The sequence below is a fragment of the Lolium perenne genome, chromosome 2 (genome assembly GCF_019359855.2).
Source record: "Lolium perenne isolate Kyuss_39 chromosome 2, Kyuss_2.0, whole genome shotgun sequence".
NCBI classification, from domain to species: Eukaryota; Viridiplantae; Streptophyta; class Magnoliopsida; order Poales; family Poaceae; genus Lolium; species Lolium perenne.
The window spans coordinates 32552586-32613533 of record NC_067245.2 but is presented as its reverse complement, the minus strand read 5'-3'; the positions used below and the strand labels follow the sequence as shown (position 1 = coordinate 32613533).

General features: G+C 45.0%; 2 protein-coding genes and 1 pseudogene across 2 annotated transcripts; 2 read left to right on the top strand and 1 right to left on the bottom strand.

Moving 5' to 3' along the window:
- Nucleotides 1-10537: 10537 nt before the first annotated feature.
- On the top strand, nt 10538-13161 carry LOC127331727 (NF-X1-type zinc finger protein NFXL1-like; annotated as a pseudogene).
- Nucleotides 13162-19219: 6058 nt separating this feature from the next.
- Nucleotides 19220-20593, top strand: LOC139835979 (momilactone A synthase-like). The gene has a single exon (XM_071825958.1). It carries the CDS (start codon nt 19274-19276, stop codon nt 20180-20182), a length of 909 nt encoding a protein of 302 aa, XP_071682059.1. The 5' UTR covers nt 19220-19273; the 3' UTR covers nt 20183-20593.
- A 4847-nt stretch (nt 20594-25440) lies between these two features.
- LOC127329863 (berberine bridge enzyme-like Cyn d 4) lies at nt 25441-27118 on the bottom strand. Its single transcript, XM_051356280.2, has one exon. The coding sequence runs from the start codon at nt 27116-27118 to the stop codon at nt 25514-25516; it is 1605 nt and encodes a 534-aa protein (XP_051212240.1). The 3' UTR covers nt 25441-25513.
- Nucleotides 27119-60948: the final 33830 nt, after the last annotated feature.

Here is a 60948-nt window from a genome sequence, read left to right as displayed (position 1 = left end):
TAATTGAGCCCTATCAATAGTTTCTAGGTCCTTAACTTTATTAAGTTCATAAGTTTCAATTTGTTGCTTAAGGCCTTGAGATATGCACCTTTCGGTGTTTAGCTCTTGTCTTAGGAGATTGAATCTCCGTTCCTTCTCATTCAATTGATATTCTAATTCCTCAATGGACTCATCCTTTTCTTTGAGTGAGTCCATCAAGAAATCAAACTTGACAAGAGCTTCACCACGAAGGGTGCATCTAACATCATAGAGTTCCTTAAGCATAATTAATTCTTCTTGATCTTCGTTTTCATCATCAAGAACACTAGATAGGGAAGGTGGAGGTTCCATTACCTTGGTTTCCCTTGCCATAAGACAAGAGCCAATGATTGGAGAGGAGGGAGAGTCATCGGAGTCATCATCTTGAGTTGTTCTTGCCATGAAGGAAGAGCCAACATCATTCTCCGTGGAGTAATCTTTGGAGTAGTCATATGTGAAGAGTGACCCGGGCTTAGAGTAAGCTAAACCGGCCACTCCGGCCTCCTTCTCCTCATCTTCCTCTTCTTCATCGGACAAGTACTCGGCCCCAACAAAAGCTCTTCCCTTGTTCTTCTTGTACCGATCGTTGATTGGGTTCGGCTTCAATCTTGGCTTGACCCCTTTGATGAACTTTGGCTTATCTACCCTTTTCTCATAAGGGCACTCATTTGCAAAGTGGTTATCTTCATCACAATTGTAGCAAGTTCTCTTCTTCTTCTTGTCATTGAGGAGCATTGGGAACTTGACCTTGTACTTCTTGGCAAAGAAAGCAAAGTCGGTAGCAATGTCACTAGTTGAAGTCATCTCTTCATCTTCTTCAATTTCATAGTCTTCGTTGCTTTCATGGTCGGCTCTAGCTTTGAGAGAAAGGTTGTGTGACGCTTCATGGTTGTGTGAGGCTTCATCAACACGGTTCATTGCCTTGAGCCTCTTTCCGGCTTTGGCCATGCTTTCATTGGCGGCCACATAGGAGACTAGATCATCGGAGTTGAGATCGGCACTCTTGGTCATGATTTGCAAGTTGAGTCCAAGGTTGGTGTCTTCTTGTTTGACGGCAATCATAGCAATGACCTTGGATTTTATGAAGGCTTCGTTCATCTCGAATCCGTCATTGTACTTCTCAGCACCAAGTCCCTTGACCCTTACTTTCAGAGCACCAAGCCTAGCATAGGCATCGAATACGGATTCTCCATCTCGAATCATGAACTGGTAGGCCTCTTGCTTTGCGGTCTCATAGAGAGCTGATTGGATCAAATCGGTTCCCTCTTGGAGTACTACGATCCGATCCCACAACTCTTTAGCGGAGACAATGTCATCGACTTGATCAAGAAGCTTGCGGTTGATGCCACTTCTAATCTTGTCACGTGCGGATGCATTGAGTTGACGGTTGTAGAACTCGGTGGAGGTCAACCGAGTAGGATCTTGTGGCTCCCGATGTCCATGAACAGTGAGCTCCCATAGCTCCACACTGCAGCTGCGAATATGAGATTCCATAGCAGATTTCCAATGTGGAAAGTGAGTTCCATCGTAATGGGGAACGGTCCCACTATGGTTTATATGAGGCATGGGTGAAGTGTTTCTGGGATAGTCATGGTTAACATCATGGTAGGTTTCCTTAGAGGCCGAAGCCCCACTAGAAGTTCCACCCGCAGTTAGGTTCTTAAGCATGGCAGTCATTTCAGTCATTTGGTTTTGTAGCTCATCCTCCTTTTTCTTCTTCTCGACATCATATGCCAAGAATCTAGATTTCATCTCTTTAACCGAAAGGTTAGAGTCGTCATCTAGACCCTCGAAGAGTTTATCCATCTCACTCTTAAGGCGGTGAAGCCCTTAATAAGAGTCCAGGCTCTGATACCAATTGAAAGTATAGAGATGGTAAACCTAGAGGGGGGGGTGAATAGGTTTCTACAAATTTTAATTCTTTCTTTGCAATATTAGGCTTTGCGGAATATAAAGATGAGCCTAATGCAAACTAGGTGAAGCAACCTATATGAGGATACAACTAACTCGAGCACGAAGGCTCTCACAGCGCTAAATCACAAGTAAGGAGTTCGGTTAGAGATAACCGATAGCACGCGGAGACGAGGATGTATTCCCGTGTTCCCTTGCTTTGCAACAAGGTACGTCACGTTTGGAGGAGTGGAGGTCCCACGAAGGATTCCCCGCGCCACGAAGGCTCACCCTATTCTCCGGAGCCTATCCCACGAAGGAATAGCTCACTCACTTGTGGTAGACTTTGAGGTAGCCTCCAAACCTTCACAATCTTGCCCGGAGCAAATCCACAGCCCGGATGCTTCCGGACTCCTCTTGCCTACCTAGGGTTTCCAAGGAACCCTAGGAAGCAAGCTTCTCAATGAATACAAGGGGGAATGAGATTTGGCTTGGTAGAACAGTAGATCGGGTCCTCCTCTAATGATTCCCCGGAGGGATTTGAGTTTGGGTGGAGGAGGAGGGAGATCTGAGGCTTTTGGTGTTTCTAGCAATGGAGTAAGAGAGAGAGAGCTCAAGAACAGCTTGTAGTGTAGTGCCTAACTGTCTAGAGGTAGGAGAAGGGCTATTTATAGTGTTCTTCGAAATATGGCCGTTGTCACTTGCCACCTCAGCTTTTCCTCGACAAACCCGGTCTGACCGGGCCACAGACCGGACAGCCCGGTGGTGAGGCCGGTCTGACCGGGCCAGTGACCGGACGCCTTTTGCTGGTCCTGGAGCTCCTCCGGTTGGCGGCCGGTTGGTGCCCGGTTGCCGCCCGGTCGACCGGACGGAGCACCGGACCCGCCGGTCGAGAGCCCGGTTGACCGGGCGCAAACCGGATCTGCTGGTTCCTCCTTTGGAGCCCGGTTGCCGCCCGGTTGACCGGCCACCATGCCAGACTGGCCGGTTGCTGGCCCGGTTGGACCGGGCAGGTGACCGGATTTCTCCTGTACCCCCTTTTTGATTGTTGTTGAAATGGGGGGGTCTCCTTTAGCCTTCTTGTTCCTTTGATACACCATTTACGCCTCATTGCCTAATACCTGAGATTGTACTTATAAACATATTAGGCCAAATACTTTAGCACGGTGTCATCGTTACCAAAATAATGGATAAGGGTGAAATACCCTTACAGGATGCCTTGGGCATCCCCAAGCTTAGACGCTTGAGTCTTCTTGATATATGCAGGGGTGAACCACCGGGGCATCCCCAAGCTTAGAGCTTTCACTCTCCTTGATCATAATATATCATCCTCCTCTCTTGACCCTTGAAAACTTCCTCCACACCAAACTCGAAACAAACTCATTAGAGGGTTAGTGCATAATCAAAAACTCACATGTTCAGAGGTGACACAATCATTCTTAACACTTCTGGACATTGCCCAAAGCTACTGGAAGTTAATGGAACAAAGAAATCCATCCCACATAGCAAAGGAGGCAACGCGAAATAAAAGGAAGAATCTGTCAAAAACAGAACAGTCCGTAAAGACGAATTTTATTGAGGCACCAGACTTGCTCAAATGAAAATGCTCAAATTGAATGAAAGTTGAGTACATATCTGAGGATCACTCACGTAAATTGGCATAATTTTCTGAGTTACCTACAGAGAATTTTTCCCAGATTCGTGACAGCAAAGAAATCTGTTTCTGCGCAGTAATCCAAATCTAGTATGAACCTTACTATCAACGACTTTACTTGGCACAACAAAACACTAAACTAAGATAAGGAGAGGTTGCTACAGTAGTAAACAACTTCCAAGACACAAATATAAAACAAAGTACTGTAGCAAAATAACACATGGGTTATCTCCCAAGAAGTTCTTTCTTTATAGCCATTAAGATGGGCTCGGCAGTTTTGATGATGCACTCGCTAGAAATAGTATTTGAAGCAAAAGAGAGCTTCAAGAGGCAAATTAAAAACAAATTTAAGTCTAACATGCTTCCTATGAAGAGGAATCTTGTACACAAATGAATTCATGAAGAACAAAGTGACAAGCATAAGCGGATAAAACACGAGTAACTTCAAGATTCTCAACATAAAGAGGGGAAACTTAATATTATTAAGATGCATACAACCATATTTCCCTCTCTCATAATAACTTTCAGTAGCATCATTGATGAAATCCACAATATACCCATCACTTAAAACATTCTTATCATGGTTCATATGCATAGAAGTATCATTAATTTTGGCATAAGGAGAGTTCTTTTCATTAATAGTAATTGGAGCAGGATTATTATCAAGAATTTGAACATGGTAAACAAGTTGCATATTGAGGGAATTGTTTTTGGTAACCCAATCATTACTATGACAAGTTTCATAAGGATAGTTAGAACCTATATCATAGCATTCTTTGTAATAATCATCAGAGATCGGAGGCACAGTGTTATCATAGGCAATAGAATAGTTATCTTTCACAGTCGGTTTATCTGTGTCCACACCATCATTGTTATTAGAAGGAGATGTATCAAGAACATAATGACCAGTAGCTAAAGGATTTTCAAACACCTCTTCCCCAAGCTTAGAGCTTTCTATATAATTATGGGAGGAAGCATGGATAGCACTGATACTATGGCAATTATTAACATCATCATTTTCAGAATTAGTTTCCCAGAGATTTGCAATATCAAAAGTAGTGTGCTCATTCAAATCATGATTGCTAATGTATGTAAAGGGCATAGGAAGATCATCGTATTCAGATTCATTATCACAATAATCGTTAGGAGCAACATACTTACGGTTACCTATCGTTATCTCATATACGCGGGGATATGCTGTTACCTCTTTCTTTTTATTCTCCTTATTCTTCTTCTTCTTCTTCGTTCCCTTCTTCTTCTTCTCCTTTTCCTCGTTCCCTTCTTCAGGAGGGAGAGGCTTGATGAGAGGCTTCTCCACATAACCTGCTTTATTTCCAGAAACAATAGAAGAAACTTGGGAGGATTCCTCCTTTTCATTAATAAGTTTGAAACACACAGCGGTCCTATCATATTTTGGCAAGGTGTCATCTTCTAAAATATTTTGTATGTAAGTATTTGTATGGAAATTATCAATGCAATAAGAAAAACACCCATGCAGGACATCATCAATATCAAGATCACTCATATGTAACAAAGAGATTTTTCTCGACAGTTCTTCACACCCCAAAAATAAAGTAAGTTCATCATGCTGATTAGGAGTAATTTCACCATCACAATACAAATTTGCAGCACTCATTGGGTTCAAATTATCATTGGAGGAGCATTGAAAATTAAAATGACCCACTTCATGGCAAAGTTCACAAATAAAAGGATAGAGGACACAAACTTTTTTACCAAGATCATCTAGCGCCCTAGACCACTTTCTAGTTTTTTCATTAGTATGATGGACACAATATTCATCTTTGATTTGATTAATTTCACAAGGTCTATGCATTCCACAAAAATTAACATGCTTATAGGAAATAGCATTCTTAAGAGTTTGAGCATGTTTATTGCAATCATTAACAACAATTTCATCCTTCATACAAGCCTCTTTAAAAGGTTCATGATACTTATCAAAATTCTTCCTAGGCAATTCAAAATGAGAGGCAAAAGCTTTATAAAGATTCACAGCAACTTGAGAGTCAAGACCATAGGTAGCACTCATATTTCGAAATTTACCAGTATCCATAAAAGTTTCAATGCATTCATAGTCATAGTTTATACCTGATTCTTTACCTTTGTCGTTCTCCCAATCTTCAGCGTTCTCCTGAATCCGATTAAGAAGGTCCCATTTAAACTCTTCTTTATTGCGCGTGAATGATCCAGAACAAGCAGTATCCAGCAAGGTTTTATCTTGAAAAGAAAGTCTTGCATAGAAATTATCAATGATGATATTACCAGGAAGCTCATGATTGGGGCATTTGAGCATTAAAGACTTCAATCTCTCCCATGCTTGGGCAATACTCTCTCCATCATGAGGCCAGAAATTATATATTCGGTTTCGGTCTTTGTGAATTTCACTTGGAGGATAGAATTTAGAATAAAATTGAGGCACAATATCCTTCCAATCAAGAGAATGCTCATCCTTCAGCAGTTTATACCAATGCGCCGCTTACTGCATAACGGCATAGAGAATAATTTCTTCTTCACTTCATCCATAGAGATACCTGCACACTTGAATAACCCACATAATTCATGCAAAAAGAGTAAATGATCTCCAGGATGGACAGTTCCATCCCCTTCATAGCGGTTATCCACAACACGTTCAATAATTTTCATAGGGATTTTATATGGAATACTTTCAGTAGGTGCATTTAAAATATCACAAGCATCATTAGAGTTATTGCATATGGGAGATAAAGTATTATCAGAGCAAATTTTCTCCCCTAAAGATGGGAAGCTAAAAAGATCACAAAAACTAGCTTCCCCAAGCTTAGACTTCTCCATAGCATTAGCAGTAATTGCATTCATACTAATAACATCGCTACTAGCATGCAAATAAGGTTCCATAGGTTTTTTAATTTTCGCATCAAACAATTCTAAATCAGGAAAAAGATTAAAAAGCTCACCAATTTTTTTGTTGTTTTCCATTATGCCTAACTAGTGAAATTAAAAACAAGAAACAAAAAGATGCAATTGCAGAATCTAAAGGAGATAGCTTCGAGCACTCACACACCGGCAACAGTGCTAGGAAATAGCTTAGTAGTCGGAGGATGTGAATACCTTTTACCTTACCTCCCCGGCAACGGCGCCGTAAAATAGCTTGATGTCTACGCCCCCTCCTTTTCCTCAGACGGTGTTGGGCCTCCAAGAGCAGAGGTTTGTAGAACAGCAGCAAGTTTTCCCTTAAGTGGATCACCCAAGGTTTATCGATCTCAGGGAGGAAGAGGTCAAAGATATCCCTCTCATGCAACCCTGCAACCACAAAGCAAGAAGTCTCTTGTGTCCCCAACACACCTAATAGGTGCACTAGTTCGGCGAAGAGATAGTGAAATACAGGTGGTATGAATAAATAGTAGCAGTAGCAACGGCACCAGAAAAGTGCTTTGCCCAGGACAGTAAACAAGCAGTAGTAACGCAGCAGTAGTAACACAGTAAAACAGCAAACAAGCAGCGATAGCAGTATTTGGGAACAAGGCCTAGGGATCATACTTTCACTAGTGGACACTCTCAACATTGATCACATAACAGAATAGATAAATGCATACTCTACACTCTCTTGTTGGATGATGAACACCATTCCGTAGGATTACACGAACCCTCAATGCCGGAGTTAACAAGCTCCACAATTCAATGTTCATATTTAAATAACCTTAGAGTGCATGAAAGATCAACACGACTAAACCAAGTACTAACATAGCATGCACACTGTCACCTTCACACTATGTAGGAGGAATAGATCACATCAATACCATCATAGCAATAGTTAACTTCATAATCTACAAGAGATCATAATCATAGCCTACACCAAGTACTAACACGGATGCCACACTGTCACCATTACACCGTGCAGGAGGAATAAAACTACTTTAATAACATCACTAGAGTAGCACATAGATAAATTGTGATACAAAACATATTGCAATCATAAAGAGATATAAATAAGCACTTCACTATGCCATTCATAACAGTGAATAAGTATTCTGTGAAATATAGCCTAAGAGACCCACACGGTGCACACACTGTCACCTTTACACACGTGGGACAAGGAGTCTCCGGAGATCACATAAGTAAAACTCACTTGACTAGCATAACGACATCTAGATTACAAGCATCATCATATGAATCTCAATCATGTAAGGCAGCTCATGAGATTATTGTATTGAAGTACATAGGAGAGAGATGAACCACATAGCTACCGGTACAGCCCCGAGCCTCGATGGAGAACTACTCCCTCCTCATGGGAGACAACAGCGTTGATGGAGATGGCGGTGGTGTCGATGGAGGAGCCTTCCGGGGGCACTTCCCCGTCCCGGCGGCGTGCCGGAACAGAGACTCCTGTCCCCCAGATCTTGGCTTCGCGATGGCGGCGGCTCTGGAAGGCTTCTCGTACCGTGGCTTTTTCGTATCGAGGTTTTAGGTCGAGGGGCTTAAATAGGCGAAGAGGCGGCGTCAGGAGGTCAACGAGGCGACGACACTATAGGGGGGCGCGGGCCACCCCTAGGCCACGCCGGCCTATGGTTTGGTGGGCCTGTGGCCCCCCTCTGGCCTCTCTCGTGTGTTCTGGATGCTTCCGGGGATTCTAAGATCTTCGGCGTTGATTTCGTCCGATTCCGAGAATATTTCTTTACTAGGATTTCTGAAACCAAAAACAGCAGAAAACAGGAACTGGCACTTCGGCATCTTGTTAATAGGTTAGTTCCAGAAAATGCACGAATATGACATAAAGTGTGCATAAAACATGTAGATATCATCAATAATGTGGCATGGAATATAAGAAATTATCGATACGTCGGAGACGTATCAGTGCACACACTGTCACCTTTACACACGTGGGACAAGGAGTCTCCGGAGATCACATAAGTAAAATTCACTTGACTAGCATAACGACATCTAGATTACAAGCATCATCATATGAATCTCAATCATGTAAGGTAGCTCATGAGATTATTGTATTGAAGTACATAGGGAGAGAGATGAACCACATAGCTACCGGTACAGCCCCGAGCCTCGATGGAGAACTACTCCCTCCTCATGGGAGACAACAGCGTTGATGGAGATGGCGGTGGTGTCGATGGAGGAGCCTTCCGGGGGCACTTCCCCGTCCCGGCGGCGTGCCGGAACAGAGACTCCTGTCCCCCAGATCTTGGCTTCGCGATGGCGGCGGCTCTGGAAGGTTTCTCGTACGGTGGCTTTTTTTCGTATCGAGGTTTTAGGTCGAGGACCCTTAAATAGGCGAAGAGGCGGCGCCAGAAGGTCAACGAGGCGACGACACTATAGGGGGGGCGCGGGCCACCCCTAGGCCGTGCCGGCCTATGGTCTGGTGGGCCTGTGCCCCCTCTCTGGCGGTTCTCGTGTGTTCTGGATGCTTCCGGGCAAAATAGGAACCTGGGCGTTGATTTCGTCCAATTCCGAGAATATTTCTTTACTAGGATTTCTGAAACCAAAAACAGCAGAAAACAGCAACTGGCACTTCGGCATCTTGTTAATAGGTTAGTTCCAGAAAATGCACGAATATGACATAAAGTGTGCATAAAACATGTAGATATCATCAATAATGTGGCATGGAACATAAGAAATTATCGATACGTCGGAGACGTATCAGTGCTCTGGTGATCTCTTCAAGAAGATTGTGAAGAGGCCCGGGCTTCTCCTTCGTGGAGCTTGTGAAGTGGTTGTGGAGCTTGCCATCTCCGGAGCGGAGGAAAAGCTAACCATAAGGAAAGGGCCATTATCCTTCGTGGGTGTGGTTCGGAAAATAGGGTGAGCCTTCGTGGCGCGGGGAATCCTTCGTGGGACCTCCACTACTCCAAACGTGACGTACCTTGTTGCAAAGCAAGGGAACACGGGAATACATCCTCGTCTCCGCGTGCCTCGGTTATTTCTATACCCGAGCTCTCTTTCCTTGTGATAGCCATCGTGCTTGAAGCATATATATATATCTTGCTATCACTTGTGCTACATATATCTTGTGTCTATCTTGCTTAGCTCTAGTTGCCATTGTTACACTTAATTGAGCTTAGCATATGTAGGGTTTGTGCTTGTGAACTAAACGATAGTTTAATTCCGCATTCATACAAGACAAATCCGCAAGAGTTTGTAATTTCCTATTCACCCCCCCCTCTAGGCGACATCTTGATCTTTCATGCAGAATCCCGTTATATTCATATATTCCTTCGCAATTTGTTTTCTTCTGTAGAGCCAGTGGGTTAGCTTCCGCTTGCCATGCAAAGATTTTAACCTTGGTTGGAACTTTGGCTCTCCATAATTTTATCCAGCATTGATCGATAGCGTCTAATCCTCGCAAGAAGTACCAAAAAACACACCGATCAGGTATAACTAGCTTGTAAGCATACTGACTGAGAAAATGCCCGACTTTTGAGGCCTCCATGAACAAACTTCGCTAGCTGCACTCCTAGATGGTTTTATTTTGAAAATTTTCTGGATTCAAGAGATTTGAAAAAATGTTCAAATTTTCAAAAAAATTAAGTTCAAACAATGTTCAAATTTAAAATGTTCATTAACAAAAAAAAGTTCAAACTTCAGAAATTTCCAAATTTGAAAAATATTCAATTTCAAAAAAAAAATGAAAACTGATTTTTTTTTTCACATTTTCCGTGATAAAACGCAAAACCAGAAACCAGGGGAAACAAGAAACAACCGACATAAAATGCAAAAAACCGGAAAACCTTTCCGTGATGGGCCGGGCCACCACGCGTGGGCGTGCGTCCAATAGGGTCTGCGCTCGAAGCATCCACGGACAGACCCAGCCGCAAGCCCGCAACCGCGACGCATCTTCTTCCCCCCACCGCCGACTTGCCGTCGTCTGCAAGCCGCCTCAAATACCCTCTCCCACTCCCCAAACTCACCCAATCGCAACCGCTCGCCGCCGGCGCCGCCTTTCTTCCACCGCCGCCACCTCCCCGCCTCCACCCCCACCTCCCCGGCGGAGGGCACAGAAACCCTAGGTTCCCCGCCCCGCCGCCCAATGCAGCCCTCCACCGATCAACGCCGCGGCAACGACAACACCCCACCCACGCCCGCCTCCTCCCGTGGCCTATGGCGCCCTCGGTACGCCGCGCCTTCCCCCACCCCCGCCGCCGCCGCCGACCCCCGTCCGATCCCCACCTACGTTCCTCCCCACCACCGCAACAACAACTCCGCCCCCACAATCCCGGCCTCCCACGCCCACCACAGGAACACCAACTACCGCCAAACACCGCCGCACGAGAGCAGGAGCACCATCATCCCCCGCCGCGGCCCGCCGCATGAGAAGCCCACACCCGTGACACCCGCGCCCGCTCCCGCTCCCGCGAACCCCCGAGCGGCGGTGCCGCAGCTGGTGCAGGAGATCCAGGACAAGCTATCGCGGGGGGCGGTCGAGTGCATGATCTGCTACGACATGGTGGGCAGGGCGGCCCCCGTCTGGTCCTGCGCCAGCTGCTTCGCCATCTTCCACCTCGCCTGCACCCGCAAGTGGGCGCGCTCCCCGGCCTCCCACTCCAACGCCTCCGCCGTCTCCTGGCGCTGCCCCGGGTGCCAGTCCGCGCAGGACGTGCCGGCCAACGACATCGCCTACACCTGCTTCTGCGGGGGCCGCCGCGACCCCCCCAACGACCTCCTCCTCACCCCGCACTCCTGCGGCCACCGCTGCTCCAAGCCCCTCGCGAAACCAGCTCCCGCTCCTGCCAACGGCGCCTCCCCCGACGCTGATGCTGCGGCCACCAACTGCCCGCACGTCTGCGTCCTGCAGTGCCACCCGGGCCCATGCCCGCCCTGCAAGGGGTTCGCTCCCAACCGGCCGTGCCCCTGCGGCAAGCAGCGGTCGATCACGCGGCGGTGCGCGGACCGGACCACGCCGCTCACCTGCGGGCAGCAGTGTGAGCGGCTGCTCCCCTGCGGGCGGCACCGCTGCGAGAAGGTCTGCCACACCGGGCCTTGCGGGGGCTGCCAGGTGAGCTTCTCTGCGCACTGCTTCTGTGGCCGGAAAACAGAGACCGTGCTGTGCGGCGAGATGGCGGTCAAGGGGGAGCTTTCGGAGAAGGAAGGGGTGTTCTCTTGCGGCGCGGTTTGCGGCCATGGTCTGTCGTGCGGCAACCATGCCTGCCGGGTTCGTTGCCACCCGGGGCCGTGCGGGGAGTGCGAGCTTGTGCCGGAAAAGGTGACCACGTGCCATTGCGGCAAGACAAGGCTGCAGGAGGACGAGAGGGCGAGCTGCTTGGACCCGATCCCCACCTGCGACGAGGTTTGCGACAGGAAATTGCCGTGCGGGGTTCATAGGTGCAAGAATACGTGTCACGAGGGGAAGTGCCCGCCGTGCTTGGTGCGTGTCGAGCAGAGGTGCCGCTGTGGCTCGTCGGGCCAGATGGTGGAGTGCTACATCGTGGCCTCGGTGGGAGAGTTCCGCTGCAGCAAGCCTTGTGGCCGCAAGAAGAACTGCGGGAGGCACAGGTGCAGCGAGTGCTGCTGCCTGCTGTCGAAGCCGTTTGCGCAGCATCAAGGCGACAGCATGGATCCTCACTTCTGCCTGATACCGTGCGGCAAGATGCTCCGGTGTGGGCAGCATGGATGCCAGCATCTCTGCCACAGCGGCCACTGCGATCCTTGCCGCGAGACCATATTCCACGACCTCACTTGTGCCTGTGGCAGGACGTCTGTTCCGCCGCCGCAGCCGTGCGGGACACCAACTCCGTCGTGCCCACACAGGTGCACGGTCCCTCAGCCTTGTGGGCATCCAGCTTCCCACCAATGCCATTCTGGGGAGTGCCCACCTTGTGTTGTGCCAGTGATGAGAGAGTGCATCGGGGGACATGTGCTGTTGAGGAACATCCCTTGTGGTTCAAAGGATATAAGATGCAACCGTCAGTGTGGACTGAATCCTTCCTCTCGTGATCCGGCTAGAGCTGCGACAGCGCTGAGGTGTCTGGACTATGGGTCTGCATACCAGGGTGATGCGATGTTTTGCCCAAGCAGCATCACTCAGGCTTCGTCAACAGGCAATGTGTGGGCTGGGGCACAGAGGGACGGAGGATCCGCTGCAAAGAGCAGTGCCAATCCATGGAACAAGGCTGGTGGTGCCTCTGAGCCTGGATCATCTGGAGACTCGACAGTACTCGGCCATTCTTCAGGGATGAGCGTGCTTGGTCAAGTTCCAAGGTCAGCGTGGAGGCGTACTGATACTCACGGTCAAGTCATGGGTACCAACAAATTGACTGCTCTGGAGTCTCCTGCTTCCACAAGCTCATCTTCGCACTGATGCTGGGTCCAGTGCAGCACAGAGCGCTGGGCAAGCAGTGCCGAAGCTGCAGCCGGACTTCGAAGTGGAAAACTGGGAAGAATCGTGCAAGTGATGAGGCGTAGGCAGTTTGGTCGAGATGCCTTGTTTTCATTCGGATATCATTTATCTCTCGGTCTTTTTTGACTATATTATATATCTTGAACCTAGTATTCTGTCAAGTAGGTTCCTATTGTTGGTTGTTGACTGTTCGGTGGGAAGTACTGATTCTGTCACTGGGGCAATCCCCCTGTAAGGCTGCTCCTTCGTCTGCAGACCTTCAATTGAATTTTGAACTAAGAAGAAATATGGCATAAATTTGCCTTCTATTCTCTCCTCGCTTTCTCTGTTTGGATGTTACTTTGTGTGATCTCACGTATGTTATGAATTCCTTGTGTGCTGCCTGTAATTAGGCTGAGTCGTTCTCGTGCTAATGTTTTCTTATGCAGTAGCCTGGGGGAAATGCCGTACAGATTTTGCTTCTGTTGATATGTACGCAGCTACAAGTTCTTCTGTGCTGGGTCTTAATGCTAGAGTTGCACTATCCTCCACAAAATCCTACAAGTACAAATCGTTTTTTTTGTTCAGTTATATACAACTTACAAACACAGCCGATTCTTATGCGATGGAAATAGTTGTTCTTCCTGTGTTCGCTATAATTGGTTCCATGAGATTTGGAAAGCTACTACATTTAGTGGAAGGCCAAAATCGGATAGCTGCAGGTGGCCAGTTCGATCTATTCAATAGCTGCACATTTAGTGAAAGTGTACCCTGATTTAATTCTATACTTGCACCTTTGGACTTCAGTACTTTAGCTTCAGTTTGCAGCAGTACACCTTGATATTTGGGTTTTTGCCACTGTGCAGTTGGTCCTATTGAGGATGTGCAGCTGATGTTCGATGGAATGCCTCTGTTGGATGTGTGCTTTCTTTCTATTTTTATGCTGAAAATAAAATCATCAACATTTTTTTTTTGTAATCAACACTAGGCACTGGTGCATTAAATATTGGTTATATACAGTAAATTTTCAGCTGGATTTTACCTCCAAGTTGAATAGCTTATGTATTGCATCAAGTTGACTAGCTGATGCATCATGCGTGGCATCACATATTTAGCCTTCCTAATAAAACTAGAATGTGCAATAAAAATTGTTCTAACATGAATCCTGATGATGCAAGTTTCTGACGGTTAGAATTGCTTTAGCAAGTTTCAGTTTTATTGGTCTTGATCCTGTGCCAGCCCTTTTCATCTTTTAGCTGTCTAATAGATATCACTTTTCAAAGTGAAATTGTTAATTGGACTTTTTGTTACATGTGCTAAAGCAATTCTACTAATTTTCAGATTTCTATGCATGCCTTCCTCTGTTTGTAGGTTGCAGATTCCTTGCCTGTTTCTTTTTACTGTGAGGTGCGCTCCTTTGTGTGGTTGCTCTAAGGTGAGGCTGCTCCTCCTCCAGTGATTTGATACACAGATTGTGGTTAGTGATGTGATAGTTCTGTTCATTTCCTAATATATCAAGTATCTACCAGATGTTTCATATTCATGTTTCTTTCTCTTCATAATTCTAAATTCTGTGAATTCCTGTGAGTAACTGAAAAAATCAATAATTAATACTCCCTCTGATCCAGTTTAATTGACTCGGATTTAGTACACAGTTGTACTAAATCCGAGTCGATTAAAAGGGATCGGAGGGAGATAGATGTGCTTCCCTTTGTTTGTTTTAACATCACAACTGCAGAATTAGTTAAAACTTATACAAAATGTCATTATTAAGTCAAATCTAACATATCCTTCCTTGGAATGATTTCCATCTAGAATGCATGTCAGATTTAGCAACCTAGAATATTTCTAGAACACATGTCTACATCTCTGTACTCAGTTTTGCAGCATGTTTTTCATCTAGAACTAGAACGCTCACAAAACAATATGATGCAAATGTGCGTTTTCCCTCCCTTTCCCTACTCGTTGTTATTCCGGCCCCGGCTTACACAAGCTGGCTGTGGTGGGCAAGGAAGGTGAGGCATTTCCCTAAAAAAAGGAAGGTGAGGTCTCCCTGTCAGAGTTCTCGTTTGGTCACTATTGGCCCTCAAGCCTCCCCCACACGCTAGTAGCCGGCCCTCACCACTGATGGTCCACCATGCTATTCGCTAGGCCTTCCTGAGATCATCGACGCGAATTCCAAAGCCGTACGACGTCGTTCCCTTTGCATGGTCATTCACAGCTGTAAACAGGAATGGGGCAGCAAGTGTCAGCTCGAAGTTCCACAGTCGGTAATTTAGAGTGCTCTTAGAGCTACGTTTAATTTTTCATGTTCAGTTTCTCTACTTCATCAGAATACATCGGCGTACAAATATAATGGAATATGCATTGCAGATTTGGTTGTTCAAATGCGAGTCTCCCGCTTTAGAAAAGATGAGTTATTCACTCCTGTTTGTATGCAGAGGTATATTAAGTCAGGCTTGCACATGTGTGACGCTAAGTGTAAAGGACGGTTTCCACCATGACTTGAATGCCAGAGCTACAGACTACTATATATGACTGCAATACGTCCGAGGGCTCGCCATCCTTCACGTACAGCCCCTTGCTCTTTTGCCACATCGCCCTCCTTCGAGCCTCAAGGGATGTTCGTGAGTGATCTACAGCAACAACAATCCATCTTGCAGGTAATTGTTCCTATTCTTTTCGCATTTTTTGTGTTATATTTCATTTCAGTTTTGTTTTTCAAATTCTTCACATCTGTGCCTATTAATTAGTCACATATCCACAGACATTTATCATATATCTGTTAAATAACTCTTCAGGTATAATAATTCACAGTTTTACAGACTGAACTATACAGTGTTATCATGTTTTCTTCAGGTTCTTATGCAGGTTGCTCTTTGCAGGGGAAGAACATTGTCAGTTGTGGTGGTTAGATGATTCCTTTCGCTAGGTTTGTATTACTAACCAGGGTCATGCCCGAAGGATCTGAAATCTTAGAAGTTAAGAACACGAATCATGCTAGTTAGAGTTCCTGCGTTATTTCGGCCTGGCCATGCATTGCTTGGTTCTGAAAATAGTTTCTATCTAGCTGGTTAACCAGATAGATCAGGATGATGCCAGATCACCATGAGTTATAAAGCTTTGTTAGTTGCAGTGTCATACGATGATTTCATAGGAAATCAGGTTTTAAATTTGTATCTTATTTGGTGAGCAGAAAAAAATGTAGAAAATCAGTAGTGAAACACTAGCAGTATCTTTCGATTCACACGATCAGAAGGTCCACTTTCTTTGGTAGTAATGCTAGGCTACAAGTTGATATCTCTACCGATCTCAGCTGGGTTCTATCACTTTAACTTTATTCTTAGGTAGTATGCATTGAATATAAGGTATTTCGTAGGTAGTATGCATTGAATATAAGGTATAAGGTCATGTACTACCACAACGTACATCGTAGTTTGAATTTTCATCAGTCCTCCGTGCTCCGTGTTATTGTGGTCTCTTTTTGGCTAAGTAAAAGTGAGGTATATCATGGTTGTTTTACAGAATCGCCAAATGCCAAATTAGGGAATGCAGCTTCTTTATTTTCTGCTAATAATATATTTGATCTATAAGCAGAAAAAGCACAACATTAGTGGAGTTATAATATTTTTGACTTCTACTTTGATCATATCTCTGGCTACTAAAGTACATACTCGCACGGTCCTAGTAGCTGAAATGGCTGTTCGTCGTAATGTTTTTTTTCAGGTTTTGTTAAGAGCTTTATATGAAATATCATAAACTTTCAATATCTTTATCTAGAGGAAAATCTATTGAGAATCAGCAAGGCAAACAATTTTTTTGAGGCGATATTTTTTTATTCTTATATGTGAATGAATAATTAGTCCGGCAACTCAGTAATATGTGATATATTTGCATATTACCTTAAATAAAGTAAGGTAAGTGCATAATTCTGGATTTCTTTGTCCACCTCTCCCTTTCTTTTTTTACTTCTTTTACCCATCAGTATTTCAAGTACTTTGAAATATATATTCTTGTAGAAACAATATTCAAGAGCTTAATTGTTCGTTCTTATTTTTGAATTTTTTGTGGCATCTTTTGTGCTCATTTAGCTCAGATTACATGAAGATAGCAGACAAGTATTGCAAAACTTAAATTATATTTGAACGTTTATATTACTCTTGGGCTGTGTTCAGTGCTTATCTCAGTTTCTTTATTATGTTTGATTTATTTTTGCCTTTTCTGTTGCTTTTGATTGAGAACGTGGATTTCGTGCACAACTGATGCTCTTCGGTTGCAAGCGTGATCTTACAGCACAAATGTGTAGTTCTTCTGCATATAGGAAATGTTGCATTATGATTTGCTAGATTATGCATATTTAACAGACTGAAGCTCGCATGCATGCTAATAATGTTATTATTGCCCTGTGAATAAGACCCAAGTTTCTTTCCTGCCATGTGAACTTGAGGATCTTGCTGCTCGTAGACAAGATCTCTATTTAAGATGAGGTTCTCCTGCTCAATTGCTTCCATTTAGAATATCATGTGTTTGGTTTAGAAAAGCAAAAGGATGTTTCTTTTTTTTTGAAGCAAAAGGATGTTTCTACATCGCATAATCCCCTATCTTACGCTGCTGCATCTCTTGCTTGGGTCCAATGGCTATTGGGGGGCACCGGATGGAAATAGGCGCCCAATCGCGGCTCCCAAACGCGGCTTGGGTCCAATGTGGGCTAAAAATACAGGCTTCCCTATAAATATGATCACGGTAAGCATAACTGATTGCACAAACAAATTCAGGCCCATACTAGCCCATCAGTGTATAGGCATTGAATGTACAGGTGTATAGTAGGCATTGAATGTACAGTAATTTTTTGACAAATCTAACCCCTACTTGAAACTAATTTTTTGTCTGAGTCTGACCATTAGCAAAACTATTTCGAAATTTGATCCCTGGGTTTGGTGCCATCAAGAATGGAGCCAAAATCATGTAGGTCGGTGCCAACAGAATATAACACTGAAGAATGTCGGTACCAAGCTGCACGGAGCCAAAGTGAGGTCGGCGCCAATGGCATTGGCGTCGAACTACCTAGCGTGTTTCTGTGTTGTTTTACCTTGGCTCTATCTTCATAATTTTGGCTCTATTTTTTATGACGTCAAACCCATAGCTCAGATATTGAAGTACAGTAGTTTTGCCATAGGGTTAGACAAGAAAATAGCTTTATCAGGGGTTATATTTGTGAAAAAATGCGAATGCCGAGGTGGGAATATTTACAACATCATGGCTGCCAACACAGGGCATTGAGTTGCAATCTGTCATCCTTGCGTCTTGCTGACGATGTCAAAGTCTCCTAAATTTATTTTAACTTTGAAACTAGTATTTGACAAATAAATTTAGAAATTTAAATAAATTTAGGCGACTGATAGAGGGTTGCTTGTGAGAGAAGCCATCCTATAAGTTGAAAAGAAGCCTCCCCGTATCTCCCTGTATCGGATACAATTAATACTAATTGTAAGTTTTATCACATAACATGTATAAAGCTGAAAAGGTTGATGAGAATATTATACAGTTAAATAAATGATACAATCAAACAAAAGTATCAGTACGTTCGGCACCACTCGAATAATCACTCGCGAAAAGAGTATGCTGGTGAAAACAATGCATTTTATGATTCGTCTACATATATGGAAAAACAGGTATGGACCACCAAAATATAAAATTGTTCACTTGACAGAAGAATATATGGTTGATCTTCGAATATAGAAGGCTGTAGCCAAAGTGAAAAATGATTGTAACGATCTAATATTGTTTTTTTTTTCAATTGGTCTTCATTCTCATGCTTATTAGCAAGAATCCTAACTTACACTCTGGACGACCGTAAATATTATTTGGAGAATACAATTTATGTGCTGAACTATATAAACATACATAAATGACTTGTTATCTAAAGTTTAACCTCCAGTACAACTTAACATCACATAAAGACTATTGGCAAGCTTGTTCACAGCCCAATATCATGCAGAGACAACACCAAGGCCACTAATATGGTTTTTCAAAGTGAAGCAGTAATAATGCAACCCAAATTAAGGTGTGTTCGTTGCCAAAATTATGTACTAGAACTAAAATGTGTCTAGATACATCCACATAGAGTCAATTAATATGAACCGGAGGGATTGTCGGGGCAGGTAAGCCAGCTGCAGTGCAAACACTGCAGATGTCATGTCGCACGCAATGATGCATGCTCTCACTTTAGGAAGACAACATGGATACGTGATCGGCGCTCTCGGCAAGTGGCGCCGTAGCTGCAGTCATCCGGCCCGACGTCCATCGTCGTCTTGTTAAATAGTAACACACTCGCCTCACACTTCACAATCCAAGAGACCAGCTAGCTAGCTCAAACGCGAGATCAGACCGGCAAGATGCTCCGAGCGGCGCAGCTCGTTTTCAGGCGAAAGAACGAAGCCGCGCCGGCGCTGCCCGTCGGGTTACTCCGTCACTGCAGCTACTCCACAGCCTCGAGCTCTCAGAGGTTGGCCGGGAAGGTGGCCGTGATCACCGGCGGGGCCAGCGGCATCGGCAAGGCCACAGCCGTGGAGTTCGTCAGGAACGGCGCCAAGGTCGTCGTCGTGGACGTCCAGGACGACCTGGGACGCGCCCTGGCGGCCGAGCTCGGCGCCGACTCAGCATCCTACACCCGCTGCGACGTCAAGGACGAGGAGCAGGTCGCCGCGGCCGTCGACCTCGCCGTCTCCCGCCACGGCAAGCTAGACATCATGTTCAACAACGCCGGCATCGGCGGCGACCTCACGCCCGTCCCTCTCGGCTCGCTGGACCTCGCCAACTTCGACCGCGTCATGGCGGTCAACGCCCGGGCCGTGCTCGCCGGCGTCAAGCACGCAGCGCGCGTCATGGTGCCTCGCCGCGGCGGGAGCATCATCTGCACGGCCAGCACCGCGGGCGTGCTGGGCAGCGTGGCGTACCCGGCCTACAGCGTCTCCAAGGCGGCGGTGTTGGGGCTCGTGCGCGCCGTTGCCGGGGAGATGGCGCGCTCCGGCGTGCGCGTGAACGCCATCTCCCCGAACTTCCTCCCGACGCCGATGGTGATGCGGTACATGGCCGTGTGCTACCCCGGGGCCAGTGCCGAGGAGCGCAGGCGGATTGTGGAGAGGGACATGAACGAGATGGACGGGCCGGCGCTCGCGGCGGAGGACGTGGCCGCCGCCGCCCTGTACCTGGCGTCCGACGAGGCCAGGTACGTCAACGGGCACAACCTCGTCGTCGACGGCGGCTTCACCGTGGGGAAGGTGCCTAACATGCCGCCGCCCTGACGACGTTGACAGGTCTTGACGACGCGATGATGTGTTCTGGCCTTATGTGTTGAAATACTGCAGCACGTGCGAAAATACGTGCCTGAAGCCCTGAACCTTGGTTCAACCGAAGCCGAGTTGGTGTAGCGCCCTAAATTCCGTATTACCTCTAAAAATTTCAAATGATTTTTTTTTTGCATTGCATGTAGAAAATGCACATATGTATGTGCGTGCTATTTTACACAAAAAAGTAAAAATTACAAGTTTCATATGAATAGTTGAAACGAAACTTCCCCTCCCCAATTTTTTTGTAAGTTAGTGGTCTGATAACTATGTAACTTAGTGGTTGGATATTGGGTTCGCTGAACCCAAGTCTCAATAATTCGCTTTACAGCATGTGTGTAAATTACAGGGACTATCTATTTGGCATTCGAGTGTTTTCCTTTTCGGCATCACCCGGATTTTTTGTCCAATAGAAATGTGACTGCTGTCCGTGGTCCTTCCTTCATTAACTCCTGAAAGTGGTTTTCTTTTCATATTCTTTTCTCCAGTTCGTGGTCTGACACTAGAAAAAAAAACTAACAACTCCCCCTGGGTTGCGCCTAAGCAGGGACGAAGCTGCTTCATTGCCACTAGTGTCGGCTGACACCAGTAATGTTTGTAAATCCCTCATTAAATTTTCACTAATCATTTTTTATTTGGAAAGCTGACACCATTGAACATAGAGCTGACACCATCGGATCTATTTTCTAGCTTCGTCCTACGCCTAAGCACCTTCTTGCATCGAAGAAAAGGAAAAAAAAGCACAACCGCGCAGATCTATATGGAGGAGACAGAATAAGGAGAAGAAACATAACAAGGAGGATACTTCCAGGATGGGAGAAGATGATGGGATGATAGGAACAAGCCTATTGATGCAGATTCTCGTTTGGAAAACAATTAGCTTATTAGCCAGGTTCCTGCAATTTACCTTCTCTCCAGGCTATCTGTGTTAGCTTGTCCTACAAATTCTCTTCTTTTACGTTTGTTGCTTGTTCATGCAAAGAATCGTGGAATAGCTATCCTTGTATTTGTTCAATCCATGGAAACTGTAAAACTAATCATGGATCATATTCTGTTTACTTCAACAAACCTTGAGGAAAAAGGATTGATAATGAAAAAGCACTAACATGTAAATTGCTTTGATTTTAGTAGCCATCCTTATTTGATAGTCACCTAAGAAACTCATCATGGATTATATTTGTTGATTACATCAAAACAAGGATGTTAAACAATTAACTATGCTTGATTCTACATATGCCTATCAATAGTGATGAAAGCAACACTGACAGAAGCAACACTAGAGTAACATCGAAAAAGAGTTTGCAAAGGAGAAATGAGAAATAGGTAGAAAACTAATCGTGAATTCTATTTTTTAACCACCACCTTTCATTCTACATATGCCTTCAACACTGATAGAGTAAAATTGAAAAAGATTTTTAAAAGGAGAAACATTGTAGCTACTACAAAATATGATAAATAACTAGAAGATTACCTTTTTTAGCGCTTGAGTTGTCACTCCAATGATCATTAAAACAAGAGTAAAATCACACTGCAAAATCAATATAATCAGTTGACCACATCGGGTATAGTAGCTATATAAGCTTTATGGGGGTATATTTCCAGTTTGTTTACACAAAATTACCAATGTTTACTCTGTAATTTGCAGTTTATTTACGCAAAATTATCCATATTTACTCTGTATTTACATATGTTTAAATCTACGGATATACAAAGCAAACATGTACATCCTATTTTCAAAACGAATTTCTAGTTCATCTACAAACTGTATTTCCAAATGTATTTCCAGTTTTGCAACTGTATTTACACTGGGTACACATAAAATCTACGAAACTATTTGGTTGATAAACTAGCATCCCATTTACACTGAATATTTGCAGTTCATTTACAGTGAGTATTTCTAGTTCATTTACAAAATAAAAAATGAAAACATTGCACATCTGTAGATTATCTACAACTGTATTTCCACTAAATTTACACTATCTAGTGGGATGAGCTATATTTACACTGTATATGTACTACAAACAACAATAATTACACTGCCACATAGAAAATATTGTGCTTATCAATATGCTTATCTACAAAATGTACATGGCCAATACACCTGCTCTATAGGTTCGTCAAATTTCATTTACAACAAAAAAATTTCTTTTTAAGATTTCATGCTTGCGCACGGAAACTTATGAGTGGCAGTAAACAAAATGTATGATACTATTTATATGTATATTTGATTTTAGAATATGCCATACCTGGAATTGTTGGGTATGGATGTGTCCAATCAGGTAAAGTCATTTGTAAAATAAAGATTTTCTTCTCTATATCAATAAGAATTAGAAAAACCATTATCTCATATTGTTTATTTTTGCTAGAATGGAAACATGTTGGATGCACACGTTCGATTGGATGATAGTAGCGTCAATGTAGAGAGCGGACGAATGGCGCCCGAGCTCCTTTGGTCCGTAAATCAAAAGTGATATCGAGTGGTGATCAAGCATGCAAGCGCAATAAATGAAACGGGACATGATTTGTTAAATGAAGCAATACGCTGTAGTTTTGGGACACAGATCAGGTGACATGCACCTTTTGCATATCACCGTGTGACATGCGGTCTAAATTCAAATTTAAACATTGCGAAAAAATCTGAAAAAAAATCATGCATGTTCACAGCACATATTAAGATAACCCCTAAAAATTTCAGATCAAAATTCGAAATATACATCAAGAAACAAAAAAGAGAAATCTGTCATGATTAGTTCCCGAATTCAAATCTGAGTTTCTCTGTAGACTATTCACATCTGAGTTTCTCTTTTTTGTTTCTCGATGTATGTTTCGAATTTTAATCTGAAATTTTTAGGATTTATCTTAATATGTGTTGTGAACATGCATGATTTTTTTCAGATTTTTTCGCAATGTTTAAATTTGGATTTAGGCCGCATGTCACACGGTGACATGCAAAAGGTGCATGTCACCTGATCTGTATCCGTAGTTTTGCTGCACCGTCTCGTACACGAATTAAAGACCAAGCGGCTGGGTGTTCGATGGACATCAATTCCAGGCAGTTTGTAACTGCGTTTCAGCGCCTGGTACATGTCGGTGTGCACCTCATTTGGCCCATCATGTACGAGGTAGTTAATGGATCATCCTGTACCAAAACCTAGGAAATAAGCGAAGTGTTCCAACTGTGGTTTACCAGGCCACCCGAAGACCCGAGTTGTGTTTGAGCATCTTCACTAGCGCTCTTCAAATAGGCGCCGGCGCTGCCATATGGTGGGCGCCGGCAGTGTATCCTTCATTTGAGGAAGGTGTTCCCACATCGGCGCCCCTCCATACGCCCCTCCATACGACAACCCCCAATAGAATTCAAATTAAAAACATTTAAAAAATGAAATTCATATGAATTTAGACTAGTTTTATACTCGAATTTGAACTAAAAACTAAGAAAAAACTAGGGGCGCCCCCGGAAGGCACTGTAGTCGAGGTTGTTCGCGTCATCACCGTCGTTGCCGATCTCATCGCCGGAAAATTCGAAGGACCAATCATCCTCCTCCTCCTTTGGCGTCGGCGACTCAGAAGGTCCGGCGAGGTCAACGAAGTTCTCGCCGTGGTCCATGGCGGACCACACCGCAGTCTGCCGCGGGTCGAGCCTCATCTGCCGGTAGTCCTTCTCGATAGAGCGGCTGCCGATGAAGTGCTGCCTAGGGAAGTCCTCCGGGTAATCACCGCCACGGAGGGCCGCCTCCGCCTCCATCTCCCACCATTGCCTCTTCACCCACAAAGGCGGCGCTGAGGGAGCAACATCCTCCTCCTTGACGCGCCGGCATGGAAGCATCCCTGGCGTCCTCCGAGCCGGGGCGGAAGCCGTGTGCCGTGGGTTGTTGTGGATGACGACACCTGCAGAAGGAGGCGCGTGCAACCACCGGCGCTTGACAAGCCAGAGCGTGAATGGGCCGATGTGGTCCTTGCCGGCGGCCTCTGTAGAGTCGGCGCCTCCGGTGCCATGCATTCGCCTAGGGGTAGTAGAGCGGGACGCGCATGGGGTCGATGCCGTGGATGCGTGGGCGGTAGCCGTGTCGACGTCGTGGCCTTGCCACCAGGCCCGGCGGCTGACACGGTTGAAACGGCTGGCGTCGCGGCCGGACGAACACGCGAGCTCGATGCCGCACTCGTCTTGGAAGCGCCACGGCCACGCCGGGCTGTTCTGCACGTTCGCCGGCTGGCTTCGGTCGGCCGGCGACATGTGCGCCCGTCGCTCGGCGATGAGGACGCACGTCTCCGGTCAGCGGCACGACGTAGCCGGCGTTGGAGAGATTCTACCCGTGAGGCAGCTTAAACTGCAGCGGCACGGGGATGCGCTACCAGTACAGGACGCCGGCCTCGTCGTAGGTGAGTTGCAGCGACCGGAGTCCACCACCTCCGCAGCTGCCGCCGGTCTCGGCATTGTGCGCCATCTCGCGAGGTGTTTGTGCGGCGTCTGCAAGATTGGTGGTGGTGGCGGCTAGGGTTGGAATACGGGGGAGAAGAGAAGTGCGTCGGTGTGGTTTTAAGGGAGGTGGCGGACGCGCAGTGAAGGCGCATCGGGGAGGTAGGTGGATACCGCGTGGCCAGTTGCCGTCCTCGTCGCTGCTTCGGTTTCTGAGCGGAGCTATTGACGCCGACGTCCATCCGCCACACGTCGTTTTTAATGCGACCCGTCGCCTCTTACCACTGCCAACATGGTCCCACGCGCGAAAACCGACGTGCCGTGCGCCGGCTCGCCCGATCCGCGTCATTTGCAAAGGGGCCGGCACGGGGTTGTCGGCGTTTCTATTGGGCTCGAAAACATGCCGACGCTTTTTAGAACGTGCCGATGTGGGCCTATTTTAGCTGCCAGCCCCCAAAAAACTATTCTATTGTTGGCAAGATTTTATAGTCGGTTAGATATTCTATTGTTGGCAAGATTTTATAGAGAGATTTGTGCAGTCAAGTGTAACATATATTGCTTTCAGCAACCTCCGTAACTGGAACAGGATCTCGTCCCCATCTCTGCAAAATCGCGTCCAGAGCACAGGTATCCCGCGTTCTGTTCCCTTTGTGGCTGCCACTCGGTTGATGCTAACGGTTTGGGTGGTTGGCTAACTTAGCCGGGTGTATTGGCTGGCTGAATTACAGCGCATTGTACATTGCGAATTATGACGTCAGGTAAAAATTCCAACGGGTTGATGTAGTATGGATATGCGGATCACCCAAGCTCGCGCTCACTTACGAGTTTTCGCAGTCTTTGAGGGTTCTTTCACCTGACAACGTATACATCAATCAGTAGGATCGATCCACCTGCGCCATATTCGTCAAGATGAGCTGGACAGCAAGCGGCGGAATGCTCTGCTCATTGCTGAAGTAGTCGTCAGGGTCTATCTCACGTTTGGCCATGGCGAGCCTCCTGAAATTACCCTTGTAGTACTTCTCGCCCCAAACCCTGCCGGCCTCAAAGCTCCTGATGGCGCCGGCGCCGACAACATTCTCACCGAGCCAAAGGTCTTTGTAATTCGCGTAGGCCTGCCTCGGGTTCTTGCTCACGTGCGGCTCCATGAACCTGTACACATCCCTGACCCACCCCGCCCGCGCCGCCTCCTCGTTGGCGCCCTCCCAGAAATTCATATACTGGATGTTGTACAACACGCCTCCACGGTGCGGGAATGGCGTGGCGGACTCCGGCATGTCGGCGATTTTGCCACCGTAGGGGTCCAGGATCATCAACCCGGCGTCTGGCCTCGCAAGCCATCTGGTGAAGATCTCCGCCCATGTGTCCCTGGAGATGCCACGCCGAACGTAGTCGGACGTGGCCTTGCTGAAGACGGCGTCCATGGAGGATGTCCGGTTCAGGATGCCCTCCACGGTGGCGCCGGCGCCGAGGTAGACGTAGGCTACAGACTGGAGCCAGTTCATCTCCTTGCAGTGCTTTCGGTTCACGCCGAGCGCCGGGAAGCGGTGGCGCATCACTGGCAGGAGCGCATCGCAGGTGCCTAGGTACAGGGACTGGAAGGTGGCCACCTGTCCCTGGACGAGCACCCTCACGAACAGGTCGTCAGGGAGAGCCGGGGCGACCTCTTGCCACTTGGCAAGGATGTCTACGGCGCCCTCCTCGACGGACTTGGCGACGGTGAACACCGTGACCGTCGGCGGCACGGGCACGAGCTTGACCCGCCACGACAGCACGATGCCAAAGCTCCCGCCACCGCCGCGGATGGCCCAGAAGACGTCGCGCCCCATGGAGCTCCTGTCCAGGAGTCGCCCCTTGGCATCTACGAGCACGGCATCCACGACGTGGTCGGCGGCGAGGCCGTGCTTGCGAAGGAGCATGCCGAAGCCGCCGCCGCTGAGGTGCCCGCCGACGCCCACCGTGGGGCACAGGCCCGCGGGAAACGCGAGACGGCCGCTCGCCTTCCCGACGGCGTGGTAGAGCTCCCCGAGCGTCGCGCCGGAGTCCACCCACGCGGTGGCGTGAGGTCCACGGGTGACGCGCACGGAGCGAAGGCGGGCGAGGTCGACCACGGCGAACGCCGCGCCGGGTTGCACCGACCTGTAAGAGAGGCCCTCGTAGTCGTGCCCGCCGCTGCGCACGCGGAGGCGCACGCCGTGGCGGCGGCCGCAGACGACGGCGGCCTGGGCGTGCGACGCGTTCGTCGGGGTCACGATGCAGAGCGGCCGTGCAGTCCAGGGCATCAGGAACCTGGGGTTCCGGACGGAGGACGCGAGGACCGACGGGAACCGCGGGGAGCTCTGGGCGAAGAGAAGCTTGTTCGGTATGGACGCCGAGAGGCACCGGAGGAAGTCATCTGAGGAAGCATAGGAAGAATGGAAGAATAAGCTAGAGATCATGAGCATTGCTAGCGCCATTGTTCGCAACGAGGCCATAGCCATAGAGCTCGCTGACTCGACGTGCATCCAGCTTCGTGGTCGTGGACGACCTTCGCTAGCCTTTTTATCTATTGCAAACGCGTAAGTAAAGTTATGTAGTACTACTATGATTATTGAGGCCGAATTAAAATGTTGACTAAATTATCGAGCGGTGTGCTCGATTAGCAATCCAAAACCGGAAAATGTTGACTAAATTGATACTCCCAAACGTGATCCAGCGTGGGCAATAGAGTCCTTAAATATACATGCAGATCTCGTATGGACCAGGCCGAATTAAAATGTATCATTTTTTCTCAGAAAGCACTTGTAGCTAGACCCATACACATCTCTACCCCCAAAAAGCTGTACACGTCCAACCACCACCACCGCCGCCGCCACATAGGCACACTCTCACAAGGAACAGTTTTGGTTGCCTGCATCGATCGAGTGCAGACGAGGATCCGTTTTTTTCCTTATAAAGTAAATATATTTATATAAAAAAGATATCAACTACATCCGACCTCTAAAACAAATAATACTATTTAAAAATAGTGAAGGCATTAAACATGTACACATCGAAAAAGGTAAACTAAAAGGAAAATGAAACAAAACAGAACAGAAAATAGCCCTGCCAAAGTGATCAATGAACCACAACAATACGAAACAAGTCAAACAACCACCACCATTGGCTATGCCCAAAATGTAGAAGTTACTCTTCAACAACGATGCCTCCAGAAAGATAACAGAGCGTGAGCATCATCACCGTTCATTCGATGTTTCAGTTTTAGTTTTTATTTGTAAGTTTTACTAAATTAATGTGCCATTTTGATGATGTTTACATGGTTTTTAAAATGTTGTAAACACATGGTTTTATCTATTCTTGTAATCATTTACGACTTCTGTTGCAAACACATGGTTTTACTAAATATGCCATTTTTGTCAATTCAATTCAATGGGTAGAAAATTTGATTGTTGCTTAACCATTTTTTCATTGATGCAAACACGTGATTTTTTGTTGTTAACGTTTGTGATTTTTATAAAAAAAATTGGTGGCTTTTGTTGCAAAAAGTGTTTTTTAACCACTTTATATAATAGTATGATTTTTAAATATTGCAATATTTTTGTTGTAGTGTTATATTTTTTTTGTATGTAGGGCGAAGATTTATGTTGCAATACCCTATGCGCTATGGGCAAATCATAGGGGTGGCATATCTTTTGTAAGTGGGGTTTGTAAGTTGCGAGAAGTGGAGCGGATTGTTTTGGAGATGGACAATACCGAGGTGGCAACAAAACTAGCTAGAGAGGGCCAGGATCGATTTATATATTGTCCACTGATTAGCGAAATAAAACACCTTCCACATTGTTTTGAAAAATGCATGATGCGGACTGACGAATGAAGCTGCTCGTAGAATTCAAATAAAAGTTGTACTGGTTCCGGATAAATATAACCGCAACATTTGATCTATAGAAGTATAGTTGTTGTGAATATCGTATAGGTCAGGATCGAATCTATATACCTTTTTGGTTATAAGTGAAGAAGCAAGAACTGCGAGTTGATTTCACGAAAATTGAGGTGGTAAATGGGAAACCCAATTTAGTTGATGGATGCACATGAAACCTTTAAGTGAAAACACATTTCAATAAGATGAAAAATTCTGAAATCAAGTTTCGCATGAATATCTAGATGTTCTATGTTCATGCATAAGTTCCAAAAAAAACATCTTCATGTGTCGTGTAAAAATAATAAATTTTAATGCTCCAACATGACTATTTATAGAGTTTTTATGAACGCCAACAGGCACAGGAGGAAATCATGAGAGGAAGCACATGAAGGAAATAACAAGCTAGATGTCATCATGAGCATTGCTAGCGCCATTGTTCGCAAACACGCTATAGAGAGCTAGATGCCTCGACGTGCATGCTTCATCATCGTGAAATAAAACTGGCCTTCGCAAGCCCTTTTATCTATTGCAAACACGTAAATAAAGTATGTTGGGACCGGACTAAAGTGTTAACTCTACTATCGATCGATCTGGTGATCTCAAGCGCGATCTGCTCGTGGATAATATATATTCGTTAAATATACATGGCTATCTCCAATGGATCAGTGCACTTGTTTTTCCAAAAAATATATGACTTCTTTAGAATTGAATAAACACGTCTAGATACGTACACATCTTTACCCAAAAGAAAGTTGTACACATCTACCCACCACCACCACTGCCATATAGGCACACCTCTGACCATAAATTTGACATATAAAATATAAATTATATGTTATATAAATTGTACCATAGAATTCATATTTAATTTTTTTGCAACAATATAATTTTTGTGATAAATAAAATATACTTTATTAGTTAATTTTACGGTCAAAGTTTGGCTTAAATTTCAAGGGCCTTATAATCCCTAAGGGAGGTAGTAGTTTAGAAGTTAGTAAGAGTATGTGTGCTTAGTGGTTTCTCTTGTTGTAGTTGTCGACTTTGTTTTTCTAGTAACTCGAGTGCACTAAATAAAATGAAATTAGGGTTATCCTCTTTGGTTCATATGGATATCGTCTAGTTGAACATGTCACCGCTTTATTGCACGGCTTGCCAAATCGTTATGCGTTTGTTATTCCGCTTGCATGGGCTTGTGCCAATGTCTCCTCCGTCGTCGCTATCCTGACTTCACTTCGAGCCGGCTTGTGCGTCTTTTTTTTTTGAAGTTTAAACACCATATATTAGGACAGCAAGCCGCCTCATTGAAAACCTTCCAGCCTCCTTAGATACCCTGGAAGGAAAAGAGTGCGTCAGAAACTTGCCGCCTTTCAATCATAGTTCAGTTACATCATCAAGAAGGCTACAGAGAAGGAAGCTAGGGGGATCATCGTCCCAGTTACGAGGAATTTTATCTATGAAACAAACTCTAGCTAACTCATGAGCAGTTTTATTCGCTTCTCTTGGACAATGAGCATAGGAAACATCTCCAATCTCAAGGGCCAAATCAATGCAGTCCGCATAAATAGCTGCTAAACCAGTCCACCAATTTCCTGGTCCAGACAGCGCCTCAATTGTTTCCAGAGAATCAGATTCGGCAAGAACAGCATTGCACCCCTTCCTATTTACCAACCACAGTCCCTCCTTCATAGCAATAGCTTCAGCCTCCGATACCGAGCCAACATAGGGTACGTACTTGGTTGAGGCAGCTAGAAACCTTCCATGAGAGTCAAGCAGAATAGCTCCCACCGCACCTGCCCGAGAATCAACATGAAATGATGCGTCAACATTAAGTTTCACATACCTTGGCTTTGGTTTAACCCAAACAGCACCCGTCGCGTGGCCCTTTAGACCCACCTTAGCATTAGACGTGATAGAGAGAACCGAAATCATACATCTATTCACCGGAGGAACCTCTTCATCATGAGTTCTCCTTCTTCTTAGCCACCAAATATACCAACATGCAACCATCATAGTCTCCTTCAGACCCAAATCAAGGTTAGGATACTTCTGTTCATCTTTACAGAGAATATGCTCGATAACAGCCGACCCAGCCCGATCACAAAGCAAGGCATCTTCAACCACATGAGAAATACCAAGCGCAGACCAAATCTCAATAGCCTTCGGGCAAGTGAAAAGAATGTGAGCTATATCTTCAGGCCCCATATTACAGACCGGGCATTGTCCCGAAGAGCCGATATGACGATTCACTAATATACTTTTCAGAGGGAGAATACCATGCAAAGCTTTCCAAACAAAAATTTTAATTTTACCCGGGAGAGAAAGTTTCCATAGAATTTTCCACACTGGATTAACAATCGAGGTACCTGGTGGGGCAAGACTTCTTCCTGTTGCGCCAAAGTGGTGGCGCCACTGAAGGTGATAAGCCGAACGCACTGTATACATACCGTGAGTGCTAAAACTCCACGCAATAAAATCTCCAAAACCTTGAGAATTCAATGGGATCCGCAGAATACGATCAACATCAATCTGATTAAAAATACTTCTCAGCAGAGATACATCCCACTGACCAGAAATAGGGTCAATTAGTTGACAAACTTTTGTATATACTGTGTTCCCCCTTAGCATAGTAACTTTTCTGTCATGACTCGAGGGGATCCAGGGGTCCTGCCAGATATTTATATTTTCGCCGTCGCCCACTCGCCAAATATACCCCCTCTTAAAAGTTGGAATGCTTCTCACTAAACTCTGCCAAGTAAAAGAGGAGCCCCCCTTAGGACCAGCCTTTAGGATATCACCATTAGAATAGTATTTGGCACTTAAAACCCGAGCACACAAGGACGTTGGGTTAGAGACCAATCTCCAGACTTGTTTCCCCAACATAGCCAAATTAAAAGAATGAAAGTCTCTAAAACCCATGCCCCCTTCATTTTTAGGGAAACACAATTTCCACCACGCATACCAATGCATTTTGTTACTGTTCTCATCATCCCCCCACCAGAACTTTGATATAGTGTCCATCATCCTTTTGCACACCCCCTTGGGAATAAAGAAAACAGACATAGCATAAACCGGAATAGCTTGGGCCACAGCTTTCAGAAGAATCTCTTTCCCACCGATAGAGAGAAGCTTCTCTTTCCATTCATTTATACGCTTAATAATCCTCTCAATAAAATTTTCAAAACTATCACTTCTATCTGCCCCCACCAAAGAAGGAAGCCCCAAATATTTATCCGATAGAGCCTCAGTATCAATATGTAGCTCTACACAGATTTCAGCTCTCATTAGAACATTGGTATTTGGAGAGAAGAAAACACTTGATTTAGGTAAACTCACTAGCTGCCCCGAATCTGCACAATAAGTATCAAGCACTCGCTGCAAGGAAGTTGCATTGTTCATATCCGCCTTCATGAGAATAAGGGAATCATCAGCAAATAAAAGGTGTGAAACTGACGGTGCATTTCTGCACACCCGAACCCCATCAATGCCACCAACTTCTTCTTCATGCAACAAGATGCTAGATAAACCCTCTGCACATAAAAGGAACAAATAAGGAGAGAGAGGGTCTCCCTGCCGGAGCCCTCTAGTGGGAATAAAAGCATCTGTCTCTTCTGAATTAAAACGAACTTGATATCTCACAGACCTAACACAAGCCATCATTAGAGTTATCCAACCTTCATCAAATCCTAGCTTCCGCATCATATTTTCAAGAAAAATCCACTCTACTCTATCATAAGCTTTATGCATATCCAATTTAACCGCACAATATCCATTCACCCCAGCCCTTTTATTTTTGATAGCATGGATAGATTCATAAGCAACCAGGACATTATCCGTTATTAGCCTCCCGGGAACAAAAGCACTTTGCATTGGTGAAATAACATCATGTAAAATCATCTTGAGTCTGAGAGCAAGCATCTTTGAGATAATCTTATAGATCACATTACATAGACTGATTGGGAGAAATTGAGAAACCAACTCCTGGTCATCAATCTTGGGAATCAGAATAATTGTTGTATCATTCCACCCATCAGGTATTACCCCAGAACTGAGAGCCTGCAAAATTTCTTGAGTAATCTCCGTACCACAGATGTTCCAATTTTTTTATAGAAGATAGCATGAAGTCCATCAGGGCCGGCAGCCTTAAGATCCCCAATACTGAAAGCAGCTTTTTTCACATCATCAGCTGAGAAAGGGGCCATAAGTTGCTCATTCATTTGTTGGGTAACTTTAGGAATAATTTTATCCAAGAATTCATGATCTGTTGCATTAACCTCAGAGGAGAAAAGATTAGCAAAATGATGTAGAATATGTGGCTGAAGCGAATCTGTACCTTCAATCCAGTTACCATTGTCATTTTTCAGGCGCTTAATATAATTCTTTTTGCGTCTAGCAGAAGCAAAATTATGAAAAAAGGAGGTATTACGGTCCCCTTGATGGAGCCAGTTGGCCTTAGATCTTTGAAGCCAATGAATTTCATCTTGTTCGAGAAGCAGTTCTATCACCGTTGCCAATTCTTTTGCTTTGGTTTCATTCTCCTCATCCATCGGACCACTCATAGTCTTATCAAAATCACGCTGAGCTTCCCTCTACTTCCTCTTGGGTTCTTTATTGATCGACGTGTCCCACGCATGCAACACGCCATGCAGATGGGCTAGCTTGGCTAGCACGCCACCCTCCTGGACCGCTAAGGAGGCCTCGGCCCAAGATCGCTCGACCACCTGGCTGAACAGTTTATCCTTCAGCCACTTTGCCTCAAACTTTTTTGATCTGTTACATTGCAGTGTAACTGGCACAAAATCAGTATCTAGTAGCAAGGTGCGGTGATCAGAACGAGCATACTCCTAGCCCCCTGGTGCATAGTCAACCAATCACCATTTGCCACAGCACGATCTAGCCTTTTTCTAATACGTCCTCTTTTCCATGTGAACATGTCACCCGAAAAGCCCGTATCTTCCAAACCACAATCAGAGAAAGCATCCTGGAAAGCTTGCATATAGTTAAGAGGGCGAGGATTACCACCCTCTTTTTCATCGGAGAACAAAATCTCATTAAAATCACCTAACACAACCCACGAAAGGTTAGAGTCATTCTTTAGACTTCTCACTCTATCCCAAGTCATATATTTGTCCTCCCACTTTGGTTCTCCATAAATGCCCGTAAGTCTCCAGACCTTAGAGGGATTTTCTTTAACCTTAACATCAATGTAATTTGGACGTGAATACATCTGTTCGATCTTTACCTCTTTCTTCCAGAACAAAATAACCCCTCCACTGCGAGATGTAGTGGGATTAACAATCTTGAAGTCCATTTGTAGTCTTCTACGAAGACACTCAGCCGGATAACTATCGAGATGAGTCTCCGACAAAAACATCACCTCGGGGGAATAGCGCCTATTAATATCCATAAGCGCGCGAACTGTCGGGTCATTCCCCAAACCCTGATAGTTATAGCCCAATATCCTCATTGCGACATGACAAGGTCATCAAGTGACCCCGCCGATCCTAGTGAAGAGGAGTTAGCTCCGTCCTTCTTGGTGCGCTTAGCACGATCTTTTTCCGTATCTTCCACAACCGGTATGTCAACACCCGGATTTTTAAGTCCAGATGCCTATTATGCCGTACATCGCAATCCCAGGAATAATGTTTTTGCGAGACATAACAGTAAGTAGCATAGAGTCATCATTTATTACAACACATATTGTCTTACAACCATAGATCACATGATCCAATATTACACGAATATATTGTTCAACATCACAAATAGTAGCGGAAGCGAAGTAGTAGTGGACGATCTATTCCACAGGCAACGCTTGACGTTAGAAGACGATCCTAGTTATCGTAGACGTCCTGTTGTCCGTCATCCTGGTACTGGTGCTCTCCTTCATAGTCTGGCATTTGAATAGCCAGGGCAAAGCCATGAGTACTTTTAAAGTACTCGCAAACTAACTCTACGATAAAAATACTCATTAAGTGTAAAGGGGGTGCTAAGCTCTAGGTTTATTTGCATAAAGCCAAGTTTTAGTTTCATAAATCTTTGGTAAAAGCCTAATTCATATGCTAGACTAACTCAAGTGGGAACATTAGTGTCATTCCCACGACTCATTATGGATCACCATAATGTCACCTTTCAAACCACCATTCATTTCCAGAATCAAAACATTTTAATGATAACGGAGATAGTATGGCCTTTCCAATCGTCCGTAACCGTGGACACGGCTATTCGAATAGGTTTAACACTCTGCAGAGGTTGTACTCTTGTGCCACAACTTTTGATTACATCCGTCGAGGATAACCTCGAATCATCGTAACACAGTACGCGGATCATCAATCGAAACCTTTCACTTATATACGCTAGTATGAGCACCTCTCCCCATGAGCTTGGCCTCCCGGTGGAAACCGCAGTTAACCCGGGAATCGCACAGTGGCTTGGGCCGTACATTCACCTCATTTCAACATCAATCCACAAGTAACGGAGGCAGCCGCAGCGTAACCCCTATGATGTTTGTTCAGAGGGAACCCATACTAAAATACACAAGTTTCTAGTTAAGCCCTACCCATAATCAGGTATTGTGGGGGTACTTGTATAATTGGAAGGGTATCGCATTCGAACTCAACTATCAGTTTTAAAAAAAATCACCATCTTCTCTTGGTCATATTCACCTTCAAAATCTTTCACTTCAGTTCATTTCACAAATGTTCCCATCTAGAGTAGTCCATTTTAGTTCTTAGCAATAGCAACTAGTCATGAGGGGGTGCTATCTACCTTTATTTGCTTAGGCTAACTTTGATGCTCTTGTTCTAATCTAGACAAGGGAATCATAAATCCAAAAGGGTACTTTAAAAAAAATAAGCAAAGGTAAATGTAAGTAAATACATGGGATAGGTAAAACATAAAAGTAAAGTGGGAGGGTGCCTTTGCTCTTGTAGAGCTAAGCACTTGTGTTTAGCAAGGGTTAGCTTGCCTTGAGCTGGGTAGTTATCGAAGTTCTCTTCTTCTTCCTGAGAGTAGCCCTCCTCCTCTTGGTATTCCTCGTTACTAGCGTCTATATACGAATACGAGGTATAAATACTAAACCAAGCTCACATACTAAACTAGAAACACTCAAAGAGTTCACACACTAGTCCTAGTATCAATCAAACATGGCATGGTGGATTATTTGGTTTGTCTTTATTTAAAAGAGAAATAATTTCCTCTCATTATTCCTATTTCTTAGATTTGATATGTAGGTCTTTAAAGAATTCCATTTCTTTGCATTACTTAATATTAAGATTTAATCTCTCCATATAATAATAAGGTATGAAATATAGGTTGACCCCGAAGTCAACATTTCATATCTATTATATGTGAGCTCAATTTAATTGAAGTGTTACACTTCACATAGTTTTAAAAACTTAGTATTTAAATGAATTAAAATCTCTAAGTATTAATTCTCAAGGGTTCATTAGCCTAAGTCATTCCCCCTGGTTATTAGTACTTAGGATCAAAATTTAAATGAGAGGTAATTCTCATATTGGGGTTGAGTTTGAATTCCACTATAAAATGCTCTAGAAATGACTACATAGCCATTTTATTTGATCTAGTCCATGATCATACAAACAACAGGGCTATGTTATTGCATAATCAATTAGAGGACATCATTTGTGATTTATTAAAATTGGAATCACTTCAAAATCTATTCTGGTTGAATTTTAAATAAAGTTTGAAAGTGCAAAAGTCCCTGTCTTGTTCTTTTTGTCAAATTAAATCTACAACGAAAATGGAGATGGGGCCAGTGGCATTGGATGGGTAATTTCATGGGCTTTCCAACGGTATAAAGTTTGCTAGATTTGGTTTGGTAGAATTCAAACTATTCAAATTTTACTAAACATTCAGCAGAGCAAAATTTGGATAAAGAATAAACTGGATTTGAATTGGTGGGCTAGGCGGGAAAGGTTAATGGGCCGAAATGAGATTCGGCAGCACTTCGCAGCCCAACACGCGGCTGGCGCGCTCGGGCCGCGCTGACAGGGTGGGGGCCACCTGTCGGCGCCTATTTAAACGGCGAAACGGTATGCGAAAGAACGGCCGTTGGATTAGAACTGAGATCTACGGCTGGGGAGCGTCGTCGTCCCCGGCGGGATTCCGACGAGGTCACGGCGGCAGTAGGGGGTCGGAGAGCCTACCAGGCCGATGCAGGACTCAGGCAGTATGCGCGGTGAAGGTGTAGTCGATGGGGAAGAGGTTGGGAGCAGCGGCGGCGCTTGGGGTGGCGCCAATCGCCGACGGTGAGTCATGCGTCCCCCGGCGGCTCCGATCTTGAAATTGCTCCTCCTCCGGCGGCAATCGATCAAGCTATGGTGGTGAGGATGATCAGTGGTGAGAGGGGAGTCGAATGGTGTGTGGTGAGCTTGCTGGGAGGGCCTCTATTTATAGCGGCGAGGGGTGCCGTGGTGTGCTGCAAGGGCGCGGCCATGGCGTGGCGTTTCCGGCGAGCGAAAGGGCAAGCGAAGGACGGCTATGGCTAGCTGGTGTACGGGAGATGCTCAACCTGTATCGAGACCGAGAAAAGGGTGATGGGAGAGCTCGGGCGCGTGCAATGTCTATCACTGGGCGCGCGGCATCATTTTGGGCTATGGCGACGGCGACGATGCAGGGCAGGCACGGGCGTCCGTCTAGCGTGTAGAGGGTGCAGAGGCGATGCTTGACGCGGTGATAGGGATGCAGGGCGAGGACGGGAGCGGTCGAGTGCGTGGCGTCCTTGCGCGTCCAGGGCGTGATCACCACGCCGACTGGCACGTCCTGGCAAGGTTTGGACACGGGCGTTCTGGGCAGTGCCGTGCAATGGCGATCAATCCAGTGGTACGGGCGTGATCCTTATGTATCAGAGATGCTCGAGGACATGGAGAAACGACGAGGGAGAGGCTAGGGAGATGGGTGCCAAAGGTGGCCGGCATGGCATTGTTTAGCATGTTCTAGGGTTTCTCCTCCACTTTAATCAGCCATGCAAGTACTGGGCTAGAGGCAGGGGGTGTAGGGGAGGCTGATGATCACTTTGCCAAAGTGGTTTAGGGTCAAAACTGCTGGATAATAGCATGTATCACTTAGTCTAGATGCTGCTCGCCAATTGCTCGACCAAATGGCCGCAAGAAACTTTCTTTCGAATTTTGACAATCTTTTTGGTGATTCTCATTTATATAAATATTGTGATGTATTGGTGGTGGTGGCACTCAATTTGGAATTGATTTGCAAGTTTTCAAAATTTGGGGTGATCTTCTTCTCTCTCTCGGGTTCCCTCTTTGCCCTCTTATTCTGGTCAACCTAGTCAACTTTAGGGAGGGTGGTCAACATCAAAGTTTCTCACCTTGACATGGTCTTTGATGACCTAGCTTTAGTTGACCTTGCTTAGTTTAAGATTTGAGAAAAACAGAGGGGTAAAGAGGTGAAGAAAATATTTTTGTGAGATGTGACCATTATCACATGTGTGATGAAATCTTGATTTCTTTTGAGTTGATTCTTGATCCAAGGGTGCAAAAGGGTTAGTTTATCATATTGAAGCCTTTTAGAAGCAATGGGGCAAGCAAACTTGGCCTTGGTTGAGGATTGGTTATTTTACATAGAGTGTATGTGAGTGAGAGAGGGGTTTTTCCCAATTTCTTTATTTCTCCTCAATTTAGGGTTTAGTGAACTTTGTTAGGGTTCACATAGCAAGGTTTACACATACTAACACTCATCATGGCAATTGCACAACAGAATAATCACTCAAATGCATTTACCTATATGTGGCCCTATATGCATAGAAAAAAGTTTTTGTTAAATGTAAAAATTTGAGTTTGGGGAAATTCTCTTTCTTGTTTATTATGGTTGAAACTTGGGATGTTACAAACCCTTCCCCCTTACAAAAGATCTCGTCCCGAGATCTGAGAAAACTAGGTACTAAAGAGATCTGGGTACTCAGTCCTCATAAAGTCTTCTCTCTCCCAAGTGGCTTCTTCTTCGGTGTGGTTACTCCATTGGATCTTCAGAAACTTGATACTTCGAGTACGAGTGGTTCTGAAAGCTTCTTCCAAGATGCGAATAGGTACTTCGCGGTATGTCAGATCTGAGTTGATATCCACAGCTCGATGGTCGATGTTCTTGAAAACCTCGGTCTTCTCAGGCACTTCTAAACACTTCCGGAGTAGCGAGATGTGAAACACATTGTGCACCGCTGACATTTCTTCCGGTAACTCCAGCTGATAGGATACTTCTCCTCGGCGACTCAGGACTTTGAAAGGTCCGACATATCGGGGTGCGAGCTTTCCTCGAAGTTGAAATCTCTGCATTCCCTTAAGAGGGGACACTTTGAGATATACGAAATCTCCGATCTCGAAGGTCATCTCTCGGCGTCTCTTGTCGGCGTAGCTCTTCTGTCTTGATTGGGCTGTCTTGAGATACTCGCGGATCTTGTGAACCTTCTCTTCGGCTTCTCGGAGAATATCTGGTCCAAAGATTTGACTCTCTCCTACTTCCGACCAATTCGTAGGGTACGGCACTTCCTTCCATACAGTGCTTCGAAGGGGGCCATCTGCAAGCTGGCTTGGTAGCTGTTGTTGTACGAGAATTCTGCGTACGGCAAGCAGTCTTCCCACTTAGATCCATACTCTAGCACACATGCTCTTAACATATCTTCTAGTATCTGGTTGACTCTTTCTGTCTGTCCATCTGTCTGCGGGTGATAGGCTGTGCTGAAATTCAGACGGGTTCCGAGTCCTTCATGTACTTTCTGCCAGAATCGGGAGGTGAATTGGGATCCTCTGTCGGATACTATCGACTTCGGGGTTCCGTGCAGGCTGACTATCCTTGAGATATATAGCTCTGCGAGTCTCGGTCCTTGATAGGTGGTCTTGACGGGGATGAAATGGGCGACTTTGGTCAGTCTGTCGACCACTACCCAGATGGAATCATTTCCTTTACTAGACTTGGGCAGTCCGGTGATGAAATCCATTCCTACGGAATCCCACTTCCATTCGGGAATCTGTAGGGGTTGCAATAGTCCTGCGGGGCGTTGGTGTTCTGCTTTGACTCTTTGCAGTATGTCACACTTGGCGATGTAGCTTCCAATTTCTCTCTTCATTCCATGCCACCATAATTGTTCTTTCAAATCCTGGTACATCTTGGTTCCTCCGGGGTGAATGGAGTATAGGGTGTCGTGAGCTTCTTTCAGGATAACTTGCTTCAATTCTGAGTCTGACGGTACGCAAAGGCGCTTGTTATACCATAGCACTCCTTCTTCATCTACGGTGAATCCTGGTGCTTTTCCGGCGGCTATTTGGTTCTTGATTCCGTCAATGCTAGCATTTCCTTTCTGAGCTTCTTTGATCTGACTAATCAGGGTGGGTTGGAGTTCAATGCTGGCGAGGTATCCTTCGCTAACCAGTTCAAGCCGAAACTGTTCAAACTCTTCAAACAGGCTAGGCTGCTCAATTGCTAACAGGGAGTTCAACTGACACGGCAGTCTACTCAGAGCATCTGCTACCACGTTGGCCTTGCCGGGGTGATAGTGGATTTCCATGTCGTAATCCTTGATTAACTCTATCCATCTGCGCTGTCTCATATTCAGCTCCTTCTGCGTGAAGATATACTTCAGGCTCTTGTGATCCGAGTAAACCTCGCATCGATTTCCCATGAGGTAATGACGCCATACTTTCAATGCTAACACCACCGCTGCTAGCTCTAAGTCATGGGTTGGGTAGTTCTGTTCATGTTGCTTCAACTATCTTGATAGGTAAGATATCACTTTGCCTTCTTGCATCAGCACACATCCAAGACCAATCTTGGAGGCGTCACAGTACACATCGAAGGGCTTGGTAATATCCGGCATAACCAATATTGAGGCTGTTGTCAATCTTAACTTGAGCTGTTGAAAGCTCTCTTCACACTTGTCGGTCCATTCGAACTTCCGGTCCTTCTTCAACAATTGAGTCATCGGTCTTGCTATGCTCGAGAATCCTTCAACGAATCGGCGGTAGTATCCCGCCAATCCGAGAAATGCACGGACCTCGGTTTGAGTGGTTGGGGCTTTCCATTCTTCAACAGTCTTGATTTTTGCGGGGTCAACGGCAATTCCTCCGGCTGACAAGATGTGACCCAAGAATCCTACTTCTTTCAACCAGAATTCACACTTGCTGAACTTGGCATACAACTGATGTTCCCGAAGGGTATCTAGGACCACTTCCAAATGCTGCTCATGTTCTTCCTCGGACTTGGAGTATATGAGAATATCGTCGATGAAGACAACCACAAACTTGTCCAGGAAGTTCATAAAGATCTTATTCATGAGATTCATGAAGTAAGCGGGGGCATTGGTCAATCCAAATGACATGACATTGTACTCATACAATCCATATCTGGTGGTAAAGGCAGTTTTGGGGATATCGGTGGCACGAATCTTCAACTGATGGTATCCTGTCCGCAGATCAATCTTTGAGAATACTCGGGCTCCGGTCAGCTGGTCAAACAGATCTTCTATCTTGGGCAATGGATACTTGTTCTTAATGGTGACATCGTTAAGCTTACGATAGTCCGTAACCAAACGAGTGGCACCGTCCTTTTTATCCACGAACAAAACTGGCGATCTCCAAGGTGACGCACTTGGTTGAATCAGACCTTTGAATAGCATATCATCCAGTTGCTTCTTCAGTTCCACTAACTCGGCCGGGTTCATGCTGTAGGCTCTCTGGGCTATAGGTCCGGTTCCGGGGATTAACTCGATGATAAACTCGATATCCCAATCTGGGGGCATACCGGGTAGATCATCCGGGAACACATCAGGATATCGACAAACGACCCTGATCTGATCCAAGGTGGGTTTGGCTAGGCTTTGGTTACAGGTAAATTTTCGGGGCATCTTTTCAGATATGTGTTCGACTATTATTCCGGTGCTACTAGTCATGGTGATGGCCTTCTTGGCACAATCAATCAGTCCATGATGTTTCGCCATCCAGTCCATTCCCAGGACTACTTCCATTCCTTTGGCTCCCAGAACAATCGAATTTGCATAGAAATCTATTTCATGTATTCTGATTGGCACGTCTTTGCAAATTTTTCTAGCTTTAGTTGTTGATCCAGGTATTTGAACTATCATGACATGCTTCAAACTGATGGGTTGAATCTTACTAGTGCATGCAAAATCTTCGGTAATGAATGAATGCGATGCTCCAGAATCAAACAAAGACTCTTGCGGGTATTGAGTTAACAGAGAACATACCCAAAGACAACGTCTGGGGCTTCCCGAGCTTCTTCGCATTCATGTGGTAGAGGCGGCCGTTGCGGTTGTTCGGGTTGTTGGGGGCGAACTTCTTGTTGGTGGTGACACGACGCTGCTGCTGCGCAGGGCCCGAGGTGTTGGCGGCAGTCTTGGCGAGCTTCTTGGGGCACTCATAGGAAAAGTGCCCAGCTACTCCGCACTCGTAGCAGTTCTAGGTGGACTTGTCCTTGGGGGTGATGGGAACAGCGTTGCTCCCAGTCCTTGGAGCAGTGTTGGAGTTATTGTTGGGGGCGCGAGGTGGGGCGCGGTTGAAGTTGCTGTTGTTGTTGTAGTTGTTGTGTCCTCCTGACCTGGGGTTTCCTCCACTCCGGTTCTGATAACTCGGACGTGGATTCGGCATCGGGGGCTTGTTGTTTCTTGGGGCGAACCCTCCACCTGAGTTGGGGCGATACTTGTGGTGGTTGCTGGGCCCACTCTGGTTCATCATACGGCGCTTGCGGTTCTCATTGGCTTGGTGTATCTTCCCCTCCATCTGAATGGCGGAGTCAACGAGTGCTTCTAAGTCAGCAAAGGGGATGTTGATCAGCACAGTCTGCATCTCATCATGCAGTCCATTCAGAAACCTCTCCTTCCTCTTCTCGACGGTGTCCGTCTCATCCGGGGCGTACCTTGACAAAGTGAGGAACTTGTCGCGGTATTCTACCACGGTCATTCTGCCTTGCTTCAGTTCCCTGAACTCATCCCTCATCTTCTTAATCAAACCCGGGGGCACATGATACTTGCTAAACTTGAGTTTGAAGTCCTCCCAAGTCATTAGGTTCCCCGCATGTAAGGCGCGGGTACTTGTCCACCAGGCACGTGCGGGTCCAGCCAGATAGTGGGTGGCGAACAACACCTTCTCGTTGTCCTCCACTCCGGCAACCTCGAGATTGTTCTCCATAGTCTGGAGCCAATCATCAGCATCGAGGGGTTCCTCTGTCTTGTTGAACACAGGTGGGTTGGTGTTCTGGAAGTTTTTCAGCTTTGACCCTGGGTGGTCGTGGTTTCCGTGGCCTTGATTGCCCTGAGCAAGTTGTTGAAGTGCAGCTAGGTTGGCTTGCCGTTCAGCTCTCTCAACTTCTCTATCAGCCAACATCTGTTGCAACATCTGCAGCATTGCCTCCTGAGTCATGTTGCGAGTTGGGGGTGCCATCTGAACAGTGATAGGGATCATGAGATAAGAGGGAAATATCTATGGCTCATTTTGGGATAAAATACAACTTAAACTTGATTCATAATAATAATAATAATAATAATATTACACATACACAAACATAGTCATGGAGGTAGCACATATTACAAGCCAAATATTCAGGAGGGTTTTAAGAACCCTTTCAACAAACTACGATACATGGGGCGGGTACAAAGGACCAATACATAACACGGGACGCAAGTGCTCAGACGGGACTACTCGCCATCGATGTTGATAGGGTAGACATTGTCTACCCCGGCATCGAGGTGCTCGTGGCCGTCCTCGTAAGGGTGGAACTCCAGGTCGTCGTCTTCCTCCTCCTCGTAGTCGTCGTCGTTGCTGATGTAGGAGTAGCCGTCCCCCTGGATGTTCTCCCCTTCACCTTCGCCTTCCAGCTCCTGGATCTGCTCAGCTTGTGCAGCGATGGTCGCCTTTAGAGTGGCGATCCTGGCCTTCAGGCGGTTGATGGCGTGATCCTTCTTCTGGTTGGCACGGCGGAGTGCCCTGCGTTCTCCGGCGATCACCCGGATGGTGTCCGCCTGCTGCGCCAACTGGATGTGAGTGTGGTTGGCGTATTCGCGGGAGTTGTCGAGGTCGATGCGGGTCTCGCTCAGCATGAAGTCTAGATGATCAACATGGTGGCAAAGCTGCGGGTGTGACGGCAGGTTCATTGGCACTCCGAGTGAGTTGTGCCTTGCATAGTGCACAAAGCGACTGTCGGTGAAGTCCATGAAGTTTTGCCCGCACAGACGTGCGAGTCCTTCCTGAAGTCCCCTTGCGAGACCATCCGCCCAGTTGTTCTCCCTGAAGGAGAACTGGATCCTTGCGCTCATTGGGAGCGTGAACCTCCCACGAAGGTCCACCATGATCACCCACTGAAGTTGACCACCGGGTTGGTCATTCAGCATTCCGCCAAAGACTTCCGGTGGTGGGCGCCCGAGGAACTCGGAGAGGGAGAAGAGGTGCCTCTCGAAGATGATCTCTCCACCGTTCCCCAACTGATAGAACTCAGTTTGGAGAAAGGGCTGCGCGTCCACGACGTGATCCATCTGTAGAGAGATGAGATGATTAAGTTAGATAAGTGCAAGTGTTCCAAATTTTAGTTCTATTAGAAGAAGGGCATGAATTTAAAGTTTGTAAAAGACTCTTCAAGGTAAGGAGGTGAATAAGATTTTCATAACTAGTCAAATCATGGAATTTGAAACTAAGTTTTTGAGCGTCCATTCTATCTAGGGTCTCCTAAGGTCAAACAACGGCTCTGATACCAACTTGTCAACACCCGGATTTTTAAGTCCAGATGCCTATTATGCCGTACATCGCAATCCCAGGAATAATGTTTTTGCGAGACATAACAGTAAGTAGCATAGAGTCATCATTTATTACAACACATATTGTCTTACAACCATAGATCACATGATCCAATATTACACGAATATATTGTTCAACATCACAAATAGTAGCGGAAGCGAAGTAGTAGTGGACGATCTATTCCACAGGCAACGCTTGACGTTAGAAGACGATCCTAGTTATCGTAGACGTCCTGTTGTCCGTCATCCTGGTACTGGTGCTCTCCTTCATAGTCTGGCATTTGAATAGCCAGGGCAAAGCCATGAGTACTTTTAAAGTACTCGCAAACTAACTCTACGATAAAAATACTCATTAAGTGTAAAGGGGGTGCTAAGCTCTAGGTTTATTTGCATAAAGCCAAGTTTTAGTTTCATAAATCTTTGGTAAAAGCCTAATTCATATGCTAGACTAACTCAAGTGGGAACATTAGTGTCATTCCCACGACTCATTATGGATCACCATAATGTCACCTTTCAAACCACCATTCATTTCCAGAATCAAAACATTTTAATGATAACGGAGATAGTATGGCCTTTCCAATCGTCCGTAACCGTGGACACGGCTATTCGAATAGGTTTAACACTGCAGAGGTTGTACTCTTGTGCCACAACTTTTGATTACATCCGTCGAGGATAACCTCGAATCATCGTAACACAGTACGCGGATCATCAATCGAAACCTTTCACTTATATACGCTAGTATGAGCACCTCTCCCCATGAGCTTGGCCTCCCGGTGGAAACCGCAGTTAACCCGGGAACTGCACAGGGCTTGGGCCGTACATTCACCTCATTTCAACATCAATCCACAAGTAACGGAGGCAGCCGCAGCGTAACCCCTATGATGTTTGTTCAGAGGGAACTCATACTAAAATACACAAGTTTCTAGTTAAGCCCTACCCATAATCAGGTATTGTGGGGGTACTTGTATAATTGGAAGGGTATCGCATTCGAACTCAACTATCAGTTTTAAAAAAAAATCACCATCTTCTCTTGGTCATATTCACCTTCAAAATCTTTCACTTCAGTTCATTTCACAAATGTTCCCATCTAGAGTAGTCCATTTTAGTTCTTAGCAATAGCAACTAGTCATGAGGGGGTGCTATCTACCTTTATTTGCTTAGGCTAACTTTGATGCTCTTGTTCTAATCTAGACAAGGGAATCATAAATCCAAAAGGGTACTTTAAAAAAAATAAGCAAAGGTAAATGTAAGTAAATACATGGGATAGGTAAAACATAAAAGTAAAGTGGGAGGGTGCCTTTGCTCTTGTAGAGCTAAGCACTTGTGTTTAGCAAGGGTTAGCTTGCCTTGAGCTGGGTAGTTATCGAAGTTCTCTTCTTCTTCCTGAGAGTAGCCCTCCTCCTCTTGGTATTCCTCGTTACTAGCGTCTATATACGAATACGAGGTATAAATACTAAACCAAGCTCACATACTAAACTAGAAACACTCAAAGAGTTCACACACTAGTCCTAGTATCAATCAAACATGGCATGGTGGATTATTTGGTTTGTCTTTATTTAAAAGAGAAATAATTTCCTCTCATTATTCCTATTTCTTAGATTTGATATGTAGGTCTTTAAAGAATTCCATTTCTTTGCATTACTTAATATTAAGATTTAATCTCTCCATATAATAATAAGGTATGAAATATAGGTTGACCCCGAAGTCAACATTTCATATCTATTATATGTGAGCTCAATTTAATTGAAGTGTTACACTTCACATAGTTTTAAAAACTTAGTATTTAAATGAATTAAAATCTCTAAGTATTAATTCTCAAGGGTTCATTAGCCTAAGTCATTCCCCCTGGTTATTAGTACTTAGGATCAAAATTTAAATGAGAGGTAATTCTCATATTGGGGTTGAGTTTGAATTCCACTATAAAATGCTCTAGAAATGACTACATAGCCATTTTATTTGATCTAGTCCATGATCATACAAACAACAGGGCTATGTTATTGCATAATCAATTAGAGGACATCATTTGTGATTTATTAAAATTGGAATCACTTCAAAATTTATTCTGGTTGAATTTTAAATAAAGTTTGAAAGTGCAAAAGTCCCTGTCTTGTTCTTTTTGTCAAATTAAATCTACAACGAAAATGGAGATGGGGCCAGTGGCATTGGATGGGTAATTTCATGGGCTTTCCAACGGTATAAAGTTTGCTAGATTTGGTTTGGTAGAATTCAAACTATTCAAATTTTACTAAACATTCAGCAGAGCAAAATTTGGATAAAGAATAAACTGGATTTGAATTGGTGGGCTAGGCGGGAAAGGTTAATGGGCCGAAACGAGATTCGGCAGCACTTCGCAGCCCAACACGCGGCTGGCGCGCTCGGGCCGCGCTGACAGGGTGGGGGCCACCTGTCGGCGCCTATTTAAACGGCGAAACGGTATGCGAAAGAACGGCCGTTGGATTAGAACTGAGATCTACGGCTGGGGAGCGTCGTCGTCCCCGGCGGGATTCCGACGAGGTCACGGCGGCAGTAGGGGGTCGGAGAGCCTACCAGGCCGATGCAGGACTCAGGCAGTATGCGCGGTGAAGGTGTAGTCGATGGGGAAGAGGTTGGGAGCAGCGGCGGCGCTTGGGGTGGCGCCAATCGCCGACGGTGAGCTGCGTCCCCCGGCGGCTCCGATCTTGAAATTGCTCCTCCTCCGGCGGCAATCGATCAAGCTATGGTGGTGAGGATGATCAGTGGTGAGAGGGGAGTCGAATGGTGTGTGGTGAGCTTGCTGGGAGGGCCTCTATTTATAGCGGCGAGGGGTGCCGTGGTGTGCTGCAAGGGCGCGGCCATGGCGTGGCGTTTCCGGCGAGCGAAAGGGCAAGCGAAGGACGGCTATGGCTAGCTGGTGTACGGGAGATGCTCAACCTGTATCGAGACCGAGAAAAGGGTGATGGGAGAGCTCGGGCGCGTGCAATGTCTATCACTGGGCGCGCGGCATCATTTTGGGCTATGGCGACGGCGATGATGCAGGGCAGGCACGGGCGTCCGTCTAGCGTGTAGAGGGTGCAGAGGCGATGCTCGACGCGGTGATAGGGATGCAGGGCGAGGACGGGAGCGGTCGAGTGCGTGGCGTCCTTGCGCGTCCAGGGCGTGATCACCACGCCGGCTGGCACGTCCTGGCAAGGTTTGGACACGGGCGTTCTGGGCAGTGCCGTGCAATGGCGATCGATCCAGTGGTACGGGCGTGATCCTTATGTATCAGAGATGCTCGAGGACATGGAGAAACGACGAGGGAGAGGCTAGGGAGATGGGTGCCAAAGGTGGCCGGCATGGCATTGTTTAGCATGTTCTAGGGTTTCTCCTCCACTTTAATCAGCCATGCAAGTACTGGGCTAGAGGCAGGGGGTGTAGGGGAGGCTGATGATCACTTTGCCAAAGTGGTTTAGGGTCAAAACTGCTGGATAATAGCATGTATCACTTAGTCTAGATGCTGCCTGCCACCTGTTCGACCAAATGGCCGCAAGAAACTTTCTTTCGAATTTTGACAATCTTTTTGGTGATTCTCATTTATATAAATATTGTGATGTATTGGTGGTGGTGGCACTCAATTTGGAATTGATTTGCAAGTTTTCAAAATTTGGGGTGATCTTCTTCTCTCTCTCGGGTTCCCTCTTTGCCCTCTTATTCTGGTCAACCTAGTCAACTTTAGGGAGGGTGGTCAACATCAAAGTTTCTCACCTTGACATGGTCTTTGATGACCTAGCTTTAGTTGACCTTGCTTAGTTTAAGATTTGAGAAAAACAGAGGGGTAAAGAGGTGAAGAAAATATTTTTGTGAGATGTGACCATTATCACATGTGTGATGAAATCTTGATTTCTTTTGAGTTGATTCTTGATCCAAGGGTGCAAAAGGGTTAGTTTATCATATTGAAGCCTTTTAGAAGCAATGGGGCAAGCAAACTTGGCCTTGGTTGAGGATTGGTTATTTTACATAGAGTGTATGTGAGTGAGAGAGGGGTTTTTCCCAATTTCTTTATTTCTCCTCAATTTAGGGTTTAGTGAACTTTGTTAGGGTTCACATAGCAAGGTTTACACATACTAACACTCATCATGGCAATTGCACAACAGAATAATCACTCAAATGCATTTACCTATATGTGGCCCTATATGCATAGAAAAAAGTTTTTGTTAAATGTAAAAATTTGAGTTTGGGGAAATTCTCTTTCTTGTTTATTATGGTTGAAACTTGGGATGTTACACGGTACCACAAGAGAATTTTCATCAGTTGCCATAGCCTCTCCCCTGGGATTGATAGCCGGAACTCCTGTATCCACTAGACCTATATTTTCCATATCTAGAGCACGTTTTGCTAGCGAGTTGAGATTGCCCTGCTTGTCAACCTCCATATCTTTCTTCCCTGGACTGGAGGCAGTATCATCAGTTTCAGATTCTTTCATTTGGCCCCCATTAGAAGGATTCTTCAGTTCACCATCTGCTAATACCCATCCATCGACGTATGCAAGGGCATTAAAACGCCAGCTAGGATTATTGCCATCACCATGGCCCCTAGGCGCACCATCTCGGCCACGGGCCCCCATCCTAGCACGGCTAGCTCGATCTCCTATACCTTGTCATGAAAAACCACCTCGCCTACCTCCAAAACCTCTGCCAAACCATGAGTCCCAATCTTCTTTCAAAAACTCTCCCCACTTTAACTTGTCTTCGTCAAACTCACCCGTTCCACACTCGAGGTGGGTATGGCCAATATGACCACACGCCCCACAAAATCTAGGCATCTTTTCAAATTTTAGCGGATACACTTCTCTTGCACCATCTCGGATTATAGAAACAAAGCGAGAAAGCGGCTTCCTCACATCAAGCCTAACTTTCACACGAACAAAATTCCCGGCTCCTTTGACATCAAGCTGAGTTTCAACGACAGTTCCAACCTGTTTTGCAGTCATGTTTTTGATTGTCGACTCTGTTTGCCTATAGCCCACTGGCATTCTGTGAATCTGAATCCAAGTTGAGAAAAAATTAAGATCAACCTTCTCCGGGTCGGAAAAACCATCGTATTTCTCGATTGACACCACAGCTTGCCGGAACAACCAGGCCCCCCTTCTCATCCTTGAGCCAGTCACCCAAACAGAAACATTGAATGGCGAAGAGATTGTCTTCTAGATGTTGAAATTTAACCTCCTGAGCAGGACTCCACGCACTCCTCATGTTATGCTCAAACGCTTGGGGGCTAAAAGAATTTGCCGTATGGACTTTCGCTAACGCCATCCACTTTAACCCCTCTGTTGGAGCACCTTCCTCTCCTTCAAAGATGAAATCATCAAACACGTACAGACCACTTGATAATCGATCGTGTGCACTGTAGGAATGACATGACAAAACACAATACCAGGCGATCAATTCCGTGTGCATGATAGATCTTCCACGCACGCATATTGCCGATGGTGTATTGCATTATTCCTCTATTAGAGATTATAAGGTCAGAGGATCAGTTTGTTAGGACCAAGAAAGTCCATAACGCTTCTCGGTATTTAGTGTATGCACTAATAGTTTCACACACATGAGAGAAGAGAGATAAAAAAATGTATTAAAGAAGAGAGAAAAATAAACAAGATAGACCTTATCCTATCTAACAATTTTAGAAAACTCTCACGTCTTATAATCCCTGGGAAGGAAAGTATGTCGCTCCTAGCGCGGGGTGATCGATCGATCGGTTGATCATGCATAGTGGGGTATTTTCCAACTAATTCTCGCCAAACTGCACGCAAGTCATAAGTACGAATCAGTTCTGCCCACCCACTTATAGTACAGGTAAAGCTACAGAAACCATACTTTTTTTTTCTCCCTACATGCCGTGCTAAATTAATTAGAACCAACTTTAGATTAGGTGGTTAGGAGGATGGTTGTATCCATATCCCATCAAAGTTCAAACCTCAGGTTTGACATCTGTGTGTCTCATAAAAGGCGGAATGTTCTTTCAGTGGGAGGTGATGTTCCCGTCGATAGCGAGACGACCGAGGTGACTTCGTCAATTTTAAGATCCGATCCACCAACTCAGTCTACCGAGGTGCTCATAGGGGTAGGGTGTACGTGTGTGCGTTCATAGGAGCGAGTGTATGCACGTGTATGTGAGTTCCTGCGTTTGTACTATGTTTCTCAACAAAAATAATAATTCTCGATCGCTGTTCTTGATCACTCGTGCGGGAACGCGAAAGAGGCTCAAATGTGACATTTGATCAATCACGTCTACTCCGTACTAGGATACTAGCAAATGTCAACCTGAGCCTGCAAGTCTCCGATCCACTTCGGACCCCGGAGAAAATTCCTTTGTTCCTTCCTTCTCAACAGCACAATGCCGAGAGATGCCACAAAGGTAGCTGCCGGTTTTTTGTTGAAGGAGCTCCACCGACCTCGTCCCTTCGCCCATTGATATCCTCGGGAAAACCCCAGATACCCTAGCCTTCATCCACGAAAAGTTCCATCACCGCCGCCATCGTCAACCCTAATTCGGGAGGGTTCTGAAGCTCTTCCCGGCACCCTGCCGGAGAGGGAGATCGTCACCGGAGGCCTCTTCATCACCATGCCCGCCTTCGAAGTGATGCGTGAGTTGTTCATCCCTGGACTACAGGTCCATAGAAGTAGCTAGAAGGTTGTCTTCTCCTCATTATGCCTCATGTTTAGATCTTGTGAGCTGCCTATCATGATCAAGATCATCTGTATGTAATACTACATGTTGTTTTGCTGGGATCCGATGAATATTGAATACTATTATTGAGATTGATTATGATATGTCATGTATATGTTATTTGTGATCTTCTATGCTCTCCGTTGCTAGTAGATGTTTTGGCCAAGTATGTGCTTGTGACTCCAAAAGGGAGTATTTATGCTCGATAGTGGGTTCATGTCTCTAGTAATCTGAGAGAGTGACAATAAATTCTACGGTTGTAGATGTGTTGTCGCTACTAGTGACAAAACAACAATATTTTATCCAAGGATAATTCTATTATTTACTTTACATACTTTACTTAATGCAATAATATGTTGCTTGCAACTTAATACTGAAAGGAGTGCGGATGCTAACCGGAAGGTGGATTATTACTCATAGATGCAGTTGGATTACGGTCTATGAATCATGTTGTAATGCCCAAATAAATCTCATAGTAATCGTCTTGTCATGTATGGTCTTTATTCTGTTAATTGCCCAACTGTAGTTTGTTTACCCAGCATGTTATCTATCTTTATGGAGAGACACCTCTAGTGAACTGTGGACCCTGGTACACTGATACAATATCTACTACAAACACATGTTCTGTTTCATTACTGCAAGTACTATTCTCTTTATTACACTGCAAATAAACATCTCTTTACGCATTATATATTTAATCCCTTGTTTTCAACAAAACCAGTGAGATTGACAACCTCACTGTAAATTGGGGCATAGTATTGTAGTTCTGTTGTGTGCAGGTGTTGGGGGGATGGCCCCCGGTAGGCCAAGACTATGGCAAGTTCGCCATGTATGGGCAATATTAAACCGGGTCACAGAGTGATCCGGTATCTTTAAGTTTGGCTAACCGGAGTTGGTACAAACCGGAATCCCCAGAGGGGTATTACCGGAGTGCTAGTTCTAAGAGGCTGCGTGGCTAAGTAAGAAGATACTGGTAAAAGGTACCGGTGTACCGCAACCAAGGGTCATTGTAGCCTGTCGACACTATGGTCAAAGATTCCCTCGGGAGCAAGAGGACAAGGATGAGCGAAGCAAATCATCTTTAAACGAAGCCCTGACGCCAAAGCAAGATGACGCCATTAAAGATACCGGCGGAGGTCATCGCCCCTTGATTAAAGTCATAACCGGTGCCAGTAGAGCCAAAGTAGCTTTATAAAGTAGCTTAGCTCATCAAATATGCCATTAGAGTTTCTTCCCTTGAAAGCCACCCTCTCCCCTATATAAGGAGAGGGGACACACCCCTGCGCGGGAGGTTCCATTCAGTAGAGCATCGCCTGTAAAGAGATCGTGTACTGTACATCTTCTACCTCTGGCCAAGGGCCAAGTTAAGGAATACATACCGGTTTCTTTCCAAACTCTTTCTCCTTGTTAACCAAACCCTCACCCGAATCCTCTAGCGCACATTCTACCCCAACTTAAGCCATCCCATGGCATCTGTCTGTTCACCACGACGACAACAGGTTCCACGTTGTTGCTGACACTTGTAGTGCGCCCTGCCAACGTCAGCTAGCAACAACCTTCAGAAGTGATTTCTTTCTCCTACTGGTCGATTAAACATTGGTTTGTTACTGAGGGAAAACTTGTTGTTGTGCTCATCATACCTTCCTCTTGGGGTTTCCAAATTGCGTGCTTTGCGCACATGAAGCTACTTTTCTGGCGCCGTTGTCGGGGAGTAATCAAAAATCTCCATCAAGCCCCATCAACCGCCATCAAAAGTACGTTTCCGGTGCTGTTGCCGGGGATAAAGAGAATTTCTGCAAGGGGAGTCTCTCATCTCCAATATATTTACTTCGTTATTGTTTTGCTTAGTTTACTTTACTTTGTCTTGTTTGCTTCTTTTTATCAAGAACACACAAAAAATTAATCCATTTTATAGTTGTTATTTTTGTTGTTCTATTTTAATTTTGCTAAAATGAGTACCCCTGAGAATACCAAGTTGTGTGACTTTACTAGCACAAACAACAATGATTTTATTTGTAAACCTATTGCTCCACCTACTTCTGAAGCAGCTCTCTATAAAATTAAAACTGCTTTGTTAAATCTTATGAAAGAGCAAATTTCTGGTGTTAATACTGATGATGCTGCTTCTCACCTTAATAATTTTGTTGAACTTGGTGAGATGCAAAAGTATAAGGATGCAGATGGAGATATCATTAAACTGAAATTGTTTCCTTTCTCTTTGAGAGGGAGAGCTAAAGATTGGTTGCTATCTTTACCTAGAAATAGTATTGATTCTTGGGTTAAATGCAAAGATGCGTTCATTGGGAAATATTATCCTCCTGCTAAGATTATATCCTTGATAAGTGAAATAATAAAATTTAAACAATTTGATAATACTACCTCCGGACATGGTACAACTCACAACTGGACCAATGCTCTCTTTGCAGTCAAGTATTGAATGTATAGAGGGCATACTTCTTAAAGATGTGTGATCAAATTACCCGGTATTCACGATCAAGGTGCCAGAGGACCCGGACTTCGTCCATGAAGACCCTGCGGATATCTTCTTCATAGCATTCGAGGACATCTTCAATTTGTTTCACTGCAGACGGCTGGACTATAACTTGATCCGCCTATACGCGCTCAATCTTCAGATGAAGATCAAAAAAGAGAGCCCCCCAACGTCGCGGTAGCGGATCCCTACTACATGCGTGATAGCCAGCTGGTGCAAAGAAACAAGGACACGGACCAAGGTGGTGGAGTACCTCCAGAACTTCATGCTGAGAAATAAAGGGAAGAACACCCTTCTTGTGCTTGTCATTCACGAGTAAGTACACATCCGCTTGCGGCTGTCGTAAATTATGATTTCTTATAGATTTCTCCCATTGCTGACCCTTTCCGACATCCCGTTTCAATTGCATGCGTTGAGCAGGGAAAAATTCTGCACACTCATCGCCCTTTGCCCGAAGTGGTCACTAGCCCAGTATTTTGACTCGTCGTATACGACGACGAGGAAATACTACACCAGAATAAAGGGTGTTCTCGATGAGGCTATACATGGCTACTCCAAAAATGGAGGAACCTTCGATAAGAAGAGGGAATGCATCAGACCGGGCACTAGAAAATACGGGTTCAAGCACGTGACCGAGTTCCTTTACATCAAGCAGCCGGCAGGCAGCATGAAGGAGGCCTTCTATGCCCTCCATCACCTTAAAGGGTTCGTCCGGGATGGAGAGGTCGTGAATATTCCACCTAGTATACGATATTGGTCCAATAAAATGGCGGGGGATATCGACGATGCTGATCTGAGAGAAGACTTCCATTGCATCAAAGTAAAGCTATCAGAAATAATCATCGAAGATGTCAGCAAAAGAGGGGGGCCTTACACCAACTCAGAGGGTTGTGTCAGAGGGATATCAAACAATGCCTAGATAGGCAGAGTGATCGCAGGACGTAGACGAAGGACATGTATAAACTGTTTCTCGGCGCAGCTGAAGAAGACGTCTCATTGATCGACCGGTGTGCCTACCATTACTTTGAAGGGATTTCTATTTTCATGCCCTCGGGTCCTTAGTTTTGCTCAGTTTTCCCCAGCTCCTTAGTTTTTCCTCAGTTTTCCCCAAGTCCTTGTTTGAAACGCGCAGAAGCAGCTCAGACGGCAGGATTCCCGTTTAGTTGACCGTTCCGTGCTGACGTGTGGGGCCGCGTCGTGTGGGCCCGCGTCGCGTGGGGCTGGTAGAAAGGGACCGCGTGGGACAGGGCGAGATAGCGTTTGGTTGCACGTGAGCAGGAGCTGGGTTTTGTCTCTCTCGGCCCAAATTGGCATTTTCCCTTTTAAGAGTACCTTTTCTGCCTCCTTCTCTCTGCTTTTTTCACCTAATTAGTATCAAATCTAGAGAAGCTTGCATTTCTGTCTTTCTTCAATTATTATTTGTGCCTTTTGGCCCTCGTTGTTTGCCCAATATGGCAGCAAATCTAGTAGGGAGCCCAATCTAGTACTCCATCTGGTCCATATGTATGTAGTTAAATCTAGAAGCAAATCTACAGGGAATGTACGATAAATTCATAAGGTCATATAGTAGAATAGGGATAGATAATAGGGATCCCTCCCTAGATAATAAGCTGCATTCAGCAGCCAAACATAGTAGGGTTCGAGGTTCTTCACAGCACCATCATACTAACAACATAACAACGAGGGATCCCTAGCTAACAACAAAGGGATCCCAACAACAAAATGGAGGAGGCAGCAGCAGCACACGTCCAGGACTCCGCCTACCCCATCTGCCTCTGCCTCCACTTGTTGCTCCCCTTGGGAGCCTTGGGCTTGAGCCGAGGCATGCGCCCGTCGGAGATCTCCACCCGCTGGATGCTGCGGAGGTGCATGCCGAGCGCCATGTGCTTGGCGCGGAAGGAGTGGGGGTTCACCGACGCGCCGACCTTGGGGTTGGTGTTGCCGATGTTCTCGGCATGCGTGAAGTCAGTGCCGCCGAGCCTCCTAGTGCAGAAGGGGCACCTGTTGACATAGGCATCCCCAATGGGCCTGCTGAAGATGGTACCCGGGGTTTATTCAAGGCCCACGACCCGAAGGATAAGAAGAATTCGGAAGCCCAACTTGTTAGTTAAGGAAAGCTAGAGTTGTATTAGGAAAGAACATTTGTAATATTACGGGAGGAGTTGGAAACCTTCCCGAACTCTGTAACTTGTACATCAAGAATCCCTCGGCTCCGCCTCCTATATAAGGGGGAGTCGAGGGACAAAGAAAGCATCGAATCATTGTCTCACAAACCCTAGTTTTCATATCGTCGAGTACTTTTCGGCTGAAACCTTCGAGATCTACTTGCCCTCTACTTCTAACTAAACCCTAGTCTACAACCCGTAGGCATTGACAAGTTAATATCTTGTCAATTGGCGCCGTCTGTGGGAATTAGAGGCGTCAAGGATCTGATCTCGATGGCACGTTCAAGATCATCGACTTCATCAACAGCAAGCAATGAGATGGATCGAGGTAAATGATACGTCTCCGACGTATCGATAATTTCTTATGTTCCATGCCACATTATTGATGTTATCTACATGTTTTATGCACACTTTATGTCATATTCGTGCATTTTCTAGAACTAACCTATTAACAAGATGCCGAAGTGCCAGTTCCTGTTTTCTGCTGTTTTTGGTTTCAGAAATCCTAGTAACGAAATATTCTCGGAATCGGACGAAATCAACGCCCAAGTTCCTATTTTCACCGGAAGCATCCAGAACACCCGGGAAGGACCAGAGGGGGGGCACTGGGCCCCCAGACCATAGGCCAGCGCGGCCCAGGCCCTGGCCACGCCGCCCTATGGTGTGGGCACCCCTTCAGCCCTCCTGCGCCGCCTCTTCTCCTATTTAAAGCCTCCGTCGCGAAAACCCTGATACGTTCGACGAAAACCACAGAAACCTTCCAGAGCCGCCGCCATCGCGACGCCAAGATCTGGGGGACAGGAGTCTCTGTTCCGGCACGCCGCCGGAATGGGGAAGTGCCCCCGGAAGGCTTCTCCATCGACACCGCTGCCATCTCCACCGCCATCTTCATCACCGCTGCTGCTCCCATGAGGAGGGAGTAGTTCTCCATCGAGGCTCGGGGCTGTACCGGTAGCTATGTGGTTCATCTCTCTCCTATGTGCTTCAATACAATAATCTCATGAGCTGCCTTACATGATTGAGATTCATATGATGATGCTTGTAATCTAGATGTCATTATGCTGGTCAAGTGAGTTTTACTTATGTGATCTCCGGAGACTCCTTGTCCCACGTGTGTAAAGGTGACAGTGTGTGCACCGTGTGGGTCTCTTAGGCTATATTTCACAGAATACTTATTCACTGATGAATGGCATAGTGAGGTGCTTATTTATATCTCTTTATGATTGCAATGTGTTTGTATCACAATTTATCTATGTGCTACTCTAGCAATATTATTAAAGTAGTTCTATTCCTCCTGCACGATGTAATGGTGACAGTGTGTGCATCCGTGGTAGTACTTGGTTTATGCTATGATCATGATCTCTTGTAGATTATGAAGTTAACTATTGCTATGATAGTATTGATGTGTACTATTCCTCCTACATATGCATGAAGGTGACAGTGTGCATGCTATGTTAGTACTTGGTTTAGTCTTTTGATCTATCTTACACTATAAGGTTACTTAAATATGAACATTTAATTGTGGAGCTTGTTAACTCCGGCATTGAGGGTTCGTGTAATCCTACGCAATGTGTTCATCATCCAACAAGAGTGTAGAGTATGCATTTATCTATTCTGTTATGTGATCAATGTTGAGAGTGTCCACTAGTGAAAGTGTAATCCCTAGGCCTTGTTCCTAAATACTGCTGCGTTACTACTGCTTGTTTACTGTTTCACTGCGTTACTACTGCTGCAATACTACCACCATCAACTACATGCCAGCAAGCTATTTTCTGGCACCGTTGCTACTGCTTATATATATTCATACCACCTGTATTTCACTATCTCTTCGCCGAACTAGTGCACCTATTAGGTGTGTTGGGGACACAAGAGACTTCTTGCTTTGTGGTTGCAGGATTGCATGAGAGGGATATCTTTGACCTCTTCCTCCCTGAGTTCGATAAACCTTGGGTGATCCACTTAAGGGAAAACTTGCTGCTGTTCTACAAACCTCTGCTCTTGGAGGCCCAACACTGTCTACAGGAAAAGGAGGGGGAAGTAGACATCAAGCTATTTTCTGGCGCCGTTGCCGGGGAGGAAAGGTAAAAGGTACTCACACTCCGGATCTCGGCTACTAAGCTTTTTTTCCCGGCGCTGTAAGTACTCGAAGCTATTTCCTTTAGATCCTGCAATTGCATCTTTTTGTTTCTTGTTTACACTAGTTTGGCATAATGGGCAAGAATGAGCTTCTTATTCTATTTCCTGATTTAAAACATGGATTGTTTGATGCGAAAATTAAAAAACCTATGGAATCTTATTTGCATGCTGGTAGTAATATTAGTATGAACGCTTTGAACACCATTGTTGATAATGATATAGAAAGTTCTAAGCTTGGGGAAGCTGGTTTTCATGATCTTTTTAGTCCCCCAAGCATTGAGGAGAAAATTTTCTTTGATGATACTTTGCCTCCTATTTATGATGATTATAATGATAGTGGTCTTTTGGTTCCACCTACTATGGAGAGTGAATTTGATTATGAATACAATATGCCTCCTACATTTGATGATGAGAATAATAATGATAGCTACTTTGTTGAATTTGCTCCCGCAATTACTAATAAAATTGATTATGCTTATGTGGAGAGTAATAATTTTATGCATGAGACTCATGATAAGAATGCTTTATGTGATAGTTATATTGTTGAGTTTGCTCATGATGCTACTGAAAGTTATTATGAGAGAGGAAAATATGGTTGTAGAAATTTTCATGTTACTAAAACACCTCTCTATGTGCTGAAATTTTTGAAGCTACACTTGTTTTATCTTCCTATGCTTGTTACTTTGCTCTTCATGAACTTGTTTATTTACAAGATCCCTATGCATAGGAAGCATGTTAGACTTAAATGTGTTTTGAATTTGCCTCTTGATGCTCTCTTTTGCTTCAAATACTATTTCTAGCGAGTGCATCATTAAAACTGCTGAGCCCATCTTAATGGCTATAAAGAAAAGAACTTCTTGGGAGATAACCCATGTGTTATTTTGCTACAGTACTTTGTTTTATATTTGTGTCTTGGAAGTTGTTTACTACTGTAGCAACCTCTCCTTATCTTAGTTTTGTGTTTTGTTGTGCCAAGTGAAGCCTCCAATCGAAGGTTGATACTAGATTTGGATTTCTGCGCAGAAACAGATTTCTATCTGTCACGAATCTGGGCTTTTTTCTCTGTAGAAAAATCAGAAAAATATGCCAATTTACGTGCGTGTTCCTCAGATATGGGGAGTCGGTTTCGATTGACGTATGAATACTCTACGGATAGTTTTTTGAACTGCATGTTGTAAACGACCAAGAGCCAGTCCAAATTGATCTTGTAACAGATCCGCAACCGAATGAATACGTTTATTTTTCAAGTGATTCATATCGTCATCGTCAAGTATACCCGTTCCAAATTTCATTCCAATCAAATGATCTGTAGCGGCCAATACATCTCGTGGTAACAAGAATGTATTGTTCTGAGGTATATCAAGATTAAGCCTCCGATTCATATTTCGGCGACCAATCCTTCCTAATTCACATTTCAGATATGTACGCAACTTTCATTAGTTTTGAGTTTTCTGATCTGAGCAACGGAAGTATTTATTAAAAATTCGTCTTTACGGACTGTTCTGTTTTGACAGATTCTGCCTTTTATTTCGCATTGCTTCTTTCGCTGTGTTGGGTGGATTTCTTTGTTCCATTACCTTCCAGTAGCTTTGAGCAATGTCCAGAAGTGTTAAGAATGATTGTGTCACCTCTGAACATGTGAGTTTTTGATTATGTACTAACCCCTCTAATGAAGTTTATGAGAAGTTTGGTGTGAAGGAAGTTTTCAAGGGTCAAGAGAGGAGGATGATATACTATGATCAAGAAGAGTGAAAGCTCTAAGCTTGGGGATGCCCCGGTGGTTCACCCCTGCATATATCAAGAAGACTCAAGCGTCTAAGCTTGGGGATGCCCAAGGCATCCCCTTCTTCATCGACAAATTATCAGGTTCCTTCTCTTGAAACTATATTTTTATTCGGTCACATCTTATGTGCTTTACTTGGAGCGTCTGTATGCTTTTATTTTTGTTTGTGTTTGAATAAATTGGATTACATCATGCTTGTATGGGAGAGAGACACGCTCCGCTGGTTCGTATGAACACATGTGTTCTTAGCTTTTAGTATTCATGGCAAAGTTTCTTCTTCGTTAAATTGTTATATGGTTGGAATTGGAAAATGATACATGTAGTAATTGCTATTAATGTCTTGGGTAATGTGATACTTGGCAATTGGTGTGCTCATGTTTAAGCTCTTGCATCATATTCTTTGTACCCATTAATGAAGAAATACATAGAGCATGCTAAAAATTGGTTTGCATATTTGGTTTCTCTAAGGTCTAGATAATTTCTAGTATTGAGTTTGAACAACAAGGAAGACGGTGTAGAGTCTTATAATGTTTACAATATGTCTTTTATGTGAGTTTTTCTGCACCGGTTCATCCTTGTGTTTGTTTCAAATAACCTTGCTAGCCTAAAACTTGTATCGAGAGGGAATACTTCTCATGCATCCAAATACTTGAGCCAACCACTATGCCATTTGTGTCCACCATACCTACCCACTACATGGTATTTCTCCGCCATTCCAAAGTAAATTGCTTGAGTGCTACCTTTAAACAATTCAAAATTTATCACCTCTGATTTGTGTCAATGTTTTATAGCTCATGAGGAAGTATGTGGTGTTTATCTTTCAATCTTGTTGGGCAACTTTCACCAATGGACTAGTGGCTTCATCCGCTTATCCAATAATTTTGCAAAAAGAGCTGGCAATGGGATTCCCAGTCCCAAATTAATTAACAAAAATAGACACTCCTCCATGGTATGTGATTGTTGGACGGCACCCGAAGGATTCGGTTAGCCATGGCTTGTGTAAGCAAAGGTTGGGAGGAGTGTCATCATAATAAAACTAAAATAAAAAGGCACTCCTTCATGGTATGAGATTGTTGGCAGGCACTCGAGGATTCGGTTAGCCATGGTTTGTGAAAGAAAGGTTGGAAGGAGTGCCACCCAAAAATAAAATAAAATGGGAGCCGCTCTTTGAAGGTTTGTCTGGCAAGGGGGTTAGAGTACCCGCTACCATTCGTTGACAACAACATACACCTCTCAAAACTTTATTTTTATGCTCTCTTTATGTTTTCAAAATAAAAGCTCTAGCACAAATATAGCAATCGATGCTTTCCTCTTTGAAGGACCATTCTTTTACTTTTATTGTTGAGTCAGTTCACCTATTTCTCTCCATCCCAAGAAGCAAACACTT

Bases quoted from the DNA above. Each gene is read 5' to 3' on its own strand.
- LOC127329863 (XM_051356280.2), bottom strand. From the start codon at position 27,118: ATGGCTATGGCCTCGTTGCGAACAATGGCGCTAGCAATGCTCATGATC.
- LOC139835979 (XM_071825958.1), top strand. From the start codon at position 19,274: ATGCTCCGAGCGGCGCAGCTCGTTTTCAGGCGAAAGAACGAAGCCGCG.